Here is a 68,622-nt window from a genome sequence, read left to right on the forward strand (position 1 = left end):
GCCCTCAGGTGGGGCTGGGGGGAAGAGCGCTCGCTTGTCTCTGCTCTCTTAAGGCCAGGCCTCAATCTCTGCCCGCCTCCTCTGACCTTTTTGGGGTTTTGCGTCCCCTGTGAGGTCACCCTTGAGGACACTTTCTTTTCTCTGGTTCTGCTGGGCTAGATCTGGTTCCTTCCCTGTTCCCACTAAGAGCAACCATGACAAAGTTGGGCTTTTCAGGAGCATCTTTACTTGGAAACTGAATTATAAATAAAACAGGAAGATACAAAGGCTCAGAAACTGATGTGCCTTTGGGTCCAGATTCCATATCTTAAAAGTGCACCCATAGGCTGCTGAGGTTAGGAGAGAGCCCGCACGCACAGTTGTACAGGTGGTTCACTGCACAAGTTACGTGGCGAGTGGGGGCTAGGCTCTAGCCTGGAGGACCGCTTCCATCCAGAGATGCCCTTTTCTCATGCCCACAAGGGTACCCAATTAGCGACAGCAGCCCTGGATTAGGAACTGCAGCTGCTCGGTCCTGGCCCCTGAAGTGGCTTTGGACTGGTGGTTTTATTCTACGTTCTCTTAAGTATTCAGTGGAAGTGAAAACCCCCAACTCACAACAAGGGAAAGAGGATGGGCTTTTCCAGCTGCGGAGCTGTTCCCAAAGCTCCTGGGAAGTCGTGGGCGAGAAAGTGCCCCAGGAAGTGGAGAGAGGTCAGGGAGCTGGGCCAGGGGCTGGTGTGAGCCTGAGTCTCCCCACACAGGAGACAACCCACGGTCCGCCACATGGCCCCTCCAGCCCCAAGCCCCCAGATCGGGGCCCCTCTGATCACCTACATTCTGCCTCCCCCCAGAGGTAAGAACCACGGGCTATCGTAGGGCAGAGGGGGGATGTTGCCCAAGGGTTGTCCAACCTGGGAGGGCAAACAGGATCGCTGGGCTATACCTCTTGCTTCCATGGGGAGGATGGTTTGCCTAAGCATCTAGACGTCATCCCGGCCTAAGTTGCCTCTCCATCGCTGCCTTTCCTGAACCAGCCTTCTGTCCCTGTTGACACCGCAGGGTCAACTGTGTGGGCCCTTCAAATCCCCCAACTCCCCCCGTGCCTTCCTAACTATGCCCCTAGCAGGCTCCTGCCAGCCTCTGCCCTCCCCCAACTCCAGCCCCTCTCTCATGCACCCAGATCCCTGCTGTTCTCCCCTGGGCCTGGCCCAACGCCCCGAGGGGAGCCTGCACGCTTTGCCCCAGCAGCTGGAGCGCCCCACCTGGGCTGCCATCCTAAGGCCTCCCACGGAGGCACCTGGGCAGCAGGGCTGGAGCCCCGTAGAGGAAGCTTATACTCAGTGGCACACCCAACCCCCCTACTTGCAGCTGGACCTGCTATGGCCCTGGAACCTCACTGGTGCGTGGGGAGGGGGCAAGGGCTGGGGGAGGAGATGGCAGACGGTGGATGGAGGTAGCGGTGGCGTTGGAGGTTGGTGGGCTGGGGTAGTGTTCACTCTGACCCCTGTCCCTCCCCCGAGGCATCGTGCTCATTTGACTGATGGGGAGACTGAGGCTCAGCTGGGAGAGGTGATTTATGATGGAACTAGAGCCTGGAGTGGGGGCGTTCTACGTTCTCCTTCCAGTTGCCTCTTTGTCTTTCCTGAGTGTAATTCACTTCCTGGGGTGCACTTGCTTTCTGCTCAGAAACCTTGAAGCACCCAACACTCAAAACTGTTACCAGGATCTGCCAGTAGAGGGCGCGCTAACCCCGTTCCCTCTTTTCAATTTTCCGTTCTTTTTTCTTTCCTTTCAGTTAATTTTCTTCTTTCATTTTATTTTCTGTCCCCTGGTCCTCCCCCAGTTCCCTCCTTCATTCTTCCTCTCCCCCTGCCCCTTTCTCTTTTGCCTTTTCTCTCTTAGATTTTTTTTTTCTGGAATGTCCACAAATTTGACAAGTGGGCTTTAAAACATTTTTATTGGAGAAAACTAAAAGGGAGGAAATACTCAAGAGAAAGATCCAGGAGACTCAAGCTAGTGTCTACTTCTTCTGAGCAGATGAGGCACCCACCTCTTCCTCCACGCCCTGCCATCACTTATCCCCACACCACCCACGGCCTTGTCAACCCCTCCCTGTCACCCCAGGGACCCTGCTCCCTGAGCTCCTCTGCAGCCCCACGACCTTCCCAGCCGCGCCCCGAGCTGATGCCTCTCCCAGGTGGGACCCCGGGGGAGAAGTGAATGTGCCTAGGCTGAGCTGTCAGTCTCTGTGTCCCCAGGGCCAGTGCCTGGTGTGTGTCCCCTGGGCAAGCAGTGGCTGGACAGTGCACAGGGCCCTGCTTCCTGTGCAGAGCTCAGTGCCCCGAGAGGGACTGACCAGCCCTCCCACCCTGGCTGCTGTTGCAGAGCACTGAACTCAGGGCGCGTGGCTCTGCTCTGCCAGCCCCGTGACCAGCACGTGACCCCGGGCGAGTGGCGTTCAGTATGGGCCTCTGTTTTCCTGTTTGTAAAATGTTGATTGGTCTGGAAATTCTTTTTTTTTTTTTAATTTTTATTTATTTATTTTTGGCTGTGTTGGGTCTTCGTTTCTGTGCGAGGTCTTTCTCCAGTTGTGGCTGGACCCCATGGAGCGAGTGCTTGGCCTCCTGTGGCCCTGCCCGACGCCACCGGCACCGCTTCTGCACCAGGCCCCCCGGCCTTACACCACCCAGCTTGGCACTGCTGCCCCCACCGGCTTCAGCCCCACCTCCTTGCCCAGACCCTGAGGCAGAGGAGGGGCCTTGCCTCCTGCTGGGGTGCGACCGTGAGTCCTGTGGAGCCCAGATGTGGCCTCTGCGCCCTGCGGATGCCTGCCGCCTTGCACCAGCCAAGCCCCCGCCACTGCTGTGTGGGCGGCCTCCAGAGCCGGACCCCACCCCAGGGCCTGGGGGATTACTGCGAGGGGCCTCGGGCCCAGGGGGCCGCCTGCCAGGCTCTGCCATGCCCAGGAACCTGCTGGCGACGGGGCTGGGTCAAGGGGCAGAGGTGGGAAAGCTGTAGGGAGCATGACGGGGAGAGGGGCCTGGGTGGGCCGGGGTGGGCGACCCACCCAGCTCTCTGCCTGTCCTGTCCCCTCCCCCCAGTGACCAACTGCACCGCCATCCAAGGGGCCGAGTACAGCCCCTGTGGCCCTCCCTGTCCTTGCTCCTGTGACGACCTCGTGGTGAGTCTGGGTTCCTGAGGGTCACTTTGCGGGACGGCAGGGTGTGGCTTTGGGGTGTGGCCCCTCTGACCTGGGATTGCCCCGCAGTGGTGAGAAGGGGCGGGGTCAGCGCCCATCAGGGTCCCACTTGCTCCAGAGAGAAGTGGGAGCGAGCCTCACCCAGCAGCCCTTGCCTTCCTTACCGCAAACGTTTCTCAGTTTAAACGTTTTGTGACAGAAGCAGCATAAACACATAGGCAGGGGCAATCATCCCGTTATATTATCGTAAACCCCAGGGGCGTATCGGCGCACAGGCCTTGCCTCCGTGCGCGCGCGTGTGCGCCTGCGTCTGCGGGGGTGTGGGTCTATCCTCTGAGCGCCCGCCCAGGACCATGGAGAGGGACACAGGCAGGCCGCTGGGGTCTCTGTCCAGCGGCGCCTGCGCGGTGGTGAGGAAGCCGACCCGAATCAAAAATGCTGAGAGAAGGGCTGGGGAGAAGGGACGCGCTTGGAGGCCCTGCTCGGACCTGTCCAGGGAGGTCGGGAGGCTCCCACACGGGGGCAGGACGAGGAGGCGGTGCCAGGTCCCGGCCTCCCCCAGGGAGCCCCAGCGCCTTCCCAAACGCCCCCCTCCCCCCAGCTTTCTAGTCGCCTGCTCCCTACGTTCTAGGAGGTCTGGGAGATGCCTCGGTCCCCACTCATCCCTCCATGGGGTTCACGTTTGGAGGCCACTCCGCCCAGGGAAGCTCCTCTCAGGCTCTCCTCTCCCTCCCCCTCCTCCCCTGGAGGGGAAACTCCGGTGGAAGCGTGGCATAAACTGAGTGTAGAACGTAGCAGTTCTGAACTGGAGTCTCGCACCTTCTCCCCTCTGCCTTCCTCCCCCTCCACTTCATCTTCCCTCCCGGGCGCCCCTTCCTGGTCCCCTCGACCCTGCTTTCCGCTGACCGGGGCCCTCCCTTGCTGTCCCCCAGCACTGGGTTTGGCACTGCCAGCCAGGCGGTTACTACCCGCCGGGCCAGGTGCTGAGTGCCGACGGCGCTGTCTGCGTGCAGCCCAGCCACTGCAGCTGCCTGGGCCTGCTGACCCGGGAGCGGCACCGTCCCGGCACTCAACTGGCGAGGCCCGATGGCTGCAACTGCTGGTGAGGCGGGTGTGCGGGCAGGATGCAGGGGTGAGGCACCATGTGGGCAGGATGCAGACGCAGGGGTGAAGGCACCGTGTGGGTAGGATGCAGGATGCAGGGACAGGTGCAGGGGTGAGGACAGGACTAGTCCACTTTGTGTCTCGTGCACCTGAGCTCTCCCGGTCTCAGCGGATGCACGCTAGGCTCCCACAAGCCCTGAGGAGATGTGGCAGGCCCCCTAACCCCTTGTCTGACAGGTGGGGAAACCGAGGCAGCCAGCTCCGCAGTTCTGGGAGACTTTGGAGGGCTGGGCGTGTGCTGTGAGGGGGAAGGGGGCGGCGGTGTGGTGTTTCCTCCCACTGTCTGGCCCCTGTCAGCAGCAGCGACCTGTGATCATTTCCCCATAGGACAGAGTCCGCAGGACACCTGAGAGGGCCCTGAGTGGGTCAGGGAGCAGGGGCTGGAGGCGCTAGAGGACGGGGAGGGTGACTGAGACCTCAGAGGGAAATGGGGCCAGGCAGATGGAAGGGAGGGCCGATTGGGAGGGGTGTGTGCAGAGGACCCGGCGGGACTGAGCTGCCCTCTCCCTCCTGTGCCTGCGTGCCCCGCCCAGCACCTGCTCCGAGGGCAGGCTGACCTGCACAGACCTGCCTTGCCCAGGTATGCACCCTGCTCCGGGGGAGGTGAGGAGAAGCAGCCCAGGGGTGCAGAGAGTTGGGTCCAGGGGAGGGATGGCTGCACCCCAATGCCCGCCATTCGCCTCCACAGTGCCTGGAGGCTGGTGCCCGTGGTCAGAGAGGACGGCGTGCTCCCAGCCCTGCCAGGGCCAGACGAGGACCTGCTCCAGGGCCTGCACCTGCCCGGTTCCTCAGCATGGAAGGGTCCCGTGCCCCGGGGAGGCGGGGGAGGCAGGGGCCCAGCATCAGAGGAAGACCTGCGCCAGTGCCCAGGTGAGGTGCCCCACTAGGTTGCTCCAATCCCAATAGACTAGGACCTCTTGGGCCTCCAAAGGCAGCTGGATGATTTTGTCTTCCTGGCACAGTGGATGGAGCCTGGGGCCCACGGGGACTATGGTCTCCCTGTGATGTTTGCCTGGGGCAGTCCCATCGGAGCTGAGCATGTAGCTGGCCCCCCACTTCTAAGGGAGGCCGACACTGCCCTGGGGGCCACAGGCAGAGTCGCCCCTGCCAGGACAGTTCTACTCAATGCACAGGTGAGGGCTTCTGTGGAGCTCTGTGGGGGTCCCTTGTAAGGCTAGGAGATGCTGCCTCTGACCTTTGACCCCCCCACATACACAATTGCAGGTCAATTTCTTTGAGGGACAGCCCTTAGGTCACTCACCCCGTGGAACTGGGGCAGGGTGAAGGTCCGAGCGGGTGGTGGGCATAGCAGGAGGGCTTATCGCCCGACAGTTGGGATCCCCCAGAGTCGACCCCCTCAGCACCCACCCTGTCTGCTTCCCTCCTGCTGTAGACTGTGCAGGTGGCTAGGGTCTTCTCCCCTGTGGGCGACCCTGCCCCCGCTCCTGCCGGGACCTGTCCCCCGGGGTCCTGTGCCAGCCAGGCTCGACAGGCTGCCAGCCCAGCTGTGGGTGCCCCTTGGCCAGCTGTCCCAGGACAACCTTTGTGTGTCCCCAGCCCAATGCCGCTGCCAGTACCAGCCCGGAGCCATGGGTCAGTGCCTCCCCTCCCCCTCCCAACGGTCCCCTGAGCATGGCAGCACCCGCCTGCCTGGCCCCTGCCGCTCTGCCCACAGGGGCCAACCTGGGGCTGTGGGATGGGAATGGGCAACTCCTGCATCCTTGGGCTGGTCCAGGTTGGGGCTTCCATCTCCTGCGTCCAGGATCCCGGTCCCCATGGGGTGGAGCCTGGTAGGGAGGGAGGGAGGGAGGGAGGAGGCAGTAGGGTACGAGGAGGGATTGATGGGGCTGAGCCGTGTGAAGTGCCCGCCCCCACTCCTGTGTCCTCAGGGATCCCTGAGAACCAGAGCCGGTCCGCAGGATCTGGGCTCAGCTCCTGGGAGAGCCTGGAGCCCGGGGAGGTGGCGACTGGACCGTGTGACAACTAGTGAGCCGGGAGGGTGAGCCAGGGAGGGAGTGGACTGCCAGGCGGGCAGTAGGGCCGTCGGGGAAGTGGGCAGGGCCCTGTCTTCTGAAGCTGCCTTCCTTGTCCCCAGCACCTGTGTGGAGGGCATCCTGCAGTGCTGGGAGGTGCAGGGCTCTTGGGGCCCCTGGGAGGACGGCAGTGTTTCGTGTAGAGGAGGGGAACAGCTGTGCTCCCGGCGCTGCGCCCGGCCGCCCTGCCCCAGACCGCCCGCCTGAGCCGCATCTGCTGCACCCAGGTCTGCAGAGGTGAGTCCCAGCCCAGGCTCTGCCCTGGACACTCCGACTGAGCTGATTCCCACTTTGGCCTTTGACCCTGACTCACAGGTGCCTTTTGACCTCACCCGTGCCATCCCCACAGGCTGCCCCTTACCCAGGCCAGTGATGGGCAAGTGAAGGAGGAAGGAGGCAGACTGGGGCTGTGCCGAGGTGTGGGGGGAACACAGGAGCAGGCGTGGCACAGGCCCTGAGGGGCAGGCTCGGGAGGGTGTTGTTGGCCTGTCTGGGGGCGGGCGCCGGGGTGAGTAGAGGCAGGCCGCGGGGTGGGCACAGGAGGCAGTGAGGGCAGCGGGGCTGGAGCTGGGCACTAACGCAGGTGCTGCCTCAGAGGCAGGCTGCCCGGCCGGGCGTCTGTACCGGGAGTGCCAGCCCGGCGAGGGCTGCCCCTTCTCCTGCGCCCACATCACTTAGCAGGTGGGCTGCTTCTCCGCTGGCTGTGAGGAGGGCTGTCACTGCCCCGAAGGCACCTTCCTGCACCGTTTGGCCTGTGTCCCGGTTAGAACTCACCCTGCCTGGAACCCACGCCTCTCCCCTTCCCTGTCAGCTCTCACCTCTGCAGACACTGTGGCCTCTGGCAGCCTCTAAGCCTCCTGACTTAGAGCTGGTGACACTGAACCCCAGGGAGGGGAAGGGACACACCAAGTCAGGAGACAGTTACTGGCAGAGTTAGACTCAGACTCAGGTGTCCTGGTTCCTGGCTGAGGCCCTTTCCTCCTCCCTCGCTCCCCGCTCCCCCGTCCCATCCTAGAAGGGCCTCTGTTGACCCTGCCGTGTCCTGGCTAAGTGCTCTGTACAGGAAGGTGCCTGGCCATCTCCGATCAGGCCCATAGCCTTGCATCGCTCACATTCAACACCCAGACGCTGTGGGCAGCAGCTTTGCCTGGGGCCGCTGGATGCTGCTCCTGGGGCCCTTGGGGGCCCTGCTCCTGCAACTGCAGCCCAGGCCTGGCCTCCCGCTCTGGGTCCTGCCCCTGCCCGCTGGCCGAGGCCGACCCCACCTGCAGTGGGACCTTCCTCCACCTGGTCACCCAGGCCTGCTTCACAGGGCCCTGCCTGGGTTAGCGCGCACGGGAAGTGAAGCCTGTTTCCTACCTGGGGAAGATTCAGGGAGTCATGTGTTTTCCCAAATCCCAGATTATCTCCCCCAAATATACCTGTACTATATCTATCGCATCCCAATATTTTTTTTAGTTTTTTTCCCCTTTCCACCATCAATCCTTTAGAGCCCTTTGAGATGTGACCCTTGCTGCTGGGTGACAGGGAAGCCAGCCAGCTGGGACCTTCCGGAACCCTTGGCTTTCTTTCGCCCTTTTCCTGCTCGGGGTGTTGGCTGGGGCTGGGATAAGAGGGGAGAGCAGGTAGGGGAGAGGCTGGGGAGCCCAGAGTGGCCCCAGGCTGACCCCTTCTCCCCAGTTTGGCCTCTAGAGGAGTGTGTGTGGAGCATCTGGACGCGGTGCTCATGCCAGGTGCTGGTCCAGCAGCGCTACCGACACCAGGGCCCAGCGCCCGGAGGGCCCCCCCGCACACGACTGGACGGCCACTTCCGGCCTTGCCTCGTCAGCAGCTGCTCTGTGAGGCCCCAGGAGCAAGAAGCCAGGGAGCTGAACGCTGACAGGGACCTCCTGGGCTCCCCACTCGGCCGCCTGGCTCCTCTTAGAGCGATGCTTAGCGTCCCCAGGACCTCAGAGCGGTTGCCCGCGCCTGCACTGAGCCCGCCCTCGGCAGCGCAGTTACCCCTGGCCTTGCCCTCGCAGCCCCCTCCTCACAGAGGCTCCTCCCCGGACCCCCGCCCCCAAGCCGTCACAGTTCTCCCACTTGGCAGCCGCGGGCCCAGCTGTGGCTTTATGTCCGCTTGTAGCTGCCCCCAGGCACAGTGGGTCTTGCCCACCTCCTGCCCTAGCTGCCCTCTGTCTCTGCCCCTCTGCCTCCCACCTGCCAATCCCTGGAGCACCTGCCAGTGCCAGGCCCCGAACCCCATGCAGCTCCCTGGCTCTCCATGGTCCAAACCGTCCTCACCCGTCCCTGGAGGCACCCACAGGGGCTGAGTGGGTGCTGGATGGGGCGACACTGGTCTGTCCTTACATGTAGCAGGGGGACAATCTTGCACTCTTACTGGGTCACCTCAAGGGGATGTGATGGGACTATGCGCTGTGCTCTCTGGGCTTGGGGAGTGGAGGGTGTCTCCGGGCTGCCCCCCACCAGCCTGCCTGCCTCTCCCCGCAGAGGACAGCTGCGCACCTCCTTCTGAGTTCCAGGCCTGCGGCTCCCTCCGCGCTGGGCTCTGTGCCACACACCTGAGCCGTCGGCTCTGCCAGGACCTGCCACCCTGCCAGCCTGGCTGCTACTGCCCCGAGGTGACGAGGTGATGCATGCAGCTAGGGGAGACGCCCCAGGAGGAGGGGACCCTGTCCACCCCCACGCCTCCTTCCCTCCGTGACGTCCAAGGTGAACCCCTCTCCTGCAAACCTGCGCTACTCGGGGCCTTGACAGCTCTCACATTCTGCCTCGTGGCCGCTCACCCATGCCTTGGCTCAGCAGCACACACGTGCAGCTGCTGTAGGCCCTGCACGGTGCTGGCACTAGGGTGATGAAATGATTGCCACACAGCCCTGTCCTTGTGTCCCCTTCTGCACAGAGGCTGCTGGAGCAGGCTGGAGGCTGCATTCCCCCAGAGCAGTGAGAAGGAGCTGGGGTGACCCTGGCCCCCGGGGACCACCTGCAGCTGGGCTGCAAAGAGTGGTGAGTGTTGGGGGCAGGGAAGGTGGCACCAGAGCGCTGGGACCAGAGAGTGGAACAGGGAGGGGGAGGGGTTCCCCAGGGCAGCCGCGCAGAGAAGGCCAAGCTAAGCCCCACGGGCCCGGTCCCAGCTTCCTCTTGCTCCAACTGAGCCCAGAGCCCAGGTTACCCCTACGTGAGCCCCCTGCCCACGGCGCTGGGCTGGGTCCTTCCTCCTGAGCCCACCCTGACTGCCCCCTCCCACAGTGAGTACCAGCGTGGGGAGCTGCAGCGCACCAGCCGGGGCTGTCAAGGTAACTCGGGACCAGGGGGACCAACTGTCCCCGTTTGCCCAGGGTGGAGGGGTGGGTTTCCGGGACTTGGAACTTTAATTTCTAGGACAAGTATGGTCCCAGACAAACCAGGATGGTTGGTCACCCTGCCCTGGCTCCCTACACCTCCCTCAGCCTCTCCTGTTTCCAGACCTTCCTGGTCACAACCTGAGCCCCTCCCTCCCTATCTACTGTGGTCTCTGGGTCAGGGGGAGGGTCCCGGGAAGGATGCTCACGTGCCGCCCTTCCTAGGTCTTCTGCCTCTGAGCCGCTGGTCCGAGTGGTCACCCTGTGGGCCCTGCCTCCAGGACTGCCCTAGAGGAGCACTGGCCCGGGGACCCAGCTGGCCTTTCCTCCACCTCGGTCCCCACGCTGGCTTCAGAGCAGCACCGCTGCCGCCTCTGTTTGGACCCCGAGACGGGGAGGCCATGGGCCGGGGATCCAGACCTCTGCACTGTGCCACTCAGCCAGCAGCGTCTCTGCCCAGACCCTGGAGCCTGCCAAGGTGATGGGAGGGGCGGAGGCCACAGGGGGAGGGGCCTGGAATGCGGTGGAGTCGGGCCTGGCCAGGTAGGGCTGGGCCGCGTTGTTCACGTCAGCGTCCCAGCAGTTAGCTGGCCTGCTCGCCCTCCAGCTAGTCCCCAGGGCCTGCTGGATTTGAGGCTGGAGGGTCAGCAGCTAGAAGGTGAGGAAGGGGGCTCAGCTGGAGGCAGGAGGCAGGCCTTGGGACTGACTTCCGCTTCTTCTCCCCAGATTGATGCCAGTGGAGTCCTTGGGGGGCCTGGAGCCGCTGCCAGGTACCCTGCAGTGGGGGGTTCCAGCTGCGCTGGAGGAGGCTGCCAGGGGCCATGGGCTCAGACTGAGAGCTGCAACATGGGGCCTTGCCCAGGTAGCCGGCTCCAGCATCGGAGAAGGGGCCAGGGGTATGGCACCTGAGGGGGATGCTGCCTCTGGCCCTGGAGGTGCCCAGGGAAGGCTCGGGACTCACGAAGTCCTGACACAGACTCCTACCTTCTGGTCCGCAGGAGAGAGCTGCGAGGCCCGGGACCCCGTGCCCACCCTGGACCGTGCCGACCACTGCCCAAGAAGCTGTGCCGACCTCTGGGTCCGCGTGCAGTGTCTGCAGGGACGGTGCCACCCAGGTGGCGGGCAGACGGCTGGGCCATGAGTTATAGGGCAGCTGAGTGGATCTCTGAGTCACTTTCAGCAACCGGCTGGGGGTCCTGCCCGAGTGAGCCTTAGTCAAGACAGGCTGCGTCCTAAGGATGCTCTCAAGAAGCCTTAAAGTTTCCCAGGGGGTCTTCCCTGGTGGCACAGTGGTTGAGAGTCCGCCTGCCGATGCAGGGGACACGGGTCCGTGCCCCGGTCCGGCAAGATCCCACATGCCGCCATGGCCACTGAGCCTGCGCGTCCAGAGCCTGTGCTCCGCAATGGGAGAGGCCACAACAGTGAGAGGACCACGTACTGCAAAAAAAAAAAAAAAAAAAAATAGTTTCCCAGGGTGGTGCCCACACCCAGGGCAGGTGGAGAACAGGTCACGTGGGGGGAGGGGCGGGAGGAAGGGTGCTCCAGGGCTGCCTGAGTCTTTGGACTCCAGCTGGCTAACAGAGGGATTCGTCACGTGCGCCCGCCCCAGCCCCAACCCTGCTTGTCCTCCCCGCCCACTCTCCCAGGCTGCCGCTGTCCCCCTGGCCAGCTGGTACAGGATGGGCGCCGTGTGCCCATGTCTTCTTGCCGCTGTGGCCTCCCCAGCCCCAGTGCTTCATGGGTGCTGGCTCCGGCTGAGGGGGGTGGCTGGACTGCAAAAGCTGGTGTGGCTGCTGGCCAGCGGCCCGGCAGGGACACGGGGAGCTCTGGGTGGGAGGCTCGGGCCAGGTCAGGGTTATGGGCCTTGCTGGGGAGCAGAGGCTCTGTTCACCCTGGCTCTCAAGGGTTTGAGCCCTTTCTGCACACCGCTGCCACAGCACCTGTGTTAACGGGTCCCTGGTGTGCCGCCCCCATGAGTGTCCAGCCCTCGGGCCTTGGTCAGCCTGGAGCAGCTGCAAGGAAGGTCCTGCGGGGGCACCGTGCCAGGCCCAGGACACGGAGCAACGGCAGGAACGTAACCTGCAGCCCTGCCCCGGTGAGCACCCAGGGCGCTGGGTGCCTGCTGTTCCCTGCCGTGCTGCCGAGCCCAGGACCCGTCCCGGCTGATCGCCACGGCCGGCGGAGGGTCCCGAGGCAGCCCCCTCCCTGGGACACCACCTCACTCTCTGCGCTCCCCCCAGAGCGCCCACCTGGCCAGGTGCTCAGCCCCTGTGCGACCTCGTGCCCGCGCCTGTGCTCGCACCTGCAGCCTGGCACCCTCTGCATGCAGGAGCCCTGCCAGCTTGGCTGTGACTGCCCTGGAGGGCAGGTGGGTGTGGGCACCATGCCCTGACTCTCCCGTGAGGGAGCAGGCAGGTGGGGGGAAGGGGGGATGGTCCAAGTGTAACCGGAGCCTGCCCCGCCCCGGCAGCTGCTGCGCTATGGCACGTGTGTGCGCCCAGCTCTGCCCTGGGGCCTCAGCTTGACCCCTGAAGAGCAGGGCCGGGAGCTGCCCCCAGGGACTCTGCTCACCCAGAACTGCACCTGCTGGTGAGGGCTGGGGGCGTGGGTGGGGATGGAGGGCGGGGCTGCTGAGAACGGGGGCGGGGAGGAAGGCGTGGCAGGCATCTGAACAAGAGCAGTCTCTTCCCAGTGTCGGCCAAGGCGGAGCCTTCAGCTGCCCCGTCGCTGGCTGTCGGGGTGAGATGTGGGCTGCCCACATCCCTGCTGGTCCCTCCAAAGCCAAGGCCAGGCTGGCCCTGATAAGGGGAGAGGGGCCTGCATGTCCTAGGCGGTGCTACCTCCACTTACCAAGCTGGGCCCCACTAGTATTTGGGAGGGTGGATAGAGCAGAGAGGTATATTCGGAAACCCAGAAGTCTGGAGGCTGCTGGAGCCGAGTGGGCAGCGCTGGGGACAGGAGCAGGGACCCAAGGGTGCCCAGTGTGGGAGGGGGGAGAATCGAGGCTGCACCCAGGGCTGACCCGAGTGGTGGGCTCCGTGGTCTTCCCTGGCAGAGTGCCCCCCCCGGAGAAATGTGGCAGCAGGTGGCCCCCGGGGAGCTGGGGCCCTGTGAGCAGACGTGCCGGGAGCCCAACGCCACGGAGACTCAGGGCAGCTGCAGTGCGGGGCAGGCCCCGGGGGCCCCTGCGTGCCTGCAGACCACTGTGAGTGCTGGCACCACGGGCGTCCCCACCCGGTGTGACACCACAGCCCTCCACGCCCCCTAGCCCTTCTTTTTTTTTTTTTTTTTTTTTTGCGGCACACGGGCCTCTCACTGCTGTGGCCTCTCCCGTTGCGGAGCACAGGCTCCGGACGCGCAGGCTCAGCGGCCATGGCTCACGGGCCCAGCCGCTCCGCGGCGTGTGGGATCTTCCCGGACCGGGGCACGAACCCGTGTCCCCTGCATCGGCAGGCGGACGCTCAACCACTGCGCCACCAGGGAGGCCCCACACTCTGCCTCTTTTGATAGCGCATCTCCCGCTCATTTGTCCTCTAGGAGGTGATTTCTCAAAGCGCTGACGGCTCCACTGGAAGAGGCCCACTGCCTCTCACGTGGTCAGCAGCATTGAGCCCTCCTCCCATGCCCACCCTACCCTCCATCCATGCACTGGTACTAGCATATCCCAAATAAAGTGGCATTGGCAGCAAGCCCGTGTGCGGAGTCTGCATCCCTGGGCCCAGAGGGGAAGGGCGGGGGGTGGTTCTGAGCCCTGGCCTGGACCAGCACAAGGACTGTCACCTGGGGAACCTCTGTGAACCCCTCATGCTAGTGAACTTGGGCAAGTTGCTTCCCATATCTGAGCCTCAGTTCCTCATCTGTAGCAGGTTGGATGTAAAATCTGAAGATCTCTGATATAAGACATCTCTAGGGCCCCAGGTTGCATCCCTCACCCCATCTGATACCAGCTGCAGCTGCGGTGGGCATTTCCATGGAAGATACACTCATCTCATGCTGAGGTCTGCTTCTCCTCCTCCTTTTAAAAAGTATTCTTGCGGTTATATCCTATGAAATTCACCCATTCTGAGTTTACACTTCAGTGACTTTTATAGAAAACACAAGTTGCACAAACATCACCACATTCCAGGTTTAGAACATTTCCATCATTTCAAGCCCATTTACAATCAGTCCTTCCCACCTCCAGCCCCAGGCAATCACTAAGCTGCTTCATACCTCAGTAGACTTGCCTTTTCTGGACATTTTCCTATAACTGTCTGGCTTTTTGGATTAGTATGGTGATTTTGAGATTCATCGGTCAACCAAAGTAAATAATGCAGGAAGCTGCAAATAAGTTTATTTGGAGTTTTAAAAACTACAATTCAGGAGACACAGATTTGGGTAACTCTGAAGGAGAGAAAGAGTCAGGGGCTTATAAAGACGAAGAGCCACCATGTTGTTAAAAGTTGCCTGGAGAGAATCGTGATTGACTCTGATGTGAGTCAGAAAATATTTGTCTGTAAGGAATCAGGAGTTGTTTTAGAGAAGGTCTGTCAACTGAAGAAAAACACACCACCTAAAAATTGCAAGTTATGTTTTATTTGGCGACCTTACTGAGGAGTATGGCCCGAGAGACAGCCTCTCAGACAGCTTTGCGGAACTGTTCTGAAGAGGTAGTGGAGGAGCCGGGACATATAGGAGTTTGCGCTGGAGGAAAAAAATGCAGTCGAGCATCAAAAGATTACTGCCACTCACAAAATACAGAGATCTCAAGTTAATGATTTTAGTGCTTTTCTATATATGGGAAGATGCAAGAGTCTGGGCTCATTGAAATTACTCCTTAGCTATGCATCTTAAGTATCTAGGATCAGTACCGTGTTTTTCTCCATCCTGAAGTCCCCGCAGGGCGCACCATCGGGGTGTGGCTACAGTTGTTGATGCACTGATGACCGGCAACATTCCTTGTTACTAAAATAGCAGGCAACATTGTTTTGTCCACAGGTCCAAGAAGTAAACAGATTATCGTAAGTAATTTTAGGGTAAGGGTCTGGTAGGTATCTTGAGTTTCCGGCAGGTATTCTGGGTGACTTCATCAGGTCAAAAGATCAGATTCCATCCAGGCTGAGACATGAATAAGTCACACTTCCTTAATGGCCTCCTGGCTCCGTTTTTTTTTTTGGCTGTGCCACGAGGCTTGCGGGATCTTAGTTCCCGGATCAGGGATTGAACCCTTGGCAGTGAAAGCGCGGAGTCCTAACCACTGGACCGCCAGGGAATCCGCCTGGCTCCATTTTCGAGAGCTCTCTTAGCAATACTGACTCCATTTTGATTTTCCTTTCACGCATCCATATTATAGAATGTCAGCAGCTCGTTCCCTTTTGTTGCTGAATAAGGAATCCATTGTGTGGATATACCATATTTTGTCTACCCATTCACCAGCTGATGGACATTTGAGTACTTTCTTGGTTTTGGTCTACTATGCATAAAACTGCTATAAACATTCATATACAAGTCTTTGTGTGGTCATGTTTTCATTTCTCTTGGGTATATACCTAGGAGTGGAAATTGTTAGGTCATATAGTAAATTTATGTTTAACTTTTTAAGAAACTTTCACACTGTTTCCCCGGGGGCTTGCACCCTTTTACATCTTCTTCCCATCCTTGCCCCTGCCCTGAAATGTACCAGGTTTGTTTCTCTACATCCTCTCGAACACTTGTTCCTATCTGTCCTTTTAAATTTTTTTATTAGCCATTCAGTGGGTGTGGTGTGGTGTCTCACTGCGTTTTGATTTGTATTTCTTTAATGACTAATGACGCTGAGCATTCTGTTTCACGTGCTGCTTTGCCATTCAATATTTTCTTTCCAAGCTTCTTTTGCTTTCTGCCCCAGGGCTTTTCTGACCACAGAGAGTGTCCACTTGACCTTCGTACAAGCACAGCTAGAAGTACAAGTGGGAGGATGGAATGCAGTTAATGCCTCTTGGGGCAACCCTCACCTCCTGGGGATGGGAGCGGCAGATGGGAGCGGCTCAGCCGCCATCCCCCGCCACTGTTCAAACGGACTATTATTGGGGGGCATTCGGTATAATTCTTAGACGTGGAATGAGGCCCCAATGCCTACTCTAAAATGCACCCTTCCATCAGTTTTCTCTCCTCCCTGCTTCACTCTCCCAAGTCCCAAGGTCTGCTCTCTGGGGTCACTTTCCAGGACCAAGTCCTTGTCTCCAGCTCTGCTGCCAGGATGGGGTGGAGAGGGAGGAAGCCATGCTGGATGCTTCTGCTCCAGTGCCCAATGATTCTGTGTATTATCCTCTGTTCCTTCGTATTCCTCAGCCCGCCCCCACTCGTGAGAGTCCCATCCAGCGACAGTCCCATCCAGCAAAGGGGAGATGGATATTTAGCTAATAAAGTGGGCCACAGGAAGGGGGACTGTGGCAGGAGCAACGAGAGCCTGAACTGTTCTGGGGGAGGCCCGAAGTGGGACCCCTAGAGCGCCAAGTAAGTGGGATTCCTGAAAGGGGCTGCCAACAAGCAGATGCAGTTTCTGTGTGTTTCCTAGAAACTGTTCCTTCTCACACATCCTACTGTCTTACCCTGACTTCCTTCTCCTGCCCTTCCGGCTCTCACGTGTTCACCTACACCACTCCTGTGCCACCTCCCCTCTTCCTCCGGGATCTGAGTCCTCCCATTTTCTAAATCTATCAGCCCCTGCTTAGCCCCTCTTTCTTTCTTGAACAGTGTGGATGAGTATCTTCAATTCCTTCATAACTTCTCCCATTCTCTAGAAAAATCTAATTCCTAGGTCAATACTGAAATCTATCTTCTCTCTCCTATACCTGGGTGTAATGTTTTGAAGGAGCATTCCTAGGGAATTCAGTGGTATATCCCCCAGTGGGCCGGTGGAATGCCAGTGAAGAGCCTGGCAGGTATCTGGCTGTGTTAGGGGAACTACTGACTGAAACCACCTGCCCCGGCCAGGCACGATAATAACAATTTGCATGAGTTATCTTACAACAGGAGGTCCTGGTAAGGGACTTGGAACTAACAAGCTACCACCTATCAGAAGAATTCTGGAAAGGTCAAAAAGAGAGAGGAGACACCAGTCCATATGTCCTACCAACCTCCCAGAATCCATCTTGGTTGAGCGATACACACGCCAACAGGAAGGACCCTGAGTCAGAATGATTGTCCAGAGACAACCCAGAAACGAACCCCATTACCATAAAACCTGAGACTGCGGGCCATGTGGCAGAGCAGTTCTCCCGGGTTCCCTTACCCTGCTGCTCTCCGCCTGGGCACCCCTTCCCAATAAAGTCTCTTGCTTTGTCAGCACGTGTGTCTCCTCAGACAATTCATTTCTGAGTGTTAGACAAAAGCCCACTCTAGAGCCCTGGAAGGGGTCTCCCTTCCTGCAACAGGTGCACCAGGGATCAACCATGGCAGAAGTGGTGACAGACCCCTAACATGAGACAACAGAGACCAATGGGCGTGGGCAACCCAGTCAAAGCAGCATCTCTGTTGTCTCAGTTAGCTCCCGCTGTGTAACAAATCACAAACGTAAAACAACCCCTGTCTGTTACCTCACAGTTCTCTGCTTGAGGTCTGACAAGGCCAAAAGCAAGGTTTGGGCCAGACAAAGCTCTTATTTGGAGTCTTTAGGGGAGAGTCCACCTCCAAACTCATTCAGGTTGTTGGCTAGATTTGGTTTCTTGCGGTTGTAGGACTGAGGTCCCCATCGCCTTGCAGGCTGTCAGCTCTCTCTGTTCCTTCCCCTCCATTTTCAAGCCAGCTATAGCACGTCAATTCCCCCTTATGCCTCAAATCGTTTTTACTTCCTTTCTGCCCCAAGACAGAGAAAACTCTCTGCTTTTCAAAGAGCTCAGGTGATTATACTGGGCTCACCCAGGTAGTTCAGGATAATCTTCCTATTTTAAGGTCAATTGTGCTGTATAGTGTAACACAATCAAGGAAGTGATATTTCATCATATCCACAGGTCCCAGGAGTTAGGGTGGAATGTGTTTGCGGGAAGGGCATCTAGAAATCCCTCCTCCCATAGTAGGGCTGCATGGCTAGTCAGGGTCTCAGTTTGGTTTCAAAGGCCGTGGGGGGTGGGTGCAGTCCCTACTTCATACCAGGTGGCAACAGGCAACCAATGATAATCATTCATTTTTTAAAAAAGATTTATTTTTTATTTTTGGCTGTGTCGGGTCTTAGTTGTGGTGCGCGGGCTCTTCCTTGTGGTGCGTGAGTTCCAGAGTGCGCGGGGTCTGTAGTTTGCAGCACGTGGGCTCTAGTTGAGGCGCGCAAGCTCAGTAGTCGTGGCATGCAGGCCTACTTGCCCCACGGCATATGGGATCTTAGTTCCCTGACCAAGGATTGAACCCGCGTCCCCTGCATCAGAAGGCGGATTCTTTACCACTGAACCACCAGGGAAGTCCCAGTCATTCATTCTTAATCACATATATCCCTCAATGGGGAAGGACTGTCAGGAATATTGAGGAAAGGAAATGTGTAAAAGGATTGAAATTCCTGATAATAAAGCAGCTATTATAATTTGATTGTCCACACGATTTCTGTCCTCGCAGATAGGTTACACTCGCTATGCACTTGTGCATTCAACCGCTCACTAGAACATCAATTTGAATATCACTTAGATACTTAAAATCATCACGTCCCAAACTGTGCTCATCTTCCCACAACTCCCCTCCTTCCAGTTACTCTACTTATGTAATCCCTGTTCTACCCACCCTCAAAGCCCGCGGAGCCAGAGGAAGCAGTTGGCCAGAAGCCACACTGCTGTGCTAAGCATTTGGGACAACACTTTTATTATTATTTTTAACATCTTTATTGGAGTATAATTGCTTTACAGTGTAGTGTTAGTTTCTGCTGTATAACAAAGTGAATCAGCTATATGTATACATGTATCCCCATATCCCCTCCCTCTTGTGTCTCCCTCCCACCCTCCCTATCCCACCCGTCTAGGTGGTCACAAAGCATCGAGCTGATCTCCCTGTGCTATGCGGCTGCTTCCCACCAGCTATCTGTTTTACGTTTGGTAGTGTATATATGTCCGTGCCACTCTCTCACTTCTTCCCAGCTTACCATTCCCCCTCCCTGTGTCCTCAAGTCCATTCTCTAGGTCTGCGTCTTTATTCCTGTCCTGCCCCTAGGTTCTTCAGAACCTTTTTTTTTTTTTTTAGATTCCATATATATGTGTTAGCATACAGTATTTGTTTTTCTCTTTCTGACTTACTTCACTCTGTATGGCAGATTCTAGGTCCATCCACCTCACTACAAATAACTCAATTTCGTTTCTTTTTACAGCTGAGTAATATTCCATCGTATATATGTGTCACATCTTCTCTATCCATTCATCTGTTGATGGACACTTAGGTTGCTTCCATGTCCTGGCTATTGTAAACAGTGTTGCAATGAACATTGTGGTACATGATTCTTTTTGAGTTCTGGTTTTCTCAGGGTATATGCCCAGTAGTGGGATTGCTGGGTCATATGGTAGTTCTAATTTTAGATTTTTAAGGACCTCCATACTGTTCTCCATGGTGGCTGTATCAATTTACATTCCCACCAACAGTGCAAGAGTGTTCCCTTTTCTCCACACCCTCTCCAGCATTTATTGCTTGTAGATTTTTTGATGATGGCCATTCTGACCTGTGTGAGGTGAAACCTCATTTTAGTTTTGATTTGCATTTCTCTAATGATTAGTGATGTTGAGCATACTTTCATGTGTTTGTTGGCAATCTGTATATCTTCTTTGGAGAAATGTCTATTTAGGTCTTCTGCCCATTTTCGGGTTGGGTTGTTTGTTTTTTTGTTATTGAGCTGCATGAGCTGCTTGTATATTTTGGAGATTAATCCTTTGTCAGTTGCTTCGTTTGCAAATATTTTCTCCCATTCTGAGGGTTGTCTTTTCATCTTGTTTACGGTTTCCTTTGCTGTGCAAAAGTGGGACAACACTTTTATGAAGGTCATTTCCTTACTTTCTGTAGTTTTACCCCTATGTATACATAATGGGAGGGCCACAAGGAAACTTTGTGGAGTTCTGGAAATTTTTTATATTTGATCTGGGTGTTGACTACATGGTACACATGTAAAAATACATTGAACTTAAGATTTCTGCACTTTACTGTCCTTTATTTGTATTATTATTATACATATTACATCCATATATATTACAAGCGAAACAACACATTGTCACTATTACTTTATATAATTTTACAACCTTTAAAGAAGATGAGAGAAGAATGGAGAGTAAATATATGTATTTAGAGTTTGGTTTTCTCTCTTCTGTCTTTTCCCCTTTATATTCACCTTCTACTCTGCAATAACTAAAGTGCAATTTGCCCACACCAGTCACCAGCTAAAAACTTACTTCCAGCCCTTAAAGGCAGCACGCAATGTCTTAACACATCCATCCCTCGTGTCTCTCCAGCGTCATTTCCCACCACTCCCTGTCTTACACACCTTCCCTACACACACTGTTTGCTCACCTCCCTGACTTTGCTGAGGCTGTTTCTCATGCCCAATTGCTCTTCCTAGCAACACTCCTCTTCTCCTCCCGTTTTAGTTGGCTCAGGTTGCCATAACAAAATACCATAGACCAGGTGACTTAAACAAGAGAAATTTATTTTCTCACTGTTCTGGAGGCTGGAAGTCCAAGATCAAGGTGCCAGTATGGTCGGGTTCTGGTGAGAACTTTATTCCTGGCTTACAGACAGCTGCCTTCTCTCTGTGTCCTTACATGGCAGAGAGAGAGAGGGCAAGCTCTCTGGTGTCTCGTCTTATAAGGACACTGATCCCATCATGAGAGCCCCACCCTCATGATCTCATATAAACCTAATTACCTCCCAAAGGCTCCACATCTAAACACCATCACATAGGGGTTAACACATGAATTTAGAGGGGACAGCATAGCACCTTCTTTACATGGCTAACTCCTACCTCTTGTTTTAATTCAACTCAGGCAGCACTTCCTCAGGAAATCCTTGACTAACTACCCCATATCGTCCCACCACCGCACCCTAAGGTGACAAAGTGTGCTTTAATAGAGTCTCGTGTTTACGTCTTTCGTTGCACTGTCTCTTCATTTTGTAGTTATGTTTATGGTCTGTTTCCTCAGTAGACTACGAATTCCTTGGGGGCAAAGTTTCTGTTTGACTCAACTGCGCATTCCCAAACCTTTGCACAGTGCCTGGCAACATGACAGGCAACCAATGATGTTTTTTGAACGAATGCTACAAAAAGTATTTACCTCCTGGATTAGATACAGTCTGGAATCTTCAAGGTTGACATTCGCCCTAAAAATGCGAGGGAATAGACGCAAGCACGAGCAATCTTATAGCCCAATCAGAGTACTTTGCCCTTCCTATAGGGCCTGGGAGAGCGTCGTGGGTACGCTACCTAGTAACCATCGCCGGGGGAGGGAGGTGGGAAGGGCGGAGAGCTAGCTGCTTCGTCCAATCGGGACCCCGTATTCCCGGAGCAATAGCAGCCTTGGGAGCCGCTTACCGAGCCTGGACCCCGCTTCCCATGATGCCCCGCCGCCTCGGGCTAGGCTGCTGCCGTAAAGCGGCTCGCTCGGCGCGACGCAAGTACCAGCTGCGCGCCTCTCCTGGCTCCGCGAGCGCCACCGCGCCCTCTGACCAGGGACAGCTGGTTCCGGGCCGCGCTCCCTCCCCGCCGGGGCGCCCTCCCTTCCGGGGGACCCGGTCCCCAAGGTGGTCGCGGCTACGGCATCCTCAGGCCAGGCCGCGGGGGGAGGGGGCGGCCTGGAGGCCGTGGCGGGGTCAGCACGGGCCAGCGAAAGCAGGGCCATGGAGCCCAGGGAGTCGGGGAAGGTAGGCCTGGAAGGGCCCTGGGGCCGCCCACTCCCCTCCCGTAGATCCCTGATCTGGGCGAGGCGGGCGGTACGGGCGGAGTCCTCGCAGATGAGCCAGCCTTGCAGGGAAGGACTCGCCCGCTCGCCCGCCTCTTCCTCTGCACTTGGGCGGCCGACTCCGGGCGAGTCCCGCGCAGCCTTCCGCTCCCTCCCCACGCGGCTGGCCTAGCAGCCCTCCGCCAAGCCGCCGCCCGGTTGACGCTGGGTGGGTGACCCGCTCAGTGTAGTAGTGCGAAAGTGCTTCCTATTTTCCCACACCACCACTGGCGTTTGGAAGAGGCCCAGCGTGTTTTAAGGCTTTGAGGCTGGATCGGACCCCACTGGGAGCCAGGCATAGGGATCACCGAGAGGCAGGATGAGGGCTTGGCCCTGCCTGGATCCCCCTTCCCAAGAAAGGGCTGAGAAGAAAAAGACAAGGCATCTGGCATATTTCTTGCCGATTTCTGTTTCTAGCTTATCTACTTCGTGGAGTTTCTGAGTATTGCTTAGAAGCATATTTCATAAACTTGCTTCAGGCTTTGAGCAAGAGGCTGTGAATTGGAAGAAAAGGTGGGGAAAAGTGCTTGAAGGTAGAGTTAAGTGGGTTTGACAGGATTGCTAGAGCTCGGAGTCAGTGTCAGCAAAGACGAGCGTGGTCGCACGCACTTGATTCGGAGACATTGGCAGCCTTTGGGGACCGAGATCGTTCTGGATATTATTTGATACCAGTTCTTGAGGATTGTTTCTTCTTTGGCACAAAGGGAACCTCCTCAACAAAAGTTTTCGAGTGCATACTGAGTCTCTCCTTTAAAAAAAAATTGCTCATTTAATAAACATTTGTGATCCGTGATTTAAGTTGATGGAGATGCTGGAAGTACATATGAAATGACTACTTTCCTCCAGGAGCTTTCCCGCAGTTTTCACTTCAATAACGTGGACAAGCCTGGAAGGGTTGTCCAACAGACAAAAGACAGAAAAGATAGTGAGGTTATTTTGATGCTGTACTTTTTCCTGGAAAGACTGGGAAGGACTCTGAATTACAAAAGAAGTTACTCCTTGCTCAATCATCTCTTCCGTACTCCATCCTCTCCACAAGCTACCGTGATGCATTTTCCAGATGAAACAACCTATAAACAGTCCAAGACAATAAAGCTCAACAGAACCTAACCAGAGAAAGATTGAAGGTGAACTGCATGCCAGCCTCATGCTAAGCACTTTAGGGGATACCAAAAAAGTAAAGGAAATGGCTCACACCCTCAGGTAATATCCTGAGGTTTAGTTTAGACTGAACCTGAATTTGGACAGAGGGGGAGCAAAATGCAGTAGAAGAAGGGCTATACACAATTGGCACTGAAAAGTGGAATTAGTGATTTGAGGTTGATTTCAAGGTATTCTGTTCAGTTGTAGGATTTCTTAGCCTTTGGTGTGAGAAGAGTGAAATACAAATATTTGGGGAGGTGGAGGAGACATTTTATGTCCTTTTCAGGCCCAACCACTAATTGAAAACACTGGGGACTGGAAATTTCACCCTTGATTCTAATCGTGATTGTAAGGTGTCTCAAAAGGACACCCTTCCCAGGTACATCAGTTTTTTAACCTAGGGAATGAGGATGTTATCCAAAGATGAAATAAAGTAATTGCAAAACAAACTAGCAGTGTAAGAGGTATTGCAGATGAGTGACGATAACTGAGGCCTGGGTGCAATAGCTGTGCTGTTCTAAAGTTCCATTCTGAATATCACTTTTTTCTCTCAAAGCTGGAAGACTGGGGGTCCACCTGAGGTAGTGGCTTGGTGTATTATTAGAATCTTCCTTAGATGCTATTTTGTGATATTTATTAACTAAAAGCAGTCTTAGCCTGTTGGATTAAGTGGGGGGTATCTTGGCTTGCCATTGGCAGAATAATGGATAGAGGACAAAGACCTTTCCCCATCACTCTAACCCATTATCCTGTTTTATTTTCTTCGCAGCCCTGTCACTATATAAAATTCTCACATTTATTTGTTTGCTGACTTCACTGTCTGCTCTATCCCCAGCTACACTAGTGGAGCAGTATCTGGCATGTAATAGGTTCTCAGTATTTTCTGAATGAATGAGTCAAGATAGCATCTCATACAGGAGCCCTTTTGCTGTAGGTATGGGTGCTGTGAAGAGCACTGCAGTCTGACACCTCATGTGCCCTCTGGGAGACTATTGTCGTTGCTGCCAAGTAGGAGTATTTACTGTGTATGTATTTATTGCCTCAACATCCCTGGTTCCTAGCCACCACTGGCACCCCACCCCCCAGTTTTATTATTGCACTTATATCACAGTTGTCTGTCACCTCCTCGTTGACAAATAGAGATAGTGTCTTTTATATCTTAGGATCTCCAAGCACACAGAAACAAGTAGAATATGTTGAATGAAAAAATGAATTAAATGCCTATGAAATATTTTCTGTATAATGTGGTGGTGGGGAAAGGGGTGGTGATGGTGAAGGGGGTTATAAAATACGACGATCAGCATAGGCTTCCTGTGGACCAGGCACCACGAGGGGTATAAAGCCTTCCTTGCTCGGGAGAAGTAGAAGTGCTTGGGCTAGGTGGGCAGGAAGTCCCTTGCGAGAAAGAGATGGAATGTGAGTAGGAACTTGATGAGTGAGTGTGAGGAAGTAGGCAGAGTCAGGGAATGTAAAGACTGGGTGTGAAGAGGGAGGAAAGGTACAAGATAGGTTGAGTGGCTGCAATTTAATCTTTTATTTTTTTTATTTTATTTTTGGCCGCGTCGGGTGTTAGTTGCAGCACACGGAGTATCTTCATCGAGGCATGCGGGATCTTCCGTTGCGGTGCACCGGCTTCTCTCTAGTTGTGGCACGTGGGCTCCAGAGCGTGTGGGCTCTAGTTTTTGGCACACGGGCTCTCTGGTTGAGGCGCGCCAGCTCAGTAGTTGTGGCACGCTATCTTAGTTGCCCCTTGGCATGTGGAATCTTAACGTGCCGACCAGGGATCAAACCTGCGTCCCCTGCATTGGAAAGCGGATTCTTTACCACTGGACCACCAGGGAAGTGTCCGAGTGATTGCAATTATACTAATCTGGCTGTAGTAGAGATTCCAGGTGGGGCAATACCTAGAGCTGAGGTTAAGAAGGTAAGTTAGGTTCAGATCCAGGGGACTTGGTGCTGGGCTGAGAACTCGGAGCTCTGCCTTATAGACAGTGGGAATCGGTAAAGTTGAACATCCAGAGATAGTCCTTGCTTTCTATGCAGGTAGGAAGTTCCTGTCATTCAAGCAGGTTTGTGTTTCCTTTACACTGCGGGCGTCTGGAGGCTCTTGCCGTAAATACTCGTTAAAAGAGAGGTTCAAGGCTGAGCGTACTCGTTGGGAAGACAGTTCTTCATTATCTAAACATTCAGCCCTGGCCATACTCTTCATCCCTGCGGCCCTCATAAAGTGATGGGTCTGTTGGCTTTCATTATGCCCACCTGTTCCCTCAGGAAGACAGGGTGGGTGGGAATGAATAGGGAACCCTGCTTGCCCTTGGTCACAAACTCTAACCTGCACTGATCGGAACAGCTTGCCCTGTAGTCCTGGTATACGGTCATCCTGCTAGGATCTGCCTTCAGTATAATCTCGAGGGTTTTCTTCCCCGCTCCCCACAATGGCTCTCCTTAGGCCATATGTTGTGTGTACCTCTTTCCTGTCCACCCGCCTGCTCTTAGTGGAGCCCATCCTGCAGCAGGTTTTTGCAATTATCATCACATTTTGCTTTGGAAGACACTCGGAGAGCAAATAGTTATTTAAAATACACATTGGCCGTACAATTCCATGTTTGTTTTTAAGACTGTTCATTTATACATATTCATAGACAAAAGACTGGAAGGTTACATACCAAATGTCAATAGTAGTTGTTTTTCAGTAAGGAGATTGGGGGTGATCTTAAAACATCTTTTCTGCTTATTGTCTAAATTTTCTGCAGTAAACATATATTGACTCATAAGAAAAATACTCAACTTACTTTAAAATGTACAAATCAATAGTGACTGATAAGAATTATCTGTACTGTTTTTCTCAAGAAGCTTCTATGTTGAAGTTGATATTTCACGTGCTTTAAGTTTGAGTATAAAATTACAGGCGATTTTAAACAAATGTCCTAGAACTTGTTACAAATGGAAATGCCTGTGTCCCCTCCAGGGTTGTCACTTTGGAAGGACTTATACTTACTCCAAGGATGCTATTTCCCAAAATGTTATTTTGGGGGGTTCGGGGATTTCCTTTTTTTTTTCTTTTTTTTTTTTTTGCAGTACGCAGGCCTCTCACTGCTGTGGCCTCTCCCGTTGCAGAGCACAGGCTCCAGCTGCTCCGCGGCGTGTGGGATCTTCCCGGACCGGGGCACGGACCCGTGTCCCCTGCATGGGCAGGCAGACTCTCTACCACTGCGCCACCGGGGAAGCCCGGGGATTTCCTTTTTGTTGATAGTTTTATTTATTTTTTTATTTCTTTGACTAGCTGATAAATGTTGGTGGTATGAAATTTAAAAGCGTAAACAGCAACAGATTCTGTTTTCCGATTGTTTCTTTTATAGCCGCTGTTTTCATGGCTGCAATACCTTACCTCTCTGAGGCTATTGATGACAGTTTTGTTTTTTAAAGGTTTTTTGCTCCATGCCCCACTTCCATTTCCTCAGTTCCTCCTCACCCTCTCTCATCTCCTGTCTGTTTTGATCTCTATCAGACCTGTTAGAGCCTTTCCTCAGATGTCTGGTAGTCCAGTTGTTTGCTGACGCTTAACAGTGGAAAAGCAGAATTCTAACTGGGCGTTCCGAGCATGTGGAAGGGAGGGACTCGCCAACTTGGAGCCTGTGTAGGGGATCTGGGCAGGCATTTGTTCCGAACGGCTTCCCCCAAATTCTTATTATTTTAAGCTCACTGCGTTCACTCCCAGGCCAGAGGTTCCTGGGGCTGCCAGATCCTGAGTCTTCTGAGGATTTAGCAAATGTAAATCGGGTGGTTTCTCCATTTGCCCACTGCTGGCTGAGGGTATGATTTTCTTGGATCTGCTCAGTTATTACTTTTTGATCTGCTTTTCAGTTAACAAAATTGTATTGCTATTGTCCCCTTGTTGTGTTGTCCATCCCAGAGGGTGTTTTTTTTTTTTAACAATTTTTAAAAACATTTATTTATTTATTTATTGGCTGCATTGGGTCTTAGTTGCGGCACGCAGGATCTTTCGCTGTGGTGTATGGGCTCTTCGTTGCGGTGCGTGGTTGTGGTGTGCAGACTCAGTAGTTGTAGCTCACGGGCTTAGTTGCTGCGCGGCATGTGGGATCTTAGCTCCCTGATCAGGGATCAAACCGGCGTTCCCTGCATTGCAAGACAGATTCTCAACCAGTGGACCACCAGGGAAGTCCTTAGAGGGTGTTTTGTTTGGAGTTTTTTTCGGGGGGAGAGTGTCTTTTTAAACTCACAGGAGGAAGCAAAATTCAGTGTACGTGTTCAATCTGCCATCTTAATCCAGAACTTCCTGAAACGTTTTCTGAATTTCCTCGCCCTTTTTTGGTGGAACAGAGAGAGCTCCTTTATAAGCCCCATGGAATACAGTTCTCAGCTCTAAAGCTTTGCCTATCTTGATAATTGACCACATTCACAGACATAGTTCTCAGTGACGGTTGACTACTTCCAGAAATCAGATACATCTTCCTAAGTGAGGATTTACCACGTTGAAGATTTTGCAAAAGAAGTGCTGTTGGTTGTTGCTGACGCACTTGCTGAGAAGTAATGGATCCCGTGCGAAGGCTGGTGAGGGGTGTGTAGGGGGACGCGTGCGAGAGTCCAGAGCTGGCCTTCGTTATGGCACTTCTGTTGCTGTGTGTGGCTGTTCCTAGAAGAATGGGTCTTATTCCCGCTGTGACTTGCACCCAGGGGGTGAGAGTAATGCGGTATAGGTCTTGTATGTGGATTGATAACGCCCCCTCCCCCAGTCTGATCTGTTCCCAGAGTAGCGGTGTCCTCAGGTGGTTGTGAGCTCAGGTGTGGAAGATTAAGGAAGAAGTTGGTGCTTAGCTGGTGTCATTTTTCCTTGCAGGCTCCTGTGACGTTTGATGACATCACGGTGTATTTGCTTCAGGAGGAGTGGATGCTGCTGAGTCAGCAACAGAAGGAGATCCGTGGTTCTGATGAGCTGGTGGCACCACTGGGTATGGGCTCCTGTTCACTTCCCCACTGCCTGAATCTAGGTCAGCATTCCCAACCATGTCTGACTATGACATACTTGAGAATTTTCTGGAATCCGCCCATTTTTTTCCCAGGCATCTTTATACTATTTATCCACTCAGTCCCATATCTGACTTATCTGCACACGGACTCACACATCACCCTTTCTCTTTTCCACTTAAATTAGCCAAGAGAAGTGGGGAAATTGGGCGTGTCATGGATGCTTCAGAATATCCCAGCGTGCCAGAAGGGAAGCCCCACCTGTGGACTGTGGCACTGCAGGGTGGATTTTGTTTCAGTGCCCAGAGGACATTGGAGGTGGTGGGTGGTGGTGGAACGAGCATCAGATCTGCAGCCTGGAAATCTGGTCTCAGTCCCAGCTCTGCCACATGGTACTGACCAAGCCCATTAGCCTTTTCAAGCCTTGGCTGCTTTCTTCACAGGCTTGTCATAGAGGTTCAATGAAATAAAACAACTTGAAACTTTGTGCCCATGTAGGTAGTTTTCATCTTTTCTATTTTCTGAATGTCCTTTCTCTGCTTCTATGGGTAGACTTCCTAGACCATGGACAGAGAGGAATGTATTTCATCATGTGTACATGCACACGTACTCTTCGGATTTCAATTTGATGACCATGCACCATGCCTTTCTCTGCTTCTTTTCTTCTTGACCCCTCAGGGCTCTGGGGGCAACAGTCTCAGCTCTCTGTGGATGGAGGGGTTGTGGTCTTACTGCCTACTAAAAATGGTTTGAAAACCAATGATTCTTTTAAACCAGAAGTTGCAAAGTAGCAGCTGTGGGCCAGATTTGGCCTACACCTTTTTTTTCTTTCTTTCTTTCATCTCTTTTCTTTGGCTTTAAAATATTTAAATAAGTTGTCAATATTTCGCCATGGGGGGGTTTTCATATAGAAATATGATTTCTGGCTTCTGTTGGAAACTGGGATGGTCTAGAGGCCATGCTGACCCTGTATTCAGCTGGCGGCCCCTCCTGGACTTGAGTAGCTACCCCATACCTGGGTTCAAATCCACAGCCTCCCACACCCTGCCTGGTTTCCTCAGAGTATTGTCTGGTCCCGCTCCGCATTTGAGTTTGAGCCTCTGTTCTGGACCAATAGTTTTCATACCTTCTTAGCCTGTGTGACCTGGATCCGACCTCACAGTGCATCTCTCTGTTCCTGACTCAGGGCCAACTATTGCCAACGCAGAGCTGTTCTATAAATTTGAGCGAGGGCCAGAGCAGTGGCTAGCCAATGTCCAGGGCCAGAGGAGTCTCTTGAGCCTCCACCGAGTTGAGTGCGGACCTGCCCCCGGGGGGAGGGGTCCTTAGCTGGAGGGAGGGAGCAGGAAGCTGGGTCCCAAGGCTCCAGTCTCATCCTCTGCCCCTCCCTGTTCCCCACCAATTACACACGAATGCTGTTCTTCCCCCAGCTGTCACCCCGTCTAAGATATACACACCTCCCCCAGTGTTGTTCTCCAAACTCTCATCTCCCTTTATTTTATTTCTACCTGAGAGTAGATGTTTACGTGTAATTATATATTCTAAGTTCCATGAAGGCATGACTTGGTCTTTCTTACTACTGTAGTCCCAGTACCAAGAACAATGCCTGGCATGTGGTTGCATAGTAGACAATCATGGAATGAATGGGTGAATAAACAGATGGCTGCTAAATCCTGGGGACTGATGTTTGCTTTTCTCCTTTGATAAGCATGTCCTGTTCAGGGATTGGCTTGCCCAGAGCCAGGCCAGATGGCCTCTGTCATTGTGTAAGATGAGCGCGTTAACCCAGCCCCTTCTACAGGAGAAAAGGGAGGTGGAACGAGTTCCCCGATGGATCGAATTGTGGACGTTTGCTCCCCCTTGTGATTTATCTCAGATGGACCACAAGGAGCCCTAGACTTCACAGATACTAATTTGTTTCGGTTTGTTTCTCCTGTGCTTGGCTCTTAACTTTGAGCCCATTGACTCTTTACTCGTAGCTTTGTGCTTCCGGGGTTGGCTACAGTTCCGTAGACTGACTGGTCCATTGGCCGGGAGAAAGTACTGTTGAGTCCTTGCCCACTGGGCATCTGAACTTGTTGGTGCATAATAAATGGCTCCAGAGGAGTTAGAGTTGTCTAAGCTGCATTTCAACCAAGGAGTGAATAAAGAAACTGCTGGTTTAGCTTAAAGAAGAAAAGTCTTAGTGACGTCATGGGATTCTTCACTTCTTGGAAGGGTTGCGGTGTGGGAGAGGGCTGAAGTAGCACTCCTGAGGGGAAGGTACTCAAAGATGGATTGCAGCTCAAGGAAGACTCTGGGGACCAAACTGTCTGCCCGGAAGGTAGGTTGCTCTCTTGCTCTAAAGGTACATGAGCAAAGTGCAGACGCCTGTCTGGCAGGGGTACCAAGGAGGGGGGTTCCTGCCAAGTGTGCAGTGGCGGTGTTTGCTTTAATTACCTTTTTAACCCTACCTTCTCTTAGTTCAGTGTTCTTATCCATAAATAAGTCTGCTCTCCTGAAGACTGTGCCACTGTTTTAGGTTGCAGAGATCTCTTTTTTGCCAGGTATATCTGTCCTTTATATTAAAAAAAAAAACTGTTTTCTTAAAGCCCATTTGGTTTCTTCTGGGTTAGGCAAGGTGGACCTGGGGGTTGGGGACTGGAGAGAAGAGAACACGGGTGCAGGTTGTCACTTTGTGGGTGTGGTTGCAGCTTTAATAGTCCGTGGATCTAAGCACCTCTGTGAGTTGCAGTGACTCGACCTATAGGATTTCAGAGAAAATTCCATGTGTTTCTTTTTTCTAAAGGAAAAAACAAGATGGGCTTCATGGAAGAAATGGACATGCAAAGTCCTGCCAGAGAAGCTGGACTCTACCTGCCTCCTCAGAAGAAAGCCTGTCCTTCGCATTTCAGCTCAGAGGGTGGCAGCCTCCAGGGAGACTGCACAGGAAGAAGCAGAAAACCATTGAGACCCCGGTCCATCCAGAAGGCATGGTTTGCGCAGTTCCCATGGTTGGTCATGAATGAGGAGCGGACGGCTCTCTTTTGCTCGGCTTGCCGGGAGTACCCATCCGTCAGAGACAAACGGTCAAGGTTAATAGAAGGTTACACAGGACCATTCAAGGTGGAGACTCTCAAATACCACGCCAAGAGCAAGGCCCATGTGCTCTGTGTCAAGGCCTTGGCAGCTCGGGACCCCAGCTGGGCAGCCCGTTTCCGGAGCATCCACGATGTGTCTAGAGAGGTACTGGCCAGTCCGGGACACCTCTTCACTGCAGATTATCCCATATGTTACCCTCCAGGGCCTCAGGGGATCTATGATAACATGGTCCAGCTCCTGCCCAGCTCAGGAGCTGCACTGGAGGACCCTGGAGGGAGTGGAGCAATTCCTGCATTGTTCCTAGACCGCATTCCTGATTTCAGGCAAAAACAAATTGCTGACGACATCCGCAGCTCCTCAGACGTTAACGTTTTGTGTAATGACTCACCTGAACCCCGTGGCCAGGTAATATGTTTATAATGATTGCTCAAGGGGAAGGATTCTGTATAATGTTACCATAAGCTGACATGCTTGTAATGTGCTGGGTGTTGTTTAAGTGCTTTGCATGTATTAATTATCTCCTTTATTTGTGACAACAGCCCTACTCTCATCTCCTTTTGGCAGATGACAAAACATAATTAGTGGACCAGAATATTCTAACTTCTCATATAAAGAGATCACCTAAATTCAGAACAGTAATCTTTATCCAGAATCCAGAACGACCACAGAACTCAAGAAATAATCCACAGCCACAAAACAGCCACAGAGCTCTTAAATAATCAATGTAAACATATTTTTTAACGTTAACTTCAAAATCATGTAGCACTTTTAAACACTGCAAAGTTTCTTCAGACGTGTCCTTTTATGTAGTGTTTTTAATGCTGCTATGAGGTGGGTGGAGCAAACCTAGTTAAACTCATCTTGTTGGGGAACAACTGAGACTTAGGGAGGAGTGACGTAGCCAGAGAACAAGGACTCTTGTGGCAGTGACCTCCCCTCAGAGCCCTTGACCGCCAGCCCAGTGCTTTCCTTCTGCTCCCTGCAGCACTGGTGGGCCCTCAAAGACTCTAGTTCTCACCTCAGGTTTATTTTGTAAAATAAAATAGGTTTATTTTCTAATTCTTTGGAAAATTGTCCTGCAAAGAAACTGTATTAATTGGAATCCTTGAGTAACCAGATCTGGCCCCTTTTCTCAACTCTTCCATGTAAGCGGGATTTTGCTACAAATCACTTTGAGCAACCCCTCTAGTATTCCGATGAGAAGAGCTCAGACGTTCCGCGTGCCTAACATCATACGTAAAGTTAGTAAGCTCGAATTTTTATGGAATCCAGAAAAGTGACAAAGCTCATTTCCCTTCATGTTCATGTTCCTTCTAGTTTTTAGTATTCGAAGCTAATAAACAGGTCTAACCTTTTACAATCTGAATTCCTTTAGCAGTAAAGTGTGTGTTAACCTAGTCACTGAATATGAGCATCTTTAGTTCTTTTTCACTGCTTCTTCCTTCCCATCCTGGTGGGGAACCTTAGCAGGGGCTGCTAGAGGCAGCTGGCTACCTTTGCCGTCGTGGATGAGTAGAAGGTGCCCCTTGGGGCTGTAAAGGACAGGGTGCAGCCATGAGGTTCTGCAAGACCCCTGTTCCTCAGTGCATTTTCCTTTCCTTCCAGGAAAGAAGAGGAAGGATCATTCCTTCCTTCTAGAATAACACTGAGGTTCGTTTGGTTTTTACCTGCTAATTCTGGGCCACACACATTTGCTTCTTTGACTTTTGGTGGATAAATGAATTCCTCAGAGTGCATCGGGGCCTCTTCGCAGGCTTCCCAGGAGAAAAAGGCCTTGAGCAGGACCCCGGAAGGATCACGCTGGGTGTCTGACGTGAGAGGAGTATTGAGTGACTGCTACTCTTTGTTGCAGGATCCTTCTGAAGAGGGGCTGTTTGAGGAGGTTCCCGTGGTGTTTGAGGATGTGGCGGTGTATTTCACCCGGGAGGAGTGGGGCACGCTAGACAAGCAGCAGAAGGAGCTGTACAGAGACGTGATGCGGATGAATTATGAGCTGTTGGCATCCCTGGGTAAAGATCCATGTAGACCTTTGTTTGCCACCATCACTTGACGTGGGGACCCACGAGGGCAGCAGTGGCTTGTAGTCGTGTTCCCATTTCTGCCCTCTCACTGTGCATAGGCAGAGTGCTTATATCTCTGCGTCTCAGAACTCTCCCTGCTTTGGGGTGCTGTGCCTTATCTCCTCTTCATCCACCCACCCATCATCCATCTTCCACCAAACATTATTGAGTACCTACTACGTGCTGGATGGACGTGAACGAGTCACGGTCTCTGCTTTCAAGGGGCTGGCAGGTTTGTGGGAGAGACAGACACTATAATAAGAAACTATGCAATAACACCAGCTCCATTAGAGATTCAGGAAAAGCGTCCTGGGGCTGCTCAAAAGAGTGACTTAATTTGGCCAGGCATCCGAGGGAGGGATAAGGGCTGTCTTTACAGAGTATGAAATATTTTAACTGAGTTGAAAGCCAGGTGCACAGGGACGGGCATCTAGACATGTCAGAGGTGGGGACAGCGTGAGCAAAGGCAGGGAGGCGAGAAAGGGCCTCCGGGAGGATTCCTGGATTCCGCCCTCTACTTTGTGCTGGGGCTGCTTCATCAGGGGCCAGCATGGTGGGCGGTGTCGGCCTGGGCGTCAGTAGGTTATAGGCGCTGGAGAATGAAGAACAGCACGTGCTGTTCATTACTTTCCCAGAAGAGGCTCCTCTCCTGCATCTGCTTCTTGTTCTTGTCTTTGCCTCCTTTTTCCATCAGACACCCAGGATTTTCATGTGGCACCAAAAAGACAACTTTTCATCTTATACAGCTGTTATTTACTATTTTTTTACTAGCATATGTTGTAACAGAAACCTTGCAGAACAGGCTGCTGTACATAACTTAGGAATTCCGACAGCGACCTGTATCGTGACTTCTACGGAATAGGAAATTGGGGTGTTTGTGGCTTACCTGATGTCATATCCCCAGCTTACACACTGCCCTTTCATGTGCAGCTGAGATACGGATTATTTTCTGAACATACTTGACCTATAGACTACTTGTTTTTATCACTGTTCACAATTTTTAAATGGCTCCCCAAACATTCAGAAAGGCTGTGAAAAATTGTTTCTTTTATGAGGAAAGAGGTGCTGTAATCGTGTTCTGGGCCAGGGCACTTGTACCAAGTGCACCTTCAAAGAGCATCACTACCACTGACAGCGTTTAAAAGAGAGAGAGGGACTTCCCTGGTGGTCCAGTGGTTAAGACTCCACACTTCCAATACGGGGGGCCCGGCTTTGCTCCCTGGTTGGGGAACTAGGATCACACATGCCATGAGGCACGGCCAAAAATAAGTAAATAAATAAAAATAAAAATAGAGAGCGAGAGGGAAATTCGTTTTTAAGAAATACATACCCACTTATAAGAAGTTGGTTTTCCTTTGCAGGAGTGAGCAGCAGTGATGCCCTTTGCCCTTTGGACCCCTGTGGAAAGTCATGGGGAAGGTGGTGGGTGACCAGTGGTGTAACAGTGTGTCTCCCACAACCTGGGCCTGACTTGGATTGTTCAGCCAGACAGCAGCATTTTCTTTTTAACTTCGTATGTTAGGGAGTGGGGAAATCTTAACGAACTGGGGAAATTAAGGGACAGTTCAGCCTCAGTTAAGTGTTGTTTGGATGAACAATAAGTATAACCACGGGAGGGGTAATTAATTTTGCTTGAGGGTTGAGGGCAGGAATCAGGGAAGGCTTTATAGAGGAGGGGGCTGTCCTCTTCAGTTGTCTGTGGAATTAAAATGGGTCCAGGGGTCTAGGAACGGAATTGCATGTGTGTGAGTCCTTCTCGCTACTTTAATTAGGTCTCCAGCTTTTATCCTTCAGCTGTCCTCCAGTTGAGATGATTTTTCATGCTTGAGATATAAAAGCATTTTAAGGAGCCTTGAGGATATAACTGGGGCCAAACGTAAATGATTTGTATGTTTAAAAATAAGCTTTTAAAGGGCCTCAAGCTGATAATTGGGATGTAAAACAGTGTTGAAATATAGTGGGCCTAATTATTATTTTTGCTTTGACAAGTTTTTTTTCCTCCAATACTTTATCCTCCTGTGGCAAGTATTTTAAAAATAGAAAACCTAATATTATTTGGCATTATCTTTTTTTTTTGCGGTACACGGGCCTCTCACCGTTGTGGCCTCTCCCGTTGCAGAGCACAGGTTCCGGACGCGCAGGCTCAGCGGCCATGGCTCACGGGCCCAGCCTTTCTGCGGCATGTGGGATCCTCCCAGACCAGGGCACGAACCCGTGTCCCCTGCATCGGCAGGTGGACCCTCAACCACTGCGCCACCAGGGAAGCCCCTCCCATCCATTTTTTTTAATATCTTTGTTTGTTTGTTTGGTTTGGTTTGGTTTTTCAATTTCCTTCCTATTTATTTATTTATTTATTTTGGCTGTGTTGGGTCTTAGTTGCGGCACGTGGGTCTTTCGTTGTGGCAGGCGAGCTCTTCGTTGCAGCACACAGGCTTCTCTCTAATTGTGGCGGCGCAAGCTCAGTAGTTGCAGTGCACACGCTCTCTAGTTGTGGCACAGGGGCTCCAGAGCATGTGGGCTCAGTAGTTGCAGTGTGTGGGCTCTCTAGTCGTGGCTGCGGGCTCCAAAGTGCGTGGGCTCTGTAGTCGCGGCACACGGGCTTTCTAGTTGTGGCGCATGGGCTCAGTAGTGGCAGCTCACAGGCTCTCTAGTTGTGGTGCACGGGCTCCAGAGCACGCGGGCTCAGTAGTTGCAGTGTGTGGGCTCTCTAGTCGTGGCCGCAGGCTCCAGAGCATGTGGGCTCTGTAGTTGTGGCACACGAGCTCTCTAGTTGTGGCATGTGGGCTCAGTAGTTGCAGCACACAGGCTCTCTAGTTGTGGCACACGGGCTCCAGAGTGCGCAGGTTCAGTAGTTGTGGTGTGTGGGCTCTCTAGTTGTGGCCACAGGCTCCAGAGCACGTGGGCTCTGTAGTTGTGGCATGCAGGCTCTCTAGTTGTGGCACGTGGGCTCAGTAGTGAGGTGCGCGGGCTTAGTTGCCCTGCGGTACGTGGGATCTTAGTTCCCCGACCAGGGATTGAACCCACATACCCTGCATTGGAAGGTGGATTCTTAACCACTGGAACACCGGGAAAGTCCACTCCCATCCATTTTTAACGTTTATTATCTTTTAATTGAAGTACTGTGATCTGCTTCTATTGGGTGTTACAGGAAGCCTTTATGTTTTCTTTTATTCTTATGTCTGGAAATAATAATAGGCGCTTTTGCTGTTGACTGAACACCTACCAAAGGCTTTGTTGAGTGTCTTGCGTATCTGCTCTCTAATCCTTAAACCTAACCTGTAAAGCAGGTAGTAGTAGTATTTTCAGGTGAGAAAACAGCCCAATGGCTTTGAGAATCCCACCTATTTAGCTGGAAAATGGCTAAACTGAAATTCTTACTATTCCACCCACTGCATGTGCATTAGACTCAGCTAAAATTCCTGCTTCGTATATGTTTGTTACCAGTTGGACTCCAGTTCTTTTAGTTTCAAGATTTGTGCTAATCATTGTTAATATTAAAATAACAATAGCACCAAGGATAATATAAGATTATTAAAAAATTCAAGCAGTATTAGAATTTTTTAGAAGTCTCTACTCCTGTCCCCAGTCCCCCTAGCAAGAGGGTTAGTAGTTTGGTCTGGCTGTCTCAGACCTTCTCTGTAAGTCACTGTTAGTGCTCTTGCCTCTGCCTCCATGAGAACAGAGGTGCAGAAAGGGGCCGATGCCCTGGGGTGAGAGGCTGTGGTTGCTTCAGCCCAGCTCACGTCAGGTCATGGGTCTCTGTGGTCCGGTGTTCATCATGCTGCATTGCGGCACATTCATGCCGTTGATTTCCTTTTGCTCTTATCATTTGAGGAAACGCAGCTAATTCTTCCGTTGCTCTTATTAGGATTTACAACTAGTAGATTTGTTCTTTTAGGTTTTATAATTTTTGTACCTGTTTTTAAAAAGACAGTCTCAATTTGATGCAGTCAAATTTAATATTAATTTGTCGGTTGTGTGGCAGTTAAATTTCATCGACTAAAGCTTTTCAACTGATGGTAGTTTCCAGGTTAGGTCCACTCACCTGTCAACAGCATCCTTGGCTTCACCAGCTCTCTTATCAATAGGACTGAACTTGAAGAGGACAGTCATTTTGATTATGGATAAAAGAGGTTTATGTTGTTTTTAATGCTTTCCTGTGTCAACCTCTACTTTTGTGGACTTGCTTTTGCTTAGAACTATTTATCACTCTGTAGAGTTCCAACTGTTCTTTTATTTCTGTACTTTAAATTCTGGTTTCAAACTTTGGCCATATTTGGTGATGTCTCTTGCTTCCCCTGCAAAAAAAGAAAACTCAGTTATATTCCACTGTTAAGAAACTAATATTTGTCAGTAACAGAAACAGAAAAGCCAATATAGGGACTATGTGGTAACCCTTGTTTTTACTAGGAAAGGTGTCATCGTATGCTGAGTGGCAGGTCACTCACTTCAGGTGGGCAGCGTCTTTTCTCCATGTGAGGCCATCAGCTACAGCTAGACCTCACGTAGCTGGGGGAAGAAGTCATGTCACTAAGTGGAAAGCAAAACTAAGCGGGAGAGCCCTCAGTGAGATGAGCAGGAGTTAGAATGGCTCATATGATGTCTAGGAGGCCAGCTGCTGTATGGTGGGCCATATACGGCCTCCAAGTGGGGGCCGTGCTGAGCTAGAGAGAGAAGAACCAAGGCAAGGTGCCAGAGTGGCCGTCTCCAAACTGATTCGTTGGCAGGCCTGCCAACCTTGGGCTGAAGTTAGCCTGGAAGGATCAGAATCTGTCTTTGTAGGCCAAGCCATTTTTATGGGCCTTTATGGAGTGTGTGTGTGTGTGTGTGTGTGTGTGTGTGTGGCCATGCTATAGTTATGTCTTCTTAGTCACTTTTCCATTACTAAGACATAGGAAAATCTGTTTGAAAATTCCCTTCTGTTTCACTTGTTCTGAAGAGAACAAAAAGGAAAGGTTTCTGGCAGCATTTCAGCCGTAGCTTCAGGGAGCTGTGATTGGGGTAGAGCCCTTCTGGGGCCAGTGTGGTGCTGCTAGGGGCAATCAGAGGTGACAGTCCCCAGGGTAATATAACTTAGGCAGACACATCCAGGGATACTCAGTATCATGAAAGTTTTCAGTAAATCTTTTAAAAATATTTCTTCATAATTATGTTTCTTTAATCAAAGTAGTTCTCATAAGACATATAACAAAAAATGACAGTTCCCTGTCCTACCATTGTCTGTTGCCAGGTCCTCCTCCCCAAATTTTTTAGCTGTTTCTTCCAGTACTTGTTTCATTATTTCTGAGTAACACCTGTAGACATTATTTTTAAAAGCATGAACTTCAGTAGGAGGCACTCATAAAACAGCTTCATTCTTTTCCATCAGCACTTGTTTGGATCAGCTCTTTGGGGATTTTCCTTCTCACCCTTTGGGTTGCCAAAAGAAAATTCAAAGAGCTTTACTTGCTATGAATATTTTTTTGAGCAAGAAACAAACTGTTCATGAACTGGGAGACTTCAAACCCAAAGTGGTTAAAAACTTGGCTCTCAGCAGTTAAAGCTCAATTTGTAAAGCATGAATGAAGAAGTACATTGTTTTTTAACTGTGATTATATTCTCTTTAGGGTCGTAGCACTGTGTACCTTTTCTCGTGTGTAGCTGACTGGCTTGGAAGCTGTAAGGTCACACTGACATGAAGGAAACTTCAATTTTGTTTAAGACCAGAGTCAGCATTTTGAGAAAATCAGGACAGCTTAAGATTTGGTTATGTGATTATGAGTGTTTGGTCCAGGGGTCTGTTCAGATTGTGGCCTCCATTTTGGTTTCTCTTTACAGGGTGAAACCTGGGGCAGGGCGCATGACTTGTCACACTCAGGTAAACAGAAAGTCCTCCAGTCACTTTTTAGTCACATTAATGATCTAATTTCAATTAATAAAATGTCCAGTACAGTACTCTTCAAAAATGTCCTGATTAGGAGGAGGACTCTGGGACGATGGTGGAGCTCCAGGAATCTGTCTCCTCAAGTAGACAACAATTGCACTGGTAGAATCTGTCTGATGTGACTATTTTGGAACTCTGAAATCTGTCAAAGGCTTGCAACTTACAGGAGAAGAGTTGGAAAGTAAATTGTGGTGAACTTCGGTCAATTTCAGCTCTTAGCACATTAGCAGCTGCCCATCCCCCACCCCTACCATGGTGCGGGCAGCTGTGCCATGTTCCTGGAGCGGCTTGCACACAGATTGCAGGAATTAGGGTGGGCAAAAAGGATGCTGTCCTCTAAGTATCAGGGATCAGTGCTGTGATCACCGATCGCTGCTTCTCATCTCAGAGGTGCAGACAAAGAAGTAAGCAGCCAGTGTTGTTGCACCTCCCCCGTTTTTGCAAGTTCCTCCCCCTCCTCTTAATTTTTCTCTTTTCCCTCTTTTGAAAACCAGACATTAAAGACTAGGACATTCAGAAACATATAGGAGGAAAATAAGAAAGTGATTTTGCATACCCAGGGAAAGACTCCAAAAGACCTGAGAAGACTTTAAGTTTACACCTCAGGCTGATCCTTGGCACAGAGTAGCCTATAATGATTAAAGATTTTTAAATAATAACAATAATCGAAAACAATAAAAACAGCAAACCTTGGGGATCGGGGAGAATCTGATTTCCAGAGTTACCACGTTATTAGATTCAGATATCCAGTGTTCAACAAAAAATCACAAGGCATACAAATAAATAGGAGAGTATGACCCATTCAAAGGAAGAAACTAAATCAATAAAAACTGTCCCTGAAGAAGACCTGATGGCAGGTATACTAGATAAATACTTTAAAACACCTGTCTTAAAAATGCTTAAAGAAATTTAGGAAGATGTGGAGAAAGCCAAGACAGCAATGTATGAATAAAATGGAAATATAAATAAAGAGAGGAAACCTAAGAAGGATCTAGAAAGAAGACTGAGAGCTGAAAACTACAATAACTGAAATGAAAAATTAACTAGAGGAATACAAAAACATTTGAGCAGGCAGAATAAAGAATCAGCAAGCTTGAAGATAGGACAATGGAAATTATGGAGCCTGTGAAACAGAAACAAAAAAGGTCAAAGAAGAGTGAACAGAGCCCAAGGGACATGCAGGAAACCATCAAGTGGACCAGCATACACATTGTGGGAGTCCCAGAGGGAAAAGAGAGAGAGAAAGGGAAAGACATAATGGCTAAAATCTCTACAAATTTGATCGAAGACATGAATATAAACATCCAAGAAGCTCAACAAACTCCAGGTAAGATGAATTCAGACACCCACACTGAGACACACTATAATCAGAATTTCAAAAACAAAGGCAGAATCTTGGAAGCAGCAAGAGAGAAGTGAATCAACTAGAGAAAGCCCGCACGCAGCAATGAAGACCCAACACAGCCAAAAATAATAAATAAATAAAAATAAATTTACTAAAAAAAAAAGGAAGATCTCAAATCAACAACTTAATTTTACAACTTAAGGAACTAGAAAAAGAAGAATAAACTAAACCCAAAGCTAGCAGAAGGAAGGAAATGATAAAGATGAGAGCAGAGATAGAGAATAGAAAAACTAGAGAAAAATCAATGGAACCAAAAGTTGGTTCTTTGAAAAGATCAACAAAATTGACAGACCTTTAGCTAGATGGACTAAGAGGCACAGGCAAGAAAGGAAAAAATAGACAAGTTGGGCTTCATGAAAATTGTAAAATTTTGTGAATCAAAAAACATACGTGGGGCTTCCCTGGTGGCGCAGTGGTTGAGAGTCCGCCTGCCGATGCAGGGGACGCGGGTTCGTGCCCCGGTCCGGGAAGATCCCACATGCCGCGGAGCGGCTGGGCCCGTCAGCCATGGCTGCTGAGCCTGCGCGTCCAGAGCCTGTGCTCCGCAACGGGAGAGGCCGCAACAGTGAGAGGCCCACATACCGCAAAAAAAAAAAAAAAAAAAAGACATACATATAAATATAATAAAAAGACAGCATACAGAATGGGAGAAAGTATTTGCAAATCATATATCGGATAAGGGTTTACTATCCAGAATATATAAAGAACTCCTAAAACTCAGCAACAACAAAAAACCTGATTAAAAAATGTACAAAGGACTTGAATAGGCATTTCTTCAAAGAAGATGTACAAATGGCCAATAAGCATATGAAAAGATACTCTATCACAATCATTAGGGAAACGTAAATCAATACTACAACAAGATACCACCTCACACCCATAAGGATGCCTACTATCAAAAAAATAGAAAACAACTATTGCTGAGGATAGAACCTTTATGCCCTGTTGGTGGGAATATAAAATGGTAAGTCACTGTGGAAAACAGTATGGTGGATTAAATTATAGTGTTATATCAATGTTAAGTTTTCTGATTTTGATCATTATGCTTTGACTATATAAGACATATTAGTTTTCAGTTGCCGCATAACAAATTATCACAAATTTAGTGGCTAAAAAACACCCATTTATTATCTCACAGTTCTGGAGTTCAGAAGTCCAGGTGGGCTTAGCTGGGTTCTTTGCTTAGGGTCTAACATGGCTGAAATTAAGTGTGCCAGACTGGCCTCTTATCAAGAGGCTCTGGGAAGAATCACTGGGTTGTTGAGTTGTTGGCAGGATCAAGTTCCTTGCGGTTGTAGGACTGAGGTCCCCATTTTCTTTCTGGCTGCCGACCATTCTCAGCTCCTAGGGCCTGCTCCCAGGTCCTTTCCACATGGCCTTCTCCGTCCTTAGGCCAGCAATAATACATTGAATTGTTTTGGTGTTTTGATTCTCTGACTTCCTCTGCTTTTAAGCGGCTAATGTGATTACATTAAGTAATCACCCAGACAACATCTCTTTTGCTATGTAATGTAATTACGGGTGTGATATCAGTTCACACATTTCAGTCACACTCCAAGGGGCAGGGATTAGGCAAGGGTTAGGGTCATGGAGCTCGTGTTAGAATTTTGCAAACCCGATAAGAGAATGTCTTTTTTCTTGAGTACTACACACAGAAGTATTTAGGGATAAAGGGAGGAATGAAAACAATTTAGTCTCAAATGGTCCAGAAAAATATTATATATATATATATTACTTATATATTTTAAAGCTTCCCAGGTAACTCCAGTGTGCAGCCTGCACATATACATATATATGTATTTATATATTATACATATAGAGAGAAGAAAAGGAGGGAGGGAGAGAGGGCACATGGGCATGATAAAGCAAATGGAACAAAATGCAAATGATTGGAGTTCCTTGTTTTATTATTAAAACTTTTCTATAGGTTTTAAATGATATCAAAAATTGACCAAAAACAAAAAATCAGGAAACAAAAGTCCAGTCCTTGTGTAGTGGTTAAAAATCTGGACTTCATTTAAAGCTGAAGTTTCTTGCCTCTCCCACCTCGACCTGCTTTAGGTCTAGAATCCGGAATCTTGTGATAGGAAAAAAGAAGTTCTCCTCCTACCTCCCAGCTTGTTCCAGGATTTCTGCTGCATCCTGGCTGGGAATGGTGATGTGTAGGTGGGGAGGAGAGGTACAAGAATTACATCCATGTAATCTGATACCAGTTACATGTAGCTGGGATAATTGAAAGCTGATTCTCCAAGTGTGTTTATGGGTTCTGCACTCCCCCAAACCCCCGTTACTGGAGATCTCTCACTACAGTGGGTAACGTCTGCTTTGGCAGTCTGCCCCATATGGGCTCCTTAGGGGAGCATCACCAATAGGCAGACAGGGGCAGCCCCTTTAAGTGGCTCTGGGCTTCTTCTCTTTCCCTCCAGGGCTCACATCTGGACCATGGAAAACACTTATATATCCTTTGCTCTGACAAGCCCTGTGAATGTAGGCTCTTCCCAACATGGCCACCACCAAGGAACCATTGGTCAGTTTATGCCTTTAGTCTTTTCCAGGCCTGGATTCCTGAGCAGCCCCACAGCTCCAGGAAATACAGGTCAGGATGTCATTCCCATTAGGCTTAAGGTCAGAGGAAAGTAGCCCAGTCCACCCCACCCCTCCCCATGGGAGTGTGGAGGGCTCACAGTACACTTGACAGCTCTTTCCAAAGCATCTCTAAGATCCAACTTCCTGACCTCCTCACTCCCAGTGCTTTGACTCCCTCTTAGTGGCAAGTGCTTGGGTTACAGCCCAGTGTTTCAGCCACTCTTTCCAAGTTGGCTTCAGTGGTCTAGCTTTGGAATGGGGGAGAGTTGGCTCCTATTTTGGGGGGGCCTTCAGCCAAATCAGGCAGACAGAATCACACTTTAATATCCTGTTGCATATGTTTATTGCTATTCCTGATTTATTGATTTTAGATATTATCTATTGATTCCTACTGTGGAGGATGAAGATATGGCCCTCTTACATCACCCCAGGCCCCCACTTCTCTTCCCTCCATCCTCTCAGAACAGGTATATCATACTTTTTTGGTTAATTCAATGTAAATTATTTGCCTAATTATGATTATGTATTATTTACTTCTAATCAAAGTGACATATTATGATGATGTTTCCTTTGTTGTAGGATTTTTCCCCCCCAGGAATTGAAATTTTTTCTTATTTTTTTTACTTTGCTAGCTTTCTGTACTATCACCAATTCTTCTCAAACTCTCCATGGAATTATATAACTCCTTTGAAGAGTCTTTTCCACATCATCAAACATCCTGTGACCTATCCGTTTCACTTTTTTTTCTGGCAGCTTCTGTCACTGGGTCTTCCATTCCTCTGCTCTAGCTAAACTAGTTATACTTTAGGCCTGCTGCACAGCTGTGGACTTAGACTTTCCTTCATCTCTCTCCTATTTCCTGGATCTATTGCTTCTTTTAGGTTTATGTCTTCATTTTGTTGGAGCACATCCTTCAGTAACTTCCTAAGAAAGGGTTCATGGGAGGAAATTTTTTAAAGACTCTGTATATCTGAAAATGCCCTTATTCTGCTCTCACAGTTGATAATGTGGTTTGGGTATAGAATTCCAGGTTGGAAATGTTTTTCCTCAGCATTTTGAAAGCATTGATTTTAGGTTTTACAGGTGCTGTTGAGCAGTCTAAATACCTTTTTATTCCTAAATCTTTGAACGCAGCCTGTTTTTCCACTCTGAAAAGTTTTAAGGCCTATTCCAGTGTTTTGAAGTACTTAGTGCTTAATGATACGGATTTTTTTTTCATCTTTTGTTCTGGATATCTGGTGCTTCCCTTCCATGTGGAAACTCACAGTTTCCATTTTGGGGAAATATTCTTGTATTATTTCTTCCTTTATATTTTCTCTTTTCTTTCTTCCAAAAAAGTCTTATTAGTTGGATATTAGACTTCTTAAATTAAGCCTCTGGTTTTGTTTTATTTTTTTCTTTTTCTCCTATTTCCTGCTTCTGTCTTTTTTGTTCTACTTTCCTGGAGTTTTCCTCCATTTTATTTTCTAACAATTCTATTTAAGTTAAAACATTTTTTTCTATCATATTTTAAACTAAGAGCCCTTATTGCTCTTTTCATGGATAACTATCATGACTTTTCTCTGTGGGAATGTTCTAGTTTTGAGGGGAGGGGGTTGAAATTTTGTTTTGCTTCCTGCAGTATCTCTAGTTCCTTCAATCCTTTTTCCTACTTGTTAGCAGTTTGTCTTAAATAAATATCTTTAGGTTCATTCACATTTAAGAGTAAAGCCTTAAAAACTGGTTGGAAGCTCTGTGTGCATGGCTGGGACTCAAGGGGTAGGTTACATTGTAGGGTGACCAGCTGTGAACCTGGATGTTTCATTGAAGAGCCCGGCAAGGTCTGGATCCGTAGGTCTTTTGGGGAGGAGGCTTGGGGAGGGGCAATTCCACTTCTCCAAAGAAAACTTCCAGTCTCCTGCTTGGCTGTACCCCAAGCTGGTGTTCTTGGAGCCGGGTAACGCAGCTTCTGGTCTGTAGACTGTCTCCATCTGTTTGCATCACAGCTCTTCTTCATCTTTCACTCACCCCACCATCCCAGGGCCCAGAACCTTTCTGGTTAAGTTTTTCTGTAGACCAACCTCTCTCTCCTCCTTGGGGGAGGATGGTGGTATTTTCTGGCTTCCCGGAATAGGTGAGCGGACCTGGCCTTGAACCGGTCTCTCCTTACCCACCACCTTCTGCTGCACCTGGTGCCTCCAGGTACTGGCTCTTTTGGGGATTCTGGGGTCAAGTTCACTTCTTTGTCCTTATTACCCACTCTGCTGGCATTTGGTGTCCAGCTCTGTTAGTTCTTCTCTTTTATCTCCTTTCCTTCATCTAAAAATGTATTAACATTTCTAGTACAATGTTTCTCTTGGGCTTACGCTTCTTTTTATTATTATCCCTTTGCCCTCATTTTAGAGACGTTTGAAGATGAATAAGTGTTCAATCTACCACAGATTAATAATGTATTATATTTTTATTAGTTGTAAATATGTGGATACATACACACACATGAACATATAAATACATTTGAATGATCCAAAGATGAATAGTGAAAATAATCTCCCTTTTACCTTGTCCTTCAGTCCCTCCGCAGAAGTGCCCGCAGTTACCAGTGGCTTGTATATGTCTTTCCAAAGAAAGGTTATACACCCTTTCACATAGATACATAAAAAGCATGTAAGTAGAGATTAATGGATTTTACTTTAAACCAAGAAAGCAATTTCTTCGCATAGCCCTGCAGAATATTCATATTTTCAGTAAAGGGCAGTGCTTAACCCAAAGACACGAATCTCTTCTAGTCGGATTTCAGGTTCCACTGCAGGTGGCAGACAGCGCTAAGGGGCTTTCCAGGTGCCCCGTGTAGTTAGCTACCTGCACCAAGGCCAGCTGTGGGTGTTGCTGAGGGCCACGTGCATGGGACAGGTGTTGGTGGCCCTCTCCCACTACTCGTGTGGCTTTCCTTATCATCCCTGTCCTCTCTCCTTCTATTTTGTCCTCCGTATTTCTTCCTGTTTTCACCCTTTCCCCTCCAGATTCGTTTAGCTGAGTCACGCTCCCGTGGGTGAGCCATGGAGCTAAGGGATACACCCTAATTTGGTGCCTCTATGGGTTTTAAAAATAAATTGGCACCCTAGGTGGGTATGCTTTCATCACGCCCCTGGTGGGAAAGATTTTATTAGGAAATGCACCCAGAGGCCTCCCTGGATCTTTCAGATGGGCTGCTTGACTTGACAGTCCAGAGCTGTGATGTCGCTGTGACTCTTCGTCCCTGCAACAGGGCCTGCTGCTGCCAAACCAGACTTGATCTCAAAACTGGAGCGGAGAGCTGCACCCTGGATCAAGGACCCAAACGGGCCAAAGTGGGGGAAAGGCCGTCCTCCAGGTGGGTCTTGACCTGCTGGGTTCTAAAGGGTTGTCCGGGGGCCCAGGCAGCCCTGGCAAGTCACACAGTGCTAGTTCCGCCATCCTCCTGCTGGACCTGTTGTGCACCAGGCCCTGTATTGGTAGAAAAACGTGAATAAGAAACTAACTGTGCCTTCACAGTGTAGAAGAATCTGAGAAACTGGGACGGTTTGGGAAAAATAAGGAGCTTTGATGAGCAGAAGTGAAACGGGGAGACTGTGGTAGAGCTGATGGGGGTGGTGCGTGGTGGACACTGGCCATGAGGAGCCCCGTGACCCACGACTGGGAGCCTCTGCTGCCTTCTCCCCGCTCCTCTGGTGTTTAGTGACAACACTGTTGGTCTGTGAGAGTTAGCAATTCGTGTATCTTTGTCAGTAACTTACTGGCTAATAGCTACTGTGTATACTTCTGTGCCTCCCTTGTTTCCAAGACTCATAAGAAGACTTTTGGATGTTTAACCTCATTTCTTTGTGGTGCCTCGAAAGAGGATTAAAACCATCTAATAGCATCTGTGGCCAAGGTGCTAAGTAAGCTTATTAGCATCTGATGTCACATGATCTCAGGGTAGATATGTAGATAGGGAGGGGGAGGCTGGCTAAAGAACCCACAAGGATTAGCAGACAACTCTTGGGGAGACAGACTGGCTTTCAGGGAAACTAGTGGGAAAGGGTTTAAATAGAAGCCACTACTGATTTCTAGAAAGGTGGATGACATTCATCCTCTCTGCTTTGCATAAGGGGCACTTACTGAATTGGGGTGTCTTAGCTGATAGGAGGCTGCAGAGTTCTGGGCAGCAAAACCGAGCACAGTTTGGCTTGCTCCAAAGGGAAGAAGACGACGGTGGCCATTAGAGAGGCACACACACAGGCCTCGGCTGTAGAATCTGCACTGCTCCCAGCTCATGCCATGGAGACGTGCACCTCCTACTGCAATCCCAGCCTTTGTGAAGTAGAAGCAGATGGACGGAGGAAAATCAAGAGGACTTACAGACCCCGCTCAATTCAGAGGTCGTGGTTTGGACAGTTCCCATGGTTAGTAATTGACCCCAAAGAGACCAAGCTCTTCTGCTCAGCTTGCAAAGAAACACCTAGTCTCCACGACAAATCATCCCGGTTAGTCCGAGGTTACACGGGTCCTTTTAAAGTGGAGACTTTAAAGTACCATGAAGTCAGCAAAGCACACAAGCTCTGTGTCAACACCCTGGAAGTCAAGGAAGACACCCCGCAGGCCGCCCTCGTCCCCGAGATCTCCAGTGACCTGATGGCCGACATGGAGCACTTTTTCAATGCCGCCTATTCCATCGCGTACCACTCGAGGCCCCTGAACGACTTTGAGAAGATCCTGCAACTCCTCCAAAGCACTGGGACCGTGATTTTGGGCAAGTACCGAAATCGCACTGCCTGCACTCAGTTCATCAAATACATCTCCGAGACTCTGAAGAAGGAGATCCTTGAGGATGTCCGGAACTCCCCATGTGTGAGCGTGTTGCTGGACAGCGCCACAGACACCTCCGACCAGTCCTGTGTGGGCATTTACATCCGCTACTTTAAGGGGATGGAGGTGAAGGAGTCTTACATCACTCTGGCCCCACTCTACAGCGAGACGGTGGATGGATACTTTGAGACCATCATCTCTGCCCTGGACGAACTGGACATCCCCTTCCGGAAGCCTGGCTGGGTAGTGGGCCTGGGAACCGATGGCTCAACCATGCTGAGCTGCAGAGGAGGTCTGGTGGAGAAGCTCCAGGAGATCGTCCCCCAGCTGCTGCCGGTGCATTGTGTGGCCCACCGGCTACACCTGGCCGTGGTTGACGCCTGTGGAGGCATCGACCTGGTCAAGAAGTGTGACCGGCACATCCGAACCGTCTTCAAGTTCTATCAGTCCTCGAACAAAAGGCTGAATGAGCTGCAGGAAGGTGCGGCCCCGCTGGAGCAGGAAATCATCCGCCTGAAGGACCTGAACGCTGTCAGGTGGGTGGCCAGCAAGAGGCGCACGCTGAGCGCGCTCATCGTGAGCTGGCCCGCCCTGGCCAGGCACCTGCAGAGCGTGGCGGAAGCAGGTGGCCAGGTCGGGCACAGGGCCAAGGGCGTGCTGAAGCTGATGAAGGGCTTCCATTTCGTCAAGTTCTGCCACTTCCTCTTGGACTTCCTGAGCATCTACAGGCCTTTGTCTGAAGTGTGCCAGAAGGAGATCGTGCTGATTACGGAGGTGAACTCCACGCTGGGACGGGCCTATGTAGCACTGGAGACCCTCCGTCACCAGGCAGGACCCAAAGAGGAAGAGTTCAATGCCGGCTTCAGGGATGGGCGGCTCCACGGCATCTTCTTGGACAGAATGGAGATGGCAGAACAGCGGTTCCAGGCGGACAGGGAGAGAATGATCCTGACTGGGATTGAATACCTCCAGCAAAGGTTTGACGTGGACCGTCCCCCTCAGCTCAAGAACATGGAGGTGTTTGACGCCATGGCCTGGCCAAGTGGGATGGAACTGGCCAGTTTTGGGAATGATGATATTCTTGCCCTGGCCAGATATTTTGAACTCTCACTGCCCCCAGGATACAGCGAGGAAGCACTGCTGGAGGAGTGGCTGGGCCTGAAAGCCGTCGCCAAGAACTTGCCATTCTCCATGCTGTGCAGGAACGCCCTGGCCCAGGACTGCCGCTTCCCCTTGCTCAGCAGGCTCGTGGCAGTGGTGGTCTGTGTGCCCGTCTCCGCCTCCTGCTGTGAGCGCGGATTCAGTGCCATGAACCGGATCAGGACCGATGAGAGGACCAAGCTCTCCAGCGAGGTGACCAACATGCTCGTGATGACAGCGGTGAATGGTGTGGCGGTCACAGAGTACAACCCCCAGCCCGCCATCCAGCACTGGTACCTGACCTCCTCGGGTCGGCGTTTCAGCCACGTCTACACCTGTGCCCAAGTGCCGCCCCGCTCCCACACAAGTAAGTATGCGTGGCAGAGTTCCTGGACGTGGGGAAGCAAAGGAAGAGAAACTTAGCTTCCCAACCCCATGCTGAGCTCACAGCCTGGTAGAGTCTGCTCAAGTCAGCTGTCACAGTGGGCTTGCCCTAAGGTGTCACGTGCCCTACCATTTGCTAGACCAGTGGGTGCTCAAGACGGGACACCTACCCTCCAGGAGATTATGATCCAGCTAGAAGGCAGGACGCTCACACTGCAGGGCACAGGGCATAGAGCTAAGAGCAGGAATTTCCAGAGCAAGGCTGCCCAGGTTCAAATTCTCCTCCTGCCGCTGACTAGCACGTGACCTGGGGCAGCTTAATCTCTCTGTGCTATGGTTTTTCATCTGTAAAGCGGATTAATAGACGTGAAGGGCTTGGAACAGCGTCTGGCCAGTAGTGCCCACGGCAGTCTTTAGAGGTGCAGACTAGTACCAGAAATCACTCGGGGACTGGACCAGCGAGGGCAGAGACACCACATCCCCGTGGGGCTGTGCGGACCGTTTGTAGAGGGAAGAGGTCGGTGCAGGTCACAGGGGCTGTGAGGACGGCGCTGTGCGGAGGAGAAGGTTGGGGGTTTCAGGCAGGGGAGGGGTCCGTGAGGAAAGCCTCCCACCTAGCCTGGAAGGCCAGGTGGGGACTGGGCTTGAGGGGGAGGTGACATTATCCTGGAGGCCAAGTTACTGGAAGTCTTAAGTAAGAAATTTTCCTCTTTTCAAGTAGTCACTGAACACCAAAGAAAACCAGAGCTTCTCCAGGCTGCTCCTGTGTCACTGAACAGTGACAGAGCCATGGTTTTTCTCCCTTGGCGTCTTCCTATAGCAGGTCTCCGTCCTCTTGCTTCTGCTGTCATCTTACCTCAGGGTCTGTGATCAGCAGCAGTGGACTGGCCTCAGGGTTGACAGACGCTCTGTAGGAAGCATGGTGGCCCTGGACCTGCAGCTGGGGGGCGGGTGCAGGGAGCGGGCAATAGAAGTGGAGAGAAGGAAAGAGGGTGATTCCAACATGGGAGTCCTTCACCCACGCATTTGGTGAGTGAGTTGCTCTCAGTGCCCGATCTGTGAGGGTGAAGGAGAAGACGCCGTCAGCTGTGCGCTTCTGCAAGTTGTAATCATAGGGCGACGGGACTAGTACGTCTGAAGCAAACAGAGAACGCGGCCAGGTTGTGTATGATAAAGCCTTCTTTCCCAGGCAGGTTCTCAGCCTCAGCACTGCTGACGCTTAGGGCAGGTAGTTCTTCGCTGTGGGTGCCTGTCCTGCGCCTGGCCACCCCTGGCCTTTCCCACTACACACACACTGGGTACCAGTAGCACCCTCCCCGTTGCAGCAATCAAAAAGGTCTCCGGACTCTGCCAGATGTCCCCTGGGAGCAAAATTGCCCCCCCCCTCCCCGCATGAGCTCCGCTGCCCCAGGGTGAAAGTCAGCAGAGTGGGACTCCATCAGGCCTACAGAGAGCAGCCCTTGTCCGTCTCCAGGGGTTCTGCCAGGGGTTCTTCACCAAACATACCTTGGGGCGCAGTTGGTTGTGGGGAGGGGATTATCATCTGATCTGTTTTCTCTGTCTGACTGTACCCTCCCTTTCCTCCCGCACGAGGGGCGGGGCTCAGGAAGGAGAAGATGGGAGCGCTCCGTGTGGAGGAGGCCGTGACCCAGAAGCCGCCCATCCCGCCCTACAGGGAACCCATGGAGGTCCTGACGGACTGCGTCCTAGAGCCGCATCACGGACTCCTGTGTCCCCACCCCAGCCAAGAGGCCCTGGGCTGTCCTGATAAAGCGCTCCTGTAAGAGCAGGACCCTGAGGGGTTGCCTTGGAGCCCCCTGCTGCCCTGGCCCTCGTGATCATGGTGACAGGCCCTGGGATTCTAGGCTGCCCTAGAGTCTTCACTTGGTGGGGACTCCCTAAGCACTGGGAAGCGGCAGTGACAAGATAATTCAGCCCACATCCCAGGGAGGCAGGGGGTCAGGAGGCGCACAGCCTGCTCACCGAGGCCCCGCCTAGGCTGGGCGCGACCTCCAGCACTTGAGTATGCAGGAGGGTTCGCGTCTCAAGCTCATTTTAAAGGTGCTTCAGGAGACAATTCCATCATGAAAGATTTCACCCCATGTTTTGGTGGCAGGAGGACTTTTCTGAAGTGGGAGAGACGGTTGGGGGTAGGGGGCTTAAAGGAGCCCTCCAGCCCCTGGGTAGCTGGGGAGCATCCCAGCGGGCTGCCCACAGCCTGAGTGGCGTGGGGTAGACACGTGGTGAGGGGCCTGGGATGAGCAGGTCTAGGGACAGCGGCCTGGCTCTGGGATCTATCCCCCTGGCTCCATGGCAGAAGCAGGGAAGCCTCAACTTCAAATGGGAGACTCGCATCAGAGACTTTCCCTGTGTCCTCCCAGGGCCTTCCTTTAGGATGAGGCAAGCAGAACCCCTTGGCACAGAGCAATCAAGAAAGGTTATCCTCCTGCAGCTCCCAGACAGGGGAGGAGTGTTTCCCTGGAGGGGGCCTGGCGTTTTCCACCAGTCGCAGCCCTTGTGTTGTGCTGAGCCCGGGTCTTCTACGGAGCAGAGCGGACAGGACAGGTTTGCACTGGGGGGGCTTGGGCCCCTGTCCCAACTCTGCTGCAGGCAGTAGAGAAGCCAAGTGCCTGCTGGTGCCCCAGCTGCCACAGGACCGATGGATGACAGCGTCTCCAGCTCTGAAAGACGGCCCTCAGGCTGCAGAGTGGACTTGGCTGCCTTCAGCCCTTGTCCTTGTCCCTTGCCACCCAAGTCCTTATTACGGGAAGAGGTGCTCTCTCAACATGCCCTCAGCATAATGGTCTAGTCCACTCTTCCCAAAGTTGCTCTGGGGACCAGCTTGGGAATCACTAGGGGTGTCTGTTTAAATCTGTTTCACCCCAGACCCACCTGATCAGACCCCCGGGACTGTTTCCAGCAAGGCCCCCCAGGAACTTCATGGGCTCACTCAAGCATGGGAACCACCACCCTGGCGGCACAGAAGGGTGTCCCACGCTATTTGGTTCCCGTCGCGCTCCCCCCATCAGCCCATCTCCTCTTGTACCCTGAAGTAAAGCACTTTTCCTTGCAGGGCGGCTGCTTTGGGCAGGTTCCGAGGCTGCTCATCCGCCTGAGGATGATGTAGTCTGGGTCCCGCCTCCCCAACCACAGCTGGGAAACGAGGGGAGGTTACAGGGAAGGGCTTCTTTGCCGCTGCCTTTCTCCTGTTTTAGGCGGGCAGGAAGTAGTGCTCCGTCCTGGCCATGCTGCCTGGCCCTAGGTGGGGTCCCTGCTCTGTGACGCAGGTCCAAGTGGCCTGGCCCTCAAGCAGCCATCTGTCCACTTCCCACTCCTAGAAGGTGCCGAGAGCCCCTGAGATGCTGGTAGCGAGTGTCTCACTGTCTGGCAGAACCCCTGGTTCCCAGTGTCTCTGACTCCCCCTTCCCAGCACCCCACCCTTAGCACTTAGCCTTAGCGCCATCGCTTTCCTGTTTTCTTCAGCTTCGAGCCAGGAATTCCGTTTTCGCTTTCTGCCGTTTCACCTGTGGCACTGTCTCCCTGACAGCCCCGTGTTCTGGGGGCTGAGGTGTACCACGGGCCCTTAGAGCTTGAACCCTGGTGGTGTTACTGTCCACATGGCCAAGATGGAGCCCAGGCCTCCCTCCCCCATTCGCATAGGTCACCGTGGGGAGTTCAGGAATCTGCACTAGGCCAGGCACCGCGGGTATGAGTTGGTGGGATGGAAGGGAGGAGGGCCCGTTAAAGTGGGCCCCCCCCACCCTATCCATAGCGATTCAGATTGAGGTGACTTTCTCGTAGGCATCCTCCCCATGGCACCTTCTATCCTTTAAGAATCCTCAGAGCAAGAGGCTAGTCCTGCGAGCAGCGCCGTGCCTGAGTGCCACACGCACGATTCCCTGTGCGAGTCTAGTCGTGGAGGTGGAGGCCAGCTAGGGACGCCCCTGCCTCTCCACATCTGTGCTCTGAGGAAGCCTCCGATGCCAGCTCGTGAGAAACTTGGGCCCCTGGGGGGGGGGGGGGGGGGGCGACTGAAAATGCTATTTGTCACAGGGATTTGCACTACCCACTTTCTCGAGGGGCACAGGCATGCCCTGGGTCCCCTCTGTTCGCTAATGGCAGAGAGGACACTGACCATTTTGTGCAGGACCCCAGGCTGAAGATTGGTGAGACCCCTTGCTCAAGCTGACATCTCGTTTTGTTTCAAGAGACTTGCAGCATTTCAGACCCCAGGGCCTGGAGACCCTGTTGTTGGAGAGCCTTCCTATTTTTGCCTCACAAAAAAACAAGCTGAAGGGCATTGGGGATGGAAGGAGCAAGCTCTCTCTGCCTTTGGCCAGAGTCCTAGCCATGCCTCCACCCTCGTTCCCTACCTGTGGTCTCCATAGACATGCCCACAGGGCTGACATTCTGAGTGACCAGCATTTTAACTGACAGTTTGAGTTCAATAGCCATAGAGACCAGGTGGGAAGGAGGGGTCCCGACCCCCTGTTCTAGCCAGACACGTTGGAGTGTAATCTACTCCAGACACTTTGCTTCCCTCGAAGCGCAGGTTCAGTTCCTAGGGTGCTAAGTATTTAGCAGGACAGTGTGAAGATGGGCCGTTTCCCTCATCCAAGTGGCTGACGAGGTCACCCCAGGTAATTGGCCCAGGGATGTTCTCTCCTCCTCTGGTTTCAAAGATGTGCAAAACATGGTTTAAAAAACCATGTCTGGGTCTTCCCTGGTGGCGCAGTGGTTGAGAGTCCGCCTGTCGATGCAGGGGACGCGGGTTCATGCCCCGGTCCGGGAAGATCCCACATGCGGCGGAGCTGCTGGGCCCGTGAGCCGTGGCCGCTGAGCCTGCGCGTCCGGAGCCTGTGCTCCGCACCGGGACAGGCCACAACAATGAGAGGCCCGCTTACCGCAAAAAAAAAAAAACCATGTCTGATTCTCAACCTTTTTCTATTTGAATAAAGCAGAGTTTATTTCGACACATGCCTCAGTCCTGTTAATCCCGTAACCAAAACTAGCAAACTGGAGGAGCTGCTCAAAGCTAATTATCTCTGGCTCAGAGCAAAGCCCGCCCACGCCCCCACCCCGAGTGACGCGCTGAAGCGCCTGCGCGGGTCGGGCTCGCTGAAAGGGCTTTCTTAGGCGGCCGGGTCCTGCTGCGCATGCTCGGCGCCCACTGCCTGGGCCGGACCTCCGCGCACCGGAGCATCTGCAGTTCTGACTCGCATCCTGGCCTGGGCATCCCGCGCCGGGCCATGACGGCGCACTCCTTCGCCCTCCCGGTCATCATCTTCACCACGTTCTGGGGCCTCATCGGCATCGCCGGGCCCTGGTTCGTGCCGAAAGGACCCAACCGCGGGTAAGGATCGCGCGGCCCAGCCTCCCTGTGGACACCTTCGCGGCCGCGCGCTCCCCCTTCCCCGGCGGCTGCGCGGGCGGCGGCGGCGGCGGCGGCCCGCGGTGCAGCGAGCACTGTCCAGGCGCGCGCACGGCGCCCCACTCCTCCTCTCAGGTCTGTGCTGGGCCGCGTTCAGCAGGGAACAGGCAGGCGGTCGGGGCCAAAGGGCAGAGATGCTCGTGCTTTAGAAAGGTGGAGACAGTTACGGGTCACCCTCTCCAGCCTGTAAAGGTAAAGGCTGTGGCTAGACACTGATGCAGTTTGTCCACTCCTGCCCAGCTGTGACCTTGAGCGCCTCTCACACCTTCAAGCCTCATTTCTTCTTAGGTAATTGGGGGTGATGATGATACCTGCCTTTTAGGGTTGCTGTGAGGATTACACAAGATAATGTATATAGGACTCTTAGTGCATGGCACATATTGTATTGAATAATTTTTAGCCAGTATCTTTTTTTTTTTTTTTTTTTTTTTTTGTGGTATGCGGGCCTCTCATCGCTGTGGCCTCTCCCGTTGCGGAGCACAGGCTCCGGACGCGCAGGCTCAGCGGCCATGGCTCATGGGCCCAGCTGCTTCGCGGCATGTGGGATCTTCCCGGACCGGGGCACGAAGCCGTGTCCCCTGCATCGGCAGGTGGACTCTCAACCGCTGTGCCACCAAGCCCAGTATCACTATTTTTTGAAGGTCACCTAGCAGGTTTCTCTACCTCTTGCACCATTTACCAGTTTCTGCTTCATACCATCTTCAGCTGTAAAGCACTCTCTCCCCTTGATTACAAGTTCCTCGAGGTGGAAGATTGTCCTTTTCACCACTGTAGACCCCATTGCCCAGTACAGGACTGGCCCACGGTGCTTGGTAATGTTGAAAGAATGGATCAAATGCTAATTGCTCTGGCACCAACTTAAAGTACTTTAGATCAGAGGTCCTAGGGCCTGGTTTGGGTTAGATTTAGCTTTGGCTGGAGGCTGCATTTCGGTGTTGCCTCTGTTCTTAAAAATCTGCAGGGCTAGAGACTTCCCTGGTGGTCCAGTGGTTAGTACTCCAGGCTTCCATTGCAGGGGGCACGGGTTCGATCCCTGGTTGGGGGACTAAGATCCTGCATGCCGCGCGGAGTGGCAAAAAAAAAAAAGGACCTGCAGGGCTGAGGTCCCATGGCCTCACTTTGTAAGCCATTTTAGTGCCTCGCCTCCCTTGCAGACCTTGGTGAGTTCTTCCTTCTGAAGTTTTCCTCCTGCATTTAAAGCCTCTGTCTCCAGCGTTTGAGTAGATTCAAGGTAGCCAGTTGCTGTTGTCATTATAACTGCCCATTATGCCTCAGAGATGGCTCACGGTCTCCTTGCCTCCTGCCCTGTCTTCTGGTCTTCTGTCTTCCTTCCCTTTGCCCAATGAACTTTGGATTCCAGAGGCCACTCCATGGTGGGTGGCTGCAAGTGCAGCTCTGTGCAGTGTCCTTTCCCAACATGTTTGCATTAAGATGGAGAAACAGTGGGATTAAGAAGGCAGATAGGTGAAGGGAAAGATGCATAATGTAACTTGGACGTGATCAAGGTTGGCCTCCCCAAGAGGGGACACTTGGCGTTTTTATTTTCCATCTAGTAATTCTTACCCTGAGTAGAACTCAGCCTCCCTGTGTTCAGGTGGCATCAGACGGGAAAGGGGCTGGCACGAGGAGCTCTTTCTCTGGCCTCGGCCAGGCCTCCTGGGGGCAATGCTTCCATCCGTCCTGACCTGACGTCCTCTTCCATTGCAGAGTGACCATCACCATGCTGGTGGCCACCGCTGTCTGCTGTTACCTCTTGTAAGTACTGCTCTCCCAGCTCAAGTCAGCTGGGGCCTTTGTGCCCCCTTCTTTCCTCCTTTCCCAGCCCTGCTCTCCCCTCTGTCCTGATACCGGCACATTCAGCTCTTGAAAGGCTGAGGCTGTAAAGCACAGAAGAGGAGGCAGTTGGAGAGGCAAAGAGAGCGATGGGCTGGAAGTCATGAACTCTGGGTTCTGGTTCTGAATGTAGCACCTGGACAAGCTCTGTCATGTTCATAGGCTACAGTTTTCTCATCCACAAAATGAGTGAGTTGGGCCAGCTCAGTGCCTTTTGTACCTGATGGGACATCAGAATCACCTGGAGAGATTGTAAAAACACAGCTTTCAGGGCTCCACCCTGGACCCACTAAACCACAGTTCTCATGATCTGCACTTGGGAATCCATATTTTCAGTGCATGCCCCTGGGTAATTGTGATGCAGCCAGTTTAGAACCACTGGATGAGCAGTAGTCTTCAAACTTGGAAAAGGTCCCTGGGATATAGAAAACATTCCAAGAGATGCGAGTGCCTGGACAGTGTGAGGGAATCAATTTCCAGGTCCTTCATGTCTAGAGGTTCTCTTTCTAAAACTGCCATTCATGGTAGCCCCTCCCCTTTTACAAAAAAGGCACTCTGCTATCCCTCCCCAATCCTCCTGTGTTAGGTTGCTCCGTGTTAAATCACCCTGGCTGCCAAACTGAGGAATAAATCCAAGCTCTGGTTTTGAGGGAGGCCTCTCATGCTCAATTAAGCCAGTATGGCTTCCCTTTGTGCCCCTGGAGACTGTCTTACCTCTTCCCTAATCCCAGGGTCCAGCCCCAGCGCAGGGATCTTACAAATCTACAAAACATCAGATCAAACCAAACCTAAACCCAAACCCACACGCCCCAGACTGAGCCCCCGTGCCGGCCACAGTGTGGATGGCTCCATGAGACGCTTCCCTCCAAAACCCAGACCCTGCTGCTGGGTCGGTCATGTGACCAAAGGCGTGGTGTGAGGTGTGCACGGCAGAGTTCCTTGTGTCTGGGCTCACCCTCACTGTGCTGTCCCTGGCAGCTGGCTCATCGCCATCCTGGCTCAGCTGAACCCCCTGTTCGGGCCCCAGCTGAAGAATGAGACGATCTGGTATGTGCACTTCCTGTGGGAGTGACCACTGCCGCCTCCTCGGCCCCAGGTACTGCTGGGCAGGCGGGCAGGGCTGGGGAAGGGTCCGGGGCTGGGGGAGGACAAGGTCAGGCAGGGTTATAAGACTTTGCATGTGGATTCAGGCATTCATTTATTAAGAAAAAAAAAAGAATGCTGAGCACCTGCTCCCTTCCTGCCCAGTGGTGCACTGGGCGGCAGGGACGGACGGAAGACCCAGGGTCCTGGGGGGGAGCATGTGGGCCCAGCCTTGTTTGCGGGTTTGCAGGCCCCAGAGGAGGCGGCCGGCTACAGAATCTGTTCTGAGTGAGGAGAGGGTGGGGGCAGGGGGCTGTCTGAGGTGAGCTGGGTGATGCGCACAGGCTCTCCAGGGCGGGGCTGGGGGAGAAGGGTCTCCACAGCGAGGCCGTGACTTGTTCTGTGATGTGCTTTTCAGGTGCCCCAGCTCTCTGGATGACCTTGGCTCCGCTGTCCCTGATGACCCTTTTGTCACCCCTACAACTGTGTCCCAGTCCCTCCGTGCTCCCTCCTCCAAGGCCTGCCTGGTTCTGGAAAGTACCACCCTCCCCAGCCAGTCTGGGCCTCAGGAAGCCCTGAGCTCAGAGCCAGGCCGGAGCAGATGTCCAGTCCTCAAGTTCCCCCTGCCCGCTCCCGAGTAGGTCCAGGCCAGGAGCTGACAAGGGTGGGGCTGCGCCTTTTACACAGTGGGACAGCCAGAGAAGGCTTCGCCTCCTGTTCAGCCCAGGATGCTCTGAGCCTCAGGTGGGCCGGGCCGGGGAGGAAGCCCTGGGGGAAGAGGCAGAGCCCTGCCACTGTCCTCCTGTGTGACCCCAGGAAGCGTCTGCCTGTGTGGGCCTCCTCACCTGTGAGATGGAGGGGCTTGGTCAGGTGTGGCAAAGGCCTTTCTTGGAGTTCTCCTTTAATTTTTGACACGTTTCGATGTGAAATTTCTGGAATTGTTGACGAAATGGAGAAACAGTCCCACAAAACATCACGATCCACAGCATCATAGTAATTTGGATCAAGGTTGAAACATGTATGTTTAGCATCCTTTATAGTCACGAAGTCACTTACGTTGGCTTGCTCAGGAAGTGGTATCTCCTCAGAATATCCTCTTCCCCCTTCCTCCCCACCTGGATCACCTCCCTCCCTTCACAGAGGCTCAGCCTGAGCACAGCAGGAGCTGAAGAAACTGGAGGCAGCTCCTGCTGAGGCCGGGCCCAGACTCTGGCAGCGGTGAGGGTGGATTTCGAAGCCCCTCACAGCAGCACGTAGGTCATCTGGAGCGAGGGAGGGCGCAGAGGGCCAGGTGTGGGCCAGGTTTGGGCTGGGCTCTGCTGAGATGCTGCCGGGCGGGGGAGCCCCTGGCCTGGTGACGCCTGGAGAGTTGGGGTGGAGACCTCAGACACTTGCCCGCAGCCCCGGAGCTAATTGGAGTGCTCCACCTCTGCTGTGCCACGTTGCCTCCCTGGGAAAGAAGCCAGTCTCTTGTATTTATTGACGGTTGACTTGATTGGCGTCCTGTTTAGTAGGCATCGTTTTTGGAGCGGTGGTAGAACGTGGTATGTCTCACCTGGATTTCTTGGTTCTGGGCTTGGCCTGTTGCTCAGATCGGGGCCTCGCTTGAACATCCCACCCACCCCCTTTCCAACTCCCTTCCTGTGCTGAACTCTGTGGCCCCCCTGGAGTGGGGCTGTTGAGTCTCAATTGGCGGCTAGAAGCCTGACCCGTGTCTAGTGATTAATGAGTGGTGAGGAAATTCCTGTTTGGTGGCAAAGTCCTGGCCGAGGCCAAGTTTGCTGGCTGCCGCTCCCCTGCCCACCTGATTCCCATTCCCTCGGTGGGTGGATTTGGGGCCCAGGAAAGGGACTGGCAGCTGCTTGGAGCTGCAGCTCTGGGATGTGGACACTGAGACTACATTTTCCTGAGACCTGAGCAAGAATCCCGCTGTCCTGGATTTTGCCCAGAACCAGGCCGGGCAGGAGGAGGAAGACGGAGGACTCGTTCAAGTGGAACTTTGCGCCACCACCCATCTGTGCCCCAGATTACAGAGTGCATGGCCCCCGGGGGCTCTGCAATAAAGCCGGTCCCCAACATTCCAGAGCGTGGCCGGCATCCTTCCTAATACCCCTACATACGGGGTGGGGTGGGGGGGGAGCCAGCAGGCTCCGTGCTTGGCCTGGGCAGGGATCAGCTTCCTGCCTGGGGCTGGGGGATGGAGTGAGCGGAGGGGAGAGTTCCTGGGAGGAGCTGCAGGAAGCTGGGGGTGGAAGGTGCTTGGAGGAGAGACCCTGAGCCCTGAGGAGTGCATCCAGAGAGAATGCAGAGCCACAGAAGGATGAAGCAGGGGAGTGACGTGACCCAACTTGGTTTCCAGGATGATCTCTACAGGGTGCATAATGGGCCTCAGATGAGATTGGTGGTGAGAATGGGGACGAGTGGGCGAATGGAAGGTCTAGTTAGGAGCTGAAGGGGGCCAGCGCCTTGGCCGTGGGGGGAGGGGGGGAGGCGGGGTGGACCCTGTGGTGAGCAGTGGGCAAATGCGGTGCCCAGTACCTGGCGGCTGGAACCTCTCAGTGACAGGCCACAGAGGGCGCGTGATGACCTGGGGTTTCCTGTGTGTCCTGGTGAGCTGGTTGTGTCCGGAGCATCTCCATGGAGACGCCCAGCTAGTGGTAGGATACGTGGGTTTGGTCTTCAGGAGGAAGATGTGGCCTGAAGACGTGCAGTGTATGTCTGTCCCTGAGTTCTCATGGAACCACTCGTGGCAGCCTCTGTTCCCCGAGTCCTGGGGCGCGCCGCCTGCTCTCTGGACAGCTTCTGCAACTCAGGGCTGGCAGACCCCCTCCCAGCACACTATCTTCCCGTCCTCCCTTTCTGCCTGTGCAGCCGTTCAGGGATGGGGAGCTTGGGACGCCCTCCCAGGATCTGTGCCCACCCGCTTTGCATGGATGGCGCTACTCTCAAAGCTCTTACCCCACTCCGAGGGGGACTGCAGGGTGAGCAGGTTTTGTCAGAAATGAACACAACCAGGCATTAGTTACAGAGGGGAAATCAGGTTTTATTCTGAAACAACTGACAGTAGGGAAATGTGAGCTCCGTGGAGTCCATGCCCCTGCAGGGTGACTGGGCACTTTAACAGGAGAACGAGAGCGGAGGGGAGGGGTGAGCAGGGCCAAGTAGAGCCAGGAGAGTGAAAAGTCACAAAGGATGGGTTGGCGTAAGTGTGAGTAGGCCACAGAGACTGGGGAACAGAGGCCCGAGCCTTCCTGATTTCATCTCAGAGGAAGGGTCCTTGGGAGCCACTCCTGGGTTGCAGGAGATACATCTACATCCCAGAGGGAGAGAGGAAAGATTCACGGTCGTAAATGCTCTCAAAAAGGGTGGAGGGGCTAGGCGTCAGAGGCCTATGGTCAGGTATTGGCTAGAACAAACAGTAAATTCTTCTGACAGCCCAGAGCTTGGTCAGACAGGAACTGGATGGGGCCAGGTCGTCCCAGGGTTACGGCCTTAGGTGGCCAGAAGCCAGGCCAGGCTGGTGGAGTCTCTTAGTGCCTGGTGTGGACGGACTCGTTGTTTGTTTCAGGCAAGAAGTATCTCCCACCCCCCTTCCCCTGCCAAGTGGGAGGCACATCAGTAAATGTCAGCCTCTGACATAGATGCTCAGAGTAACTACAAGCAGCAAAAGATCCCTGAAGATGGGCAGTGGCTGGGGGTGGGATACCCCTGCACCACCCCTAGTGGCAGAGCGGGAAGCAGCCTGGGAGACCATCCTGGGACTGACCAGACAAGCCTGTGGAGAAGACAAGGCAGGTGAGGTTAGCTCAGCTGCACGTACAGAAGGTGGCCGACAGAGGGCAGTGCCGCCCAAGGGACGGAGACCTCCAGACCAGGTTGTGCTGACACTGGGAGTGCAACGCACTGCACTGATGTGAGAGGTTGTGGCCTTAGAGCGTGGCCCTTTTTGGGAACAGGGATGATTTTCCAGGTGGTACCAGAGCCTGGATGAAACCTCCTTGAACGATGTGTAATGACAACAGCAAGATGCCAGGTATTGCTCGGGGAATCCAAAGGGCAAGAACTAAGGGGCCTTGCCAACTGGATGCTGCTCTGAGGCCAAGCTTCCCAACAGTCTTCCGCGACTTTTTCCCACCTCAGCAACCTGAGATCTGGTACATTCCAGCCTATAATAGGGACACCCGTCAGCCCAGATTCTCAATGGAGAGGAAAAGTTACATACAGAAGATGGCTGTTACTGCAGACCGCAGGGTCACCCCTCCCTGATAAAGCACCTAAAGCAAGGCCCTTGATGAGGGCCTTTGGGTTGCTTTGTACAGAAGTTGGTTCGTTGATAACATTGGAAATACGAGGAGCAGAGAAATAAAGTGGGGTTGGCCATGTGCTGGACGTGACGTCTGTTTAAAAACCTTGGGGTTTCCAGGAATGAAGTCACTTGGCAGCCACCACAGTTTTACTTGACTTGGACCCAGAAGAGTGAGGACAGGTGACCAAAGTCTATGCTAATTCAGCCCACACTCCATGTAACGAACCTGCGTAAGAATCACTCGGAACAAACAAACCCATAGAATGCTGGGACCAAAGCCACGCACGTCTGTTAGGACAGGGGTTCCCTACCTCGGCACTGCTGACAGTTCGGGCTGGATAATTCTCTGTTGGGGACCATTGGGGGCGGGGCTGTCCTGTGCATTGTAGGGTGTTGAGCAGAACCCCTGACCTCTGCCCAGTGGATGCCAGCAGAACCGCTGTCCCTGCCCTTGGCTCTGACAATCACACGTCTGCAGCCATTTTGAAATGTTCTCTGGGGGTCCAAGTCCCTCTCCCGCACCCCTACGTTGGGAATCACTACTCTAGAATCTCAACCCCTCAAGTGATTGATAAAAATTTAATCAGTTTATCAACCCAGACAGCAGGTTGGGGAACCTTGAGGGAAGCTGGTATCCTGAATACCAGGGTTCCCCGTGAGCCATTCCCAGCAGGACCTGGAGCTTCTGACCTGGAGACCATGCCCTGGGGAGAAGGAAGCACCGAAGCTTTAGAGGATTATTGGGTGCATGAGCGGACTCTAATCCCAGCACCATGTGGTCCAGCAGAGGCCAGATGGCGGGGGCAGGGGTGGGGGGGGCTCGGCCAGGGGTGGTGGGGAGCATCGCGCAAGCCCAGTAGAACTTTGGCTAACCCTGCAGGCATCTGCCCGGAAAGGGGCTGGGACAGATATTCTCAGAAACCCGCAGAAGCCCCACCTCAGCTTCCTAACCACAGGATTAAGGGCCAGAATTGTAGCATGGCTTCCCCCCTGCTGCAAAGGTCAGCCTTTCTTCCCCTGACAAAGCCCGGCAGACATTAGGGAGATGATTCTCTGCGCCCACCCACTCTCCGTCTCCTAAGCAGGAATACGGGAGGCGGGAAGGGTTACTGCAGAGGCTGCAGCCTTGATCCGTCGTGATCCTGGGCGCAACGGCCGTGCCCTTGGTCTGCAGCAATTGGTTTGGCAAACATATTTTTCTCTTTTTTCTTTCTGCCCAGCCTTCCAGGAGCTGTTGACTGAACAGCCTCAGCTCAGCTTCAAGGTCGAGATAGAGACTCGAGACCTGGGCTCCCTGGGTTCAAAGTCCAGCTCCTCCCGATTACTAGTTGAGTGAAAGTTAGTCTGTCTGAGCCCAGTGCCTGCTTCGTAGAGGTTTTGACTGTGAGCTGAGGGAACGGATTAAAGTGCCTGCCTCGTCAAAAAAATGCCATCAGTAAATCACACGACTTTTACATAGTAACTCTTTACTTCTATGGCCCCCTTCATTCTGCCAGGATCTCAGCTTCCTTCACCTTTTCTTGTTCCCACCATGGACACCACACGGATCCACCCTGTGGAAAAGGAAGTGGCAAGCCCCCTGGGTACTTCGACGTGTGCGATAGGACCTGGGAAGTAAGCACCATGAAAAATACCTGGGGCCTGTGTATGCATCTGTGTTTCTGTGCTTCACGTCAAATGTCCTTAATGTAATCTATAAATGTAGTGTCCTCTTGTTGAAAACAATGCTTTGGGGGAGTGAGGGGAGAAGAGAGAATGGGTACTAGACTAGATCTGCTGAATTCTAAAGTTCTCAGGGAAAATAAACATGTAAGAAATAACCATGGGGACTTCCCTGGCGGTTCAGTGGTTAGGACTCCAAGCTTTCACTGCCGAGGGCCTAGGTTCGATCTCTGGTTGGGGAACAAAGATCCCGCAAGACTCGCTGCTCGGCTGAAAAAAAAAGAAGAAGAAAGGAAGAAAAAGAAAGAAAGAAAGAAAGGAAATTTCTGAAAAAAGCAGAGTATTTACAGGGACATTAGCCCTCCCAGATATTTAAAAGTATTATACAGTCACAATATGAACGGCTACAGAAATGAAGACAGTGGTGCTGGGACATGAATAGACACATCAATGGAAGAAAACGAGTCCAGAAATAAACTGATAAACATGGCAAAGCTAATCCGTGAGGAAAAGATGAATAAAGGCAATGAACAGTGTCGGGACTTTCTCCCTCCCGGCAACAAAATAAATGTCAGCTGGATCAGAGATTTAACAAATGTAAATGAAACTATAAATGTACCAGAAGAAAACACAGGGGAATTAAAAAGAAATTATCTTGGGGCTCGCGCCTGCGCGGTCTGCGCCAACCCGCGGGCTGCTCGGAGGGACGGAGGGACGCTCCCGCTGGGAATCCTCGGGACCAGCGTGTGGGGAGGTTCCCTCCCGCCCAGCCGTGAATGAGGGGTTACCATCCCAAAGAGCTCATTTTTTTTTTCTTGAGGTGTTCGGAGTTAGTCCCACACCACAGATTTTCACTGTTTATTTTTATTTAGAAGCCAGCCTGTTCTCCTGATCAACTGTTAGCATAATTGCTAGCCCTTAGACGCTGAATGATTTACGGTGATGAGAGTGGAGGAAAGGGTGAAAATTATGGTGAGAGCAAGGCGACCATGTACACTAATGTGATTAACAAGTATGTTAAAGTTTGCATTTTGTTTGCTTGTTGTTTGAGTCGAAGATACTGTGACAGATTGGACCCCTGAATTTTTAATCATATAAACTGAATAGGATACATGCGCTTTGGAGTCGGGTAAAATCTTCATTCCAGACCCTCCAACTTGCTGCATAACTGTGACTTTGGGTCACAGTTAAATAACTGCTCTGAACCTGTTCCTCCTTTGCTTAAAAAAAGAAAGAAAAAGAAAAGAAATTATCTTGTAATGGGGAAGATCTAACTAAGAGGGGCAAACAAGAAATCCAGCAGTGATGAAGATAAAGTTTGATAAATTTAAATTAAAATTTAGATTTTCTGCAAGGCAAAAAGAAAAAAATTAAATAAAAAAGATAAATGACAAACGGGAAACGATTTACAACTCATGACAGACACAGAGGTCATCAACAAGATAAAAAGGACAGAGTAGGTAAATAGAAAAGGAGTCAAGCAGACGTATCACAAAAGAAGCGGTAGAAATGACTTTTGAGCATGAAAAGATGCTTCCCATCATTTATAATCAAGGAAAGCAAATTGAAACAACAATGTAGCCGCATCAGTACCTATTATATTAGCAAAGATCAAAACTGATAATAGACTAGACACGTATATTAGTAGCCATAGTCAACGTCCCCTGCATCTCCCCATGCTCTGAGTACTTCCATGCATACCAGCCAACTTCCAACTGCCAGCAGTCTTCATGTCCTGTGCCGAAGGCTGGAAGTGCCGTCAGGAAATTATTGCCATCAGCACACTCCTCAACCAATGGCTGATGGGACTTGTATGTACACGCTCCCAGGGTGTCTCCAGCTCCAGGCGCCCATAGAGCAGATGGCTTGCGCATGAGAAATGCATGCCCTGGGCAGCCTACCCAGCGAAGAAACATGGGGAACAGACTAATCCCAAAATGACCTGGAGCCAAGTCTGGCCAAACCTCAGCAGAAGCAGAGTCAAATGAGCAAAAAAATAAATGCTTGTTGTTCCAAGTCAGGGTTTTCAGGTGTTTATTATGCAGGATTATGGTGACATAGCTGACTGATGCAGTGTTATGACAGATAGATCTAGCCCAGGGTGATATACATGTTATGTTTCTACTCCCTTGTTGATGACACTTGCATTACTCCAGGTCTTCCTGTTATAAACAATCAGCATCCCTAGATGTGTCTGTGCAAATGTGCTGGAACTTCCTTAGGATGTATGTCTCCATGTAAAGAGCAGAGTTCTGGGTGATGTTTACTTTCAACATCACAAGATATTGCCCAATGGCCCTCCAAAGAGCTTGTTTACACTCCTACTAACATTATATGAACTCCTGGACTTCATCTGTTATTCAGCCTTTTTTATTTTTTCAATCAGATAATGTGTGTGAAATGGTATCTTGTTTTAACTTGCATTTCCCTAATAATCACTGGTGAGCCTGACTCTCTTTTCATCTGTTTGTTGACCATTTGGGTTTCCAATTCTCTAATGTGCCTGTTCATATTGATTGCTTTTCTATTATCTTTTTTGGGGGGGTATTTTTCCTATTGGTTTATAGAATTTCTTTATGTATTTTAGCTACAAGTCCCCCTAATCCTAGAGAATCTAGTGCCAGGAAGAGAGAGGGAAGAAGACGGTGTGTTTGGAGGGGATGGTGGTGAGATAAAAAACAGCCCCATCTTTTCTACTGCTCTTTGAAACCATCGTTAAAAAAATGAATTAAGAAATTAAGAAATTAAGAAAAAATATTTGCAACGCACATATTTGTCAAAGGACTTGTATCCTGAATATGTAAAGGACTGAACAAAATATAAGTATATAAAGAATATAAAGAATTCAACAATAAGACAAACCCAGTTTTTAAAAGTGGGCAAATAATTTGAACCCACACTTCACAACAGTTTTTTCATTTTATTATTTGTATCTCCCAGTTTTGCAATCAAGTCATCCTTGGTTCTAGAGTGCCTCTGGGTTAACACTGCAAAGGGACCAGCTGAGCCCATTTTATACGGACCCTCATGCGACAGTACAACTGTGAAATCATCTGTGGCTCCCTCCATCTCTTACTTTAACTCTCCGTGTGACTGAGTCTCGTTTCCTCATCTGTATAATGGAGAAACCAATACCTCCATCTCTGAGGCATGGAGAGAATCAAATAAAATTAAAAATAACTTTGATAAAGGGCAAAGATAGATACTCTCATTGCAGGGGTCCTAGTTTTAGCTCAAGCTGGAGGACTGCACCAGCCTGGAGTTGATGGGCCCAGAGTGGGGGTGCTGGAAGGAGATGGAAAGAACTGAGATCAACCCTGGGAAGGTGAGCAGGGAGGACTGCCCAAGGCCCGGTGGTGGCCAAGCCTAGGCCCTTGGATTTGTCTGACTCTGGCGGTGGAAAGAAGCTCAAGGTAGCCTATGAAACAAGAGTTGGGTACTTTGGTGTCCAGGTGGGACCAGGTGAGGAGAGGCATTCTCCGCTCAGCCCAGGAAACGTGGCCTTTTTGGCCCCGGGATAATTCAGTTTGGGGAGTTGGCAGAGCACCTCAGTGGAGGCGCGCACGGACGACCCGTGGGTTGTCGGCGAGGCCTCCGCGGTGTCACCGGGAATTTGCCCCAGGAGATACCCAGGGTGGGTGTCATGAAATGCTGGGTGAGCCCTCAAGGCGGGAAGAGACTCCGAAACTCCGACACACGGATCATTAGCATTACCGTGGTCCCTTCCGTCCGCACGTGCGCACAAACCCTGGGCTGCGCTCGGGCGGTCGGGCTGCACTCGGGCAGTCAGACTGCTGCAGCGCAGAGCCGGGGATGGAAGGGGCCTTACGAATCCGCCAGTGGAGGAGGAAGACTAGCCCACCGTCGGCCCGGAGCGCCTGCGAGTGCTTCCTCCCAGGCCACACAGCTAAACTAGCACTATTAAACACAAACAAAGAAACAAAACAAAGAAACAAAGTCCCCCCACCCCCGCCAAAAAAAAAAAAACCCCAGCACTGTTAAACGTGTACAAACGAGGCCCGGTCAGGTGAGAAAAGCGCGCGACTTCCGGCGGAGGAGGCGGTGTAACACCACTGCTTCCGTCCGCTGCGCCTGCGCCTGCGCACTGGGAAAGTGCGCACTGCGCCTGAGCACTCGGTGCTGGCTGCCTGCTGGAGGAGCGTACTGACGGCTGGAGAGGAGTGGGCGCGGAGGACCTGCTGACTGTCGCTCCCGGAGGTCGCCCCGGAACCTGGACCGCCCACCAAGCTCTGCAGGGCCCTTGGCGCCTCAAGGTAGGTCCCGCTGCGGTGCGGGGGTGGGAGCGAGCGGGGCGGCGGATGGCTTGTGCTTACTACCCGCCGCGGGGGCGCGGTCGGCCGCCGTGGGAGCTGCGCCGGCTTCATAGCTTCGCCAGCCCCGCTAGCCAGCCAGACTTTTGGCCGTAGGTAAGCCGGGGAGGGGGCGTTGTGGTCACAGACGTAGACTTGGGGGCGAGGCGGCTTTCCCTGACCTGACCTGCCCATCGGGCGGCCCAGGTGTCCCCCTTCCAGCTTCCCTCCCTTTCCCAGTGCCCCGCACCTGAAACACCCGGTGAGGCCAGAACTGGACAGCGGCTCGTATCCACCACTCACTCCGTGCCAAGAAGTGGCTTTAAACACTGCTGCTGTATGCGTACATTAACTCCGTTAATCTTTCACAAGCCAGCGAGGTGGATGCTTTTATCCCTGTTGTATAGGCTCGGAAACCGAGGCACGTAGCAGACGAACACAGCTGGTGGGTAGCAGCCAGAATTTAAACCCCCATAGACCGGCTCTGGACTTCATGCTCTCAATCCATTGTGGAGAGCAGCCTCGCAGAAAAGAGCAAAGGGTTCTGCTGGTGTGTAGTTTAAAACATCTCATTTTATGTCACTTTTGCATATTGTGAAATCTAATGAAGCTTGGTTATTTAAAATCTGTCCCTTAGGGTTTAAAAGTAGTCAAATTTGCATGTGGGACAAAACCCCAAAATGTGTAGTGGTTTGCACTACTCTTTTTCTTCCACACATTCCTCTGGTCCCATGCTTTTCTTCATCTTCCATCTCCTCATAGGTGAGCGGGTGGGGGAATGAGAAGCCGAGGACTTGTAGGCTCACCAAGTGCTTTGAAGTCTCCTGGGGTCTGGTGGATAGACAGGCACCACCTCCC

The 68,622-nt window shown here is 51.9% G+C and overlaps 3 protein-coding genes across 8 annotated transcripts; all 3 read left to right on the top strand.

The window, feature by feature from the left end:
* Nucleotides 1–21,315: 21,315 nt before the first annotated feature.
* Nucleotides 21,316–32,447, top strand: LOC114901582 (zinc finger protein 862-like). Its single transcript, XM_029233474.1, has 3 exons — nucleotides 21,316–21,551; nucleotides 27,630–27,741; nucleotides 30,546–32,447. Exons 1-3 carry the CDS (start codon nucleotides 21,528–21,530, stop codon nucleotides 31,256–31,258), a joined length of 849 nt encoding a protein of 282 aa, XP_029089307.1. The 5' UTR covers nucleotides 21,316–21,527; the 3' UTR covers nucleotides 31,259–32,447.
* Nucleotides 31,071–54,092, top strand: LOC114901581 (zinc finger protein 862-like). Of its 6 annotated transcripts, none has more exons than XM_029233469.1 (5): nucleotides 31,071–31,243; nucleotides 43,184–43,279; nucleotides 46,057–46,161; nucleotides 46,954–49,122; nucleotides 50,733–54,092. In XM_029233469.1, exons 2-5 carry the CDS (start codon nucleotides 43,213–43,215, stop codon nucleotides 50,921–50,923), a joined length of 2,532 nt encoding a protein of 843 aa, XP_029089302.1. In that variant the 5' UTR covers nucleotides 31,071–31,243; nucleotides 43,184–43,212; the 3' UTR covers nucleotides 50,924–54,092. The 6 variants fall into 6 exon arrangements, with proteins under 6 accessions (XP_029089302.1, XP_029089304.1, XP_029089301.1 ...); XM_029233471.1 differs by having other exon boundaries at nucleotides 47,008–49,122; XM_029233468.1 differs by lacking the exon at nucleotides 31,071–31,243 and adding an exon at nucleotides 32,553–32,847.
* A 114-nt stretch (nucleotides 54,093–54,206) lies between these two features.
* ATP6V0E2 (ATPase H+ transporting V0 subunit e2) lies at nucleotides 54,207–59,555 on the top strand. Its single transcript, XM_029233475.1, has 4 exons — nucleotides 54,207–54,492; nucleotides 56,278–56,325; nucleotides 57,382–57,499; nucleotides 57,905–59,555. The coding sequence occupies exons 1-3, from the start codon at nucleotides 54,296–54,298 to the stop codon at nucleotides 57,473–57,475; spliced, it is 339 nt and encodes a 112-aa protein (XP_029089308.1). The 5' UTR covers nucleotides 54,207–54,295; the 3' UTR covers nucleotides 57,476–57,499; nucleotides 57,905–59,555.
* Nucleotides 59,556–68,622: the final 9,067 nt, after the last annotated feature.

Source organism: Monodon monoceros, unplaced genomic scaffold, assembly GCF_005190385.1.
Source record: "Monodon monoceros isolate NGI ecotype Baffin Bay Population unplaced genomic scaffold, NGI_Narwhal_1 Super_Scaffold_2, whole genome shotgun sequence".
Taxonomy (NCBI): Eukaryota; Metazoa; Chordata; class Mammalia; order Artiodactyla; family Monodontidae; genus Monodon; species Monodon monoceros.

Bases quoted from the DNA above. Each gene is read 5' to 3' on its own strand.
- LOC114901582 (XM_029233474.1), top strand. From the start codon at position 21,528: ATGGAGCCCAGGGAGTCGGGGAAG. The intron at 21,552-27,629 runs GTAGGCCTGGAA...TTTTCCTTGCAG, and splicing joins AGCCCAGGGAGTCGGGGAAG to GCTCCTGTGACGTTTGATGA. The intron at 27,742-30,545 runs GTATGGGCTCCT...TTTTTTCTAAAG, and splicing joins TGAGCTGGTGGCACCACTGG to GAAAAAACAAGATGGGCTTC.
- LOC114901581 (XM_029233469.1), top strand. From the start codon at position 43,213: ATGAAGATATGGCCCTCTTACATCACCCCAGGCCCCCACTTCTCTTCC. The intron at 43,280-46,056 runs GTATATCATACT...TCCCTGCAACAG, and splicing joins CCTCCATCCTCTCAGAACAG to GGCCTGCTGCTGCCAAACCA. The intron at 49,123-50,732 runs GTAAGTATGCGT...CTCCCGCACGAG, and splicing joins GCCGCCCCGCTCCCACACAA to GGGCGGGGCTCAGGAAGGAG.
- ATP6V0E2 (XM_029233475.1), top strand. From the start codon at position 54,296: ATGCTCGGCGCCCACTGCCTGGGCCGGACCTCCGCGCACCGGAGCATC. The intron at 54,493-56,277 runs GTAAGGATCGCG...CTTCCATTGCAG, and splicing joins CCGAAAGGACCCAACCGCGG to AGTGACCATCACCATGCTGG. The intron at 56,326-57,381 runs GTAAGTACTGCT...TGTCCCTGGCAG, and splicing joins GCTGTCTGCTGTTACCTCTT to CTGGCTCATCGCCATCCTGG.